Raw genomic sequence first — 72,089 nt, forward strand, 5'->3', positions numbered from 1 at the left:
GCTGTGAAAGAAAGGAAAAGAAACTCAACTCAAAAGTGAGCTATTGTCTGGTCAAGTGAGCACTTGAGGAAACCACTTAGCATATTAATGACCATTTCCTGACTTACTTTCCTCCCTAAAAGTCCTCTAGCCAAGTACTAGTTTGACAAAACTGAACAAGGTTCACCTTGTATGTCTAGGATCAATTTATCTTTCAGTAGCCAAGTTGAATCCAAATAAAATAGGACATGCCTTTGAACACAGATCACTGTGTGATCTCTTGGTATAAGATGCTTGTTAGTGGCCTTTTCATAGAATGTTTTTTGTATGTGCCTCAACTTCATCAAGCCCATCAACAGAATGGCCTTGCCTTTGTCTTGCTCCTTAAAAAAGCTATAAAAGTGGGGAGCCTCAACTGAGTTAGAACAACATAACCCATTCATTTAAAGTGCACTAAACTTCTGGCTTTTGTCCTTTACATCCAGCAAAAACAAAAATAAGTTTAAACGCTATCTATATTTAACTCACTCTTCAAACCCGTCTTCTCCTTTGAACATGTATTTTCCTTGCTTGTCTCGATGTTTCTTTGTCTATGTTCCCATTCCATTCTGGAGAAATCACTGTTCTCTCTCAAACACGTACTTCTCCCTCTCTCTCCTCAATTTCTTCTAAATAAAACTTCCATTTAAAAGGACCTTGTTTTAGGGGTGGGGAGGAGAAAAATAGTACCTTGCTTCACCAAAATAAATAAATAAAGGCTATCTATATTTAAAGTTAACCTATTGATTAGAAATGCATTTTATTTATTTATATGCAGTCAACCAAAACATTTAAAAGCTGTCTTGGGGACAGGGCAAGATCATTGGAAAGGCAGATTCATTTCCTTTGAACAAGTTATTTCATTTTTCATTTTGTATCTATCTAAAAGTTGTATTCTTCTGCTTCAAATAAATTAGTCAATTTTTGATTTGATTTTGTTATTATTTTTGTTTTGAGGTCAGGGCTTAGTCTTTTTTTCCTTTTTTTTGTTTTTTTTTTGTTTTGTTTTTTTTGGGGGGCCACACCCGTTTGACGTTCAGGGGTTACTCCTGGCTATGCACTCAGAAATTGCCCCTGGCTTGGGGGACCATATGGGACACCGGGGGATCAAACCGCAGTCTGTCCTACGCTAGCGCTTGCAAGGCAGACACCTTACCTCTAGCGCCACCTTCCCGGCCCCATGGGCTTAGTCTTGGCTTGGGCGACCATATGTGGTGCCTGACCAGATCAGACTAGATTAACTATGTGCAAGAAAAGCACCTTAAGGGATGTGCCATCTTTCTGGCTCCTGAAGCTGCATCGTTTGTTCATCTTGCTTGTTTTTGGCTTTTGTCCCCATTCCCTTCTCTTTTATTGTAATGACCAGGGATTGTGTCCAGTAGCTGCAATGCTTGCACACACTTGGTTGCAGTGTAGCAGATATTTTATTTTGTTTAATAAATAAACAGGCACATTTTATTTTGTTTTAACACTGGGGAACACAAGAGGCAATATCACCTGATGGCATTCAGAGTAAAGAAAAGTGCCAGGGATGAAGCTTTCAGTCCTGGCCTTCAAGGCAGGCACTCAATTACTGGGCTATTCCCCATTTCTGAACTTCGTTTTTATGACTAAACAATATTTTATCATGTGGCATGCCACATTTTGTTTATTTATCAGCTGATAGACATTTGGGTTGTTTCCAACTTTGGACAAATACTAGTGCATGTATGTCTTTTTTCACTTGCAGATGTGCCTGGGAGTGAAATAGCTGGATCTTATGTTTTAAGAATTTAAGGAACTAAACGGGTTCTTTTTAAAGACAGATTACCATTTTTCATTTCCCCAAGCAGCATATGTAGGTCTCAGTAGGCCAAACCCTTGTCAACACTTCCTTTTGGACTTTTTGATTCAAGCCATTCTAATGGGTGGGTATACAGTGGAATCTGACAGTGATTTTGATTTGGAGTTTTCTGATGATTAATGATAGAAAATAGTTCCTGTGCTTGTTGGTCATTTATAAGACTTATTTGAAAAATATCTATTTTTTGTTTTGTTTTAGGGCCACACCCAGTGACACTCAGGGATTACTCCTGACTAGCTGCTCAGAAATTGCTCTAGGCTTGGAGGACCATATGGGACACTGTGGATTGAACCAAGGTTCGTCCTGGGTCAGAATTTCTGACACCAGAGCAGTAGCACAGTGGTAGGGCATTTGCCTTGCATGCAGCTGACCCAGGACAGACACCAGTTCGCAGAGCCAGGAGTAAACCCTGAATATTGCCGGGTGTGCCCCCCCAAAAAAAAAGAAAAGTATCTATTTAGATAATTTGCTAATATTTTGTTTTTAGTTTTTTGATTGTTTCTAATAGTACTCAGAGGTTGCTCCCAGTAGTGTGAAGAGAACTACACAATTCCAGGAACTGAACCTGGGCCTCCTACATACAAAGTCGGCACTCTACCCCATTGAATTAACTCTCCAGCCCCCTATATTCATTTTTTTAGTTTTTTTGGGGCAGAGTCAACCATGTTCAGGGATTACTCTTGACTCTTTGCTTAGAAATTACTCCTGGCATGCTCAGGGGACCAAACTGAAGGCCAGAGATCCAACCTGGGTTAGCCATGTACAAGGCAAATGCCTCACCCACTGTACTATTACTCCAACCCTCTCGTACTCATTTTTAACTGGGTCTTTTTTATTGAGTTATGTTATGCTTTAATTCTGGATGCAGAAATGCACCCAGGGGCCAGAGAGACAGCACAGTGGTAGGTTGTTTGCCTTGCAAGCAGCCGAATCAGGATGAACAGTGATTCGAATCCCAGCATCCCATATGGCCCCCCTTGCCTGCCAGGAGTGATTTCTGAGCACAGAGCCAGGAGTAATCTCTGAGTACCTCCAAGGCTGGGTGTTCCCCCCAAAAAAACACACACACATTTTAAAAAATGCATCCAAAAATGACCAAAATTCTATTGTTATCAATTGTCTCCAAATACTTGAATTTGTTTAGTTATGTCTTTTGAATGTTTTAAAATGAATATATCTATATTAAAATGAATGCTGAAGAACAGGTAAAGGACTAGTGAAAGAAAGATGTGCTCATGGGCCAATCCCATGTAGTCCCCCAAACTTTGCCAGGAGTGATTCTTGAATGCAGAACCATGAATAAACCCCAAATGCCATTGACTGTGACACAAATAAATGAAACAAAAGTGTGTGTTGTAATAAATAAGATGAAATCAATTTGTTTATGCCTGCTAAGGAGCCAGGTTTAGGGAGTAGGTGGGAAACTGGAGATACTGGGGGGATAGGTCACATTGGTGGTATGCTGTGTTAGATTTACTCCTAGACTGGTTATCGATGGATCCTCAAAGAAGAATTCCCAGAATGAGAAATTGATTCCCATTCTCCTATCCCCTTGGAAGAGGAAGAGATCTTGGTAATATTTATGTGCGGCAAATAATCCACACAAAAAGGAGAGTCAAAAGGCAAGAAGGTCGGATGCAGAATCCTTTGTCAGCCTACTAGCAGCTCCAAAAACCCAGAGCCCGCTAGTTAGCTGCCCCAAAAGACCCTGAGCACCTCGCTCGAAAACTATTTATTAGGCTCTCAACAGCGCTCCTACCTGGAAGTTTTTAGGTGGGACAACAGGCAGAAATAAGGATTTTATAGAGAAATATTATAAAGGCTTCCATATATAACAGTGGTGGGATTGATATTGAGACACTGAATGGCTGAAACAACTGTATTAAGAACAACTTTGTAAATCACTGTGTTATAATAATTTTTTTTCAAAAAATAAAAAAGATGTGCTCAGAGGATCCAGAGAGCCAGAATGTTACAATAACAGCAGGTGGGAACCAGAAACCTTATTATAGAAAGTCTACTTGAGACAGCTAGCAAAGAAGAGTGGCCATGGCAACAGAGGTATGGTCACATGTGAAGAATAGGGGGGGAGGATGAAGTCCACGATGTAGAGAGCCCTGTTTATAGAAATCCATAGAAACAAAAAAGCTTTAATTGGTAATATTGTCATTGTTCATTTTAGTCAAGAAAGGATTTGGAGCCACAGGGAGCTTATAGGGACCTTGAATACACACTACCTCCCTGAGTTCCATCCCTGGTATCCCATATGGTCCCTTAGCTCAGAGCCAGGAGTAAGTCAAAAACTAGTAACAAAACTTTCTCTCCACTTTAGGCAAGAGAAATAGCATTTGGTGTGTTCTGGGTAGTGTAGCAGCCTTGTTTTGACTGCACATAGCTAAAACTATGAATTGGTCTTTTTTAGTCTCACTTTGTCAGCCCACTAGTGCCCTTGTCTTCTCAAGCTATGAGTTTATGTCCAACAAATATAGCCTAAGCACTCCCCTAGTTTCAGATATCAGTGACTATCATCCATCTCAAGTGAAAACCTGAGCATAAAGGGAGGCAATACAGTGGTGCTATTTCCTCTTCCGTAATAGAAAAGAGTTTAGTACTGTGCTATTTGTGGGGAGCAGGGCCACACCTAAGGATGTCTGGGGAATCATTGTGGGGTACCAGGGATTCAACCTGAGCTGATTCATGCAAAGCACCCACATTAGCCCCTTGAGCAATCTCTCCTGCCCCTAATGCTGCCATACAATAGAATGGAACATATTTATAAACATGATATGAAATGCAAATGTAACTGGACTACTGTGTTTTTAATTTTTGCTAACTACACTCAATGACTATCCACTGCCTAGAAAGTACTTTGAATGTTCCTATTTTAATTTTTTTTATTTGGGGGGGGACACATCCAGCAGTGCTTAGGGTTTACTCTCCAGCCCCTCTTCCTTCCTTCCTTCCTTCCTTTCTTCCTTCCTTCCTACTTCCTTCCTTCCTTCTCTCCCTTCCTCCCTTCCTTCCTCCCTTCTTCCCTCCCTTTTCTTCTTTCCTTCTTTGTTTTTTTTTTTTCGTTTTTAAAATCGACTTTTTGGTTTTTCCTAGTACTTTGAATATTTGTCTCTGTTCCTCTAGTCCTGTTTAGATTTTTTTAAATTCAGGATAGAGTCAGATAAAAATGATTTTTGAGCAAATCTTATACATAATACACGCACACGAATATCTGTACATAAATTTACATAAATAGGATCTATGTGTACATACACAAAACAGGATCAGCATTCAATATTTTAGAATATGTAACACATGCACACAGATAATGCACCGATGATAAACAAATACAGCTGGCTGTGCTGTTGACAGCCGCAAAGAAACTGTGGTCTGTGATCCGTCTTCAAGTACAAAGCTGGAGAAAGAGAAAGATGTCATTTCATGTCTGCTTCTGGCTAGCCTTTTGCGGAACCCAAATTGTGCGCCAAAGCGGTTTGTTTACAAAGATACACACCTCGCTTTGGCTCAGCTGGGGCGGGGGCAAGTGGATCTGGAGAAAACTTTTGCTGACTTGCCCGAAACCTTCTCTGCTCTGGTGGGCTTGCTGGCGGCGGCATCAAAACTTTCCCAGACTCATGAGACTTCCCTAAATTCTCGGCGACATTTGCTCCACTCTGTGGCTCCGTCGCCAGGAGCATTTCTCTGGGTGAATCACTGCAGTGCAGGCAGAGCCCTAAACACAGTCAATCCCCCTCCCCACCATCTCAATTGCTCGAACTCTTACACTCAGTCCAGCACCCCAAGTGGCCATATCCAAAGCTCTGAAAACCGTCCCTTGTCACCCCACTGGCAGTCACTCTTTCCCGAGTGGGCCACGTGCAAAGCAAGTAAAGTGCCCTACCTGCTGTGCTACTGCTCCGACCTCAATTCTTTTATTTATTTATTTATTTATTTATTTATTTATTTTTATTGGTTTTGGGGGCACATCCGGTGATGCTCAGGGATTATTCCTGGCTCAGCGCTCAGAAATCGCTCCTAGCTTGGAAATCGCTCCTTGACCATATGGGACACCCGGGAATCGAACTGCAGTCTGTCCTAGGTCAGCAGCGTGCAAGGCTAACGCCCTACCACTGCGCCACCGCTCCGCAGTGCAATTCTTCATATTTCTTCATATTTGAGTGCACTGTAAGAACTTAGCATGGTACAAAACATGCAATAAATAGTAGACACAAATATTAACAGAACAGGCACTATAGAGATAGTACAGTGGGTAGGGCGCTTGCCTTGCACATAGTGGATCTGAATTGTATCCCTAGCATCACATTTGGTCCCCCAATTCCTATGAGTGCAGAGCCAGGAATAACCCTTGAGCACCACCGAATGTGGCCCCCAAACAAATACTAACAGAACAATAATGATAATTTTTCCATTGCAATACTTTTATTAGAGGAAAACTGATCTCTCCCTACCTCATTGCCCAAGGTCAAGGTTCAGACCACTTAACCAGAACTTTCTCAAGGTAGCCTCATCTGCAGCTCAGTACATTCTTGTTTTCCCAAATCCATCTAGTCACATCAGGGCTTGCACGTTAAACCCCTAATTTCAACCCTTCCCAACTCTCTACAAAGACCCATTTACACATCCAGTTCTTGACTAACAGATTAGCTTATTCATCATTCAACATGCAACTGTTGAGCTCCAAAGTGCTAAGTACTGTCTATTCTTTTTACAAATAAAATCAGTCTCTTCCTTTCCAGCTCAATTTAGTGCAAAATCAAAACAAGCTCACAAATGAAAATGCTAAGCAAACTAAAGTTATGCAAACGTCTGAGACCCTTGGTGCCCACTATGAGACCAGAAATGGGAGCGGGAGGAGGGAAGCCAGGACACTATAAAGGGTCCCCAAATTGGATAAGAATATGAGGGAGGGAGGGATAAGGTGGGGAGTGAAGGTGTAAAGGGAAGCAAGGAAGATAGAATTGAACCAATTGTGAATACTTCCTTGAAATTCCCTCCAAATTACTAGGGGTGTAGTAGATGCAAAGGCCCACTTTCTTTTTGGGGGAGAGGGAGACACACCCAGTGGTGCTCAGGGTTACTCCTGGCTCTTCGCTCATGATCATTCCTGCCAATGATTGGGGAAGCATATGGGATTGAACCCAGGTTGGTAGCATATAAAGTAAGCACCCTACCTACTGCTCTCTCTCTCTCTCTCTCTCTCTCTCTCTCTCTCTCTCTCTCTCTCTCTCTCTCTCTCTCTCTCTCTCTCTCTCTCTCACTCTCACTTTTCTTTGGTTTTTGGGTCACACTCTATGATGCTCATTACTCCTGGCTCTGCACTCAGAAATTGCTCCCAGCAGGCACAGGGGACCATATGGGATGCCGGGATTCAAACCACCATTTGTCCTGAATTGGCCGCATGCAAAGCAAACACTCTACCACTGTGCTATCTCTCCGGCCCCTTCACTTTCATTTTAACTGAGAAAGTTTTATATGTCCCCAAGCATGCAAACTAGGTAGACAAATCAAACATTTGCTGATGATAAAGTATACATTTTTAAAAAAATTTGTTTTGGTTTTTCGTGCCACACCCCTTTGATGCTCAGGGGTTACTCCTGGCTAAGCTCTCAGAAATTGCCCCTGGTTTGGGGGGATCATATGGGACGCCGGGGGATAGAACAGCGGTCCTTCCTTGGCTAGCACTTGCAAGGCAGACATCTTACCTCTGGTGCCACCTCCCCAGCCCCTAAAAATTTTTTTCATAATGTCCACATTCAGTTTCATGACCCTATAAGGGATCATGACCCACTGAAGTCACAATGTGGGAGGAAGGTGGTTAGGCTAGAAAAGGGACTAGTGGGGTTGAAGAGATAGCATGGAGGTAAGGCATTTGCCTTTCATGCAAAAAGCCGGTGGTTCGAATCCTGGCACCCCATATGGTCCCCTGTGCCTGCCAGGGGCGATTTCTGAGCATAGAGACAGGAGTAACCCCTGAGCACTGCCAGGTTTGACTCAAAAAAAAAAAAAAGAAAAGAAAAAGAAAAGAGACTAGTATAACAATGACAAAAAGGGACCACTATGAAGTGGTCACTCTGGGCAATAACTGGGTTGATGAAAAGTGGTAAAATGAAATACATGATAACCTTTCAGGAGCAGTTTCATTACCTTTTCATTGCAAATCACAGGCCTCAAAGGAAAAAAGAAAAGTGTCTGCTACAATTCAGGCTGGGGGCAGGAGAAAAACTACGGATGGACGTTAGTGGAGATAAGTGGTGAAGGAATGAATGTTTGAACATTGTACAATGGAAATTCAATCATGAAGAACTTTGTACTTTGCAATGATTCAATAAAAAATTAACTAAAAAAAGAAGCTAGAGTCTATCCATCCAATTGTGGTCTTTAGAGGAAATGGCACGCTATTATAGGACAGAGAATCATATTTCTATCATGCTCATTTTCAGAATTCTCTGCCCCAAAATAAAATCGCTATCTACTGTAGCTATATCATTCTCTTCCTACCTCAGAGATAGAATTATTGCTGTTTTGTTAGATGTCCATTAACCATGTACAGTAAAATGACTCTGAGTAGCAGGGTGATAGCATAGTGGTTAGAGAACATGCCCAAATTTTTTCCTTGGCACCACAAGATCTGCCCACCAAGTGTTTCTAGGTGCAGCACTAGAGGCCCATGAGCAATATTGGTGATGATCCTGGAGGCCTCTGCCATAAGCACTGCTGGGGTAAGAGCACAATGAACTTTTGGACAAGGTTGGGTGGACTCAGTGGTCATTCATCCTCTGAAATCTCTAGAAAACTTGAAAGGTGCTCTGTTAGAAAAGCCTGATGAAGGAACAAAGGGAATTTGTCACTTGTCTTACTGGGACACAGTTATTGAAACTCTGGGTACTGCCTTGATATTTTAGGTTTAGCCTACCTAGATTTAAGCTTATTAAAACCCTGCCCATAGGACCTGGAAAGATAAAATATTGTCAAGTTGCATGCCTAGCATACAGTTCATCCTAGCACCACATGATCTCTCAGATATTGTTGGCTTCAGCCCAGAGCACCACAGTGTGGCTTGAGAAATCCTAGATGCCACAAGACCCAGGCTCCAGCATATGCATTTCATTTGTTTGTTTTGGGGTCACACCCTGAATTTATCAGGGTTTAGTCCTGGCTTTGCCTCAGTAACTACTCCTAGCAGGCTTGGAGGGAACATATGGGATTTCAAGGATCAATCCCAGGTCAACCGCATACAATGTACTATCACTCTGCCTCCTTACTGTATTCTTGGGCCCTAAAGTTGAACCACCCTCTCAGTTGACCAAGATTCTTTGGGAAGAGGCCCCAGGCCTCTGAGGGCCACATTAGAGATAAAATTAAGTGAACAGGACATGAGCAAAAGCACAGGGGAGGGCATTTGCCTTGCATGTGGCTGACCGGGTTCGATCCCGGCATCTCATATGGTCTCCCGAGCCTGCCAGGAATGATTTCTGAGACTGTAGTAACCTCTGAACACTGCCGGGTGTAGCCCCCCCCAAAAAAAAGGGGGGGAACAAATAAAATCCAGATAATATTTTGTTTTTATTTTTGGGCCACACCTGGTGACGCTCAGGGGTTACTCCTGACTCTGTGCTGAGAAATCGCTCCTGGCTCGGGGGACTGTATTGGATGCCGGGGATCAAATGCAGGTCCGTCTGTGTCAGCTACAAGCAAGGCAAATGCCCTACTGCTGTGCTATCACTCCAGACCCCCAGACAATATTTAAAAATGTTTCTTTACCACACTTGCATTACTCAAGGCTTGAATCTGATAGGGTACAAGGGAATATAAGGGGTGTTAAGAATTGAATACAGATTAGTCATGTGCAAGGCAAGCACCTGATCTTCTATCCTATCCCTGTAACCCCCCAGCCACTGCATAACCAAACTTTCACTCTCTCCAATCTTCCTGCTCTGCAGACCCTGTCAGCCACTCTTGTTCAATATAGTGAAGCATCCTACCAGCCCCTCTCAATTTGAAGATTCCAATCTAATCACTATTTTTGAAGGCAGAAGAGTGGAAATGGGATATTTTTGGGGCAGGTGGGAGTGGAAAGCTGAAGCTTGCTCATCCCACAGTGCTCAGGGAGTATTCCTGGCTCAGGAGTGATCCCCTGGCAGTAGTTGAGGGAAAACGACATGGTGCTCAGGGCCTCCTGTATGAGAAAAGTGTTTTACCTTTATACCATCTTGCTGGCCCCACAACTAAATATTAAGGAGTAATTTGTTGGTGGTGGGGTCACAAAAAGACTGGTCCCCAAATCTCTGGTAGCTATTGCCATTTTTACACCAGTTGACCAGCTGTCTATGGCTGGTAGGACTTGCTTTTCTTTTTTTCTCTTACTTTGTTTTGCATGATTTAATTTTGGGATTACAGTGAGTGCAAGATAAGTGCCCTCCTCTATATACTATATCTTTGGTGCCTCCGTGAACTATTAAGATGAATTTCATATACAGGGAAGATAATTCAAATGGATTTTTTGTTGAGGATCTAGAGCTTGTCTCAGCCACCACATGATCTCCTGAGCATCCCAGAGTACCACAGGGTGAGACTCAGTCCCACATCTCACCACCAAAACCCCTTACCAATTAAATCTCATTGTTCACTCAGCTTGTTGGTGAATAGAATTGATATGGTATTGGGATCCTTTGGAAGTCACCAAACTACAAGGTGTACCACTAGACTTCCATTTTCCTGACTGACTCTTTGCTTTTTCTTTCTAATTTGAAGATTCAAGATCTTTCCTTTGCTTGACTATAGTCCCAAGGTTAGTTTAATAGAGTTCAATTGGGAGTTATTTAAATATTATAATCCCCCCTTTAATGGCAGTAGTGGTTGTGAGAGGTTATATGGGTCACTCTGAGGTCCCTAGTCCCAAGATTGGCTACATAAATAGGATACATTATATTTACAAAATAGGGGGTGAGAGCATGAGGACATCAGTAGAGGGAAGTGACCATGGATGAAGGGATTGGTGTCGGATCATTGTATGCCTGAGACAATAATGAATAACTTTCTAATTCTGTGATTCACAGTGATTAAACATTTTTAAATATTTTGGGGACAGGAATGATAGCACAGAGGGTAGGGTGTTTGCCTTGCGTGTGGCTGACCCATACCTGGCATCCTAAATGGTCCATTGAGCCTGCCACGGGTAATTTCTGAGCACAGAGTCAGGAGTAACCCTTGAGCTCTGTGGGGTACACCCCCCAATGAAAAACAAACAAAAAAGTTTCTAACAAATATAATTCATGCTGCAGAATTTGAGAAACAAAACATCCTTGCATGCTTTTCTTTTCTTTTCTTTTCTTTTCTTTATTTTTTTGGATTTTGAGCCACACCCGGCAGTGTTCAGGAGTTACTCCTGCCTCTGCACCTCTGCACTCAGAAATGGCTCCTGGCAGACTCGGGGGGCCATATGGGGTGCTGGAATTTGGACCATCGGCCATCCTGGTATGTTTCTTATTTTGGGTGCCAAAACTAACTGGTATTCAGGGCTTACTCCTGGTAGGGTCAAGGAACCACATGTGGTTCTGGGAATCAAGCCTGGGTCAGCTGTGTGCAAGGCAAGCACCCTACCTACTGTACTATCTATTCTGCCACATCCCTTGTGTGTTTCTAAAGGCTCTTTCTCCTTTCAGGCCTCTGTTAAAACTGCAGAAGTGGAATTGGGGGGTTGGTTAGGGGGATGGAAAGGTAGAAACTTCAGTCAGATAGAAGTAAGTCATCAGTGGTGGCGCAAGCATGCACTAGCTTAGGATGGACCAAGGTTTGATCCCCCAGAGTCCCATATGGTCCCCCAAGCCAGGTGTGATTTCTGAGCTCATAGCCAGGAGTAACCCCTAAGCGTCACCAAGTGTGGCCCAAAAAACAAAAACAAAATAAAAATAAAAAGAAGTAAGCCATCAGATACAGGTCTCCAGCTTTAGCTGAAAGCTTACTGTATGTGCTCTGGGCCTGCTGTGAATATTGCTTGAGTTCCTCTGTGCTTATCTGCCACTCAGCCACCATACACTGTGCAATTATGGTGAAGCTTACAAAGGCCCCGAAAAATCAAAGTGACATCAAGAAAATGGTTCATGTTGCAAAGAAGGTAAAAGAACATAGTGAGGATGAGGAAAGATCTGAAGACAAAAATAATGAGAGTAATGGAAAAGAGATTTTTATTTCAGAAAAAAAAGGCAAGAAGGTGTTAATAACTCCAATAAAAAAGAGATGGTTTCCTCAACCCTGATATGGCACAGCAGCCACACTAACTAAGTAGTTGTCACTCTTGGCAAAAAGGCTCCCCAACTGTCCAAGAATGCAGTTATACTGGCCAAAGCAGTAGCAAGACTTGGCAAGAAGGAAGAAGAGAGACTTGGCAAGAAGAAGATGAGGCAAGGCATTCGTAGCAGTGTCTTGTTAGAAAAGGGCAGTCATCTTAGCCAAGGGAGCACACAATGGCAAGAATGCCAAGAAGTGGGGCCGGAGTGATATCACAGCAGTAGGGTGTTTGCCTTGCACATGTCCAACCTGGAATGGACCAGGGTTCGATTAACGGCATCCTATATGGTCCCCCTGAGCCTGACAGGTGCGATTTCTGAGCACAGAGCCAGGAGTGACCCCTGAGCGCTGCCAGTGTGGCCCCAAATTCTAAATAAATAAATAAATGTTAAAAAAAAGAATGCCATGAAATAAGACACTGGTGAGGAGGATGGTGATGATAGTGAAGAAGATGTAAATTAGGAGGATGTGGATGAGTTTGAGCCAACAATGATAAAAGGTGGCACCTGATGGAGGACCTGATGGTCAACCCAGGTTTGATCCCCAGCATCCCATATAGTCCCACAAGCCTGCCAGGAGTAATTTCTTTTTGGGGGCGGGGCACACCTGGTAATGCTCAGGGGTTGCTCCTGGCTATGCGCGCAGAAATCGCTCCTGGCTTGGGGGACCATATGGGATGCTGGGTGATTGAGCCACAGTTCGTTCTACGTTAGCACGTGCAAGGCAAAAGCCCTACCGCTTGAGCCACCAATCCGGCTCCACCAGGAGTAATTTCTGAGAGCAGAGCTGGAGTAAACTCTGAGCACCACTCTATGTGATCTAAAAACAAATAAAAAAAAAAAACAGTGGCATCTGCCATCATCCCTGCTTCAGTTGATGATAAAGATGATGAGTATGATGAGGAGGACAAGGAAGACGAATCAGAAGAACCTATGGATCTTTCAACAGCCAAACGAAAGAAAGCTCTCATAAAAACTGCTCCTGTGAAGGCTGAGCACATGGCTGCAGAAACTGATGATGATGACGAAGATGATGATAAGGAAGAAGAGGATGAAAGAGAGGCAGAAGAGACTGTCAAAGATGCACCTGAACAAAGAAAGGATATGGCCAAACATAAAGCAGCTCCTGAAGCCAGGAATCATAAAGTAGAAGGCAAGGGAACAACTACATCTTTTAATCTCTTTGATGGAAACATGAGCTTCAACATATCTGCCCCTGAGTTAAAACTAATATCAGTGCTCTTTTTGATAAAAACAAAAATGACCTTGCTGTTGTAGATGTCAGAATTGGTGTACTTAGGAAGTACGATCCTATGGATTTTGAATCTGCTGATGGCTTGGAAAAAGCCTTGGAACATATTGGTTTAAAAACGTTTGGCAATCAAATTAAACTAGGAGAATCAAAGGGAAAGATAGTAAGAAAGATTGAGATGCAAGAGCATGTTTGGCTAAAAATCTGCCTTACAAAATGATTCGGGATGAATTAGAAGAAGTGTTTGAAGATAACATGGAAGAATAAAAATATTGCATACACTGAATTTAAAAAAGAAAGTGAGGGCCGAAGATATGGCACAGTGTTAGGTCATTTGCTTTGCATGCTGCTGACCTGGGACAGACCCAGGATCGATCCCCGACATCCCCTATGGTCCCCCAAGCCTGCCAGGAGTGATTTATGAGTGCAGAGCCAGGAGTAATCCCTGAGCACAGCCGGGTGTGCTCCCCCCCCAAAAAAAACAGAAGCTAATGCAGAGTACATCTTAGAAGAAAAATATGGAACAGAGATAGGTAGTGGATTCATTTTCAGTACTACACTGGAAAGGTCAAAAATAAGGACTATATAGGTGTAAAGAATGGGACTTGGAATGGTGGATCAAACGGTCTCTGTTTAGGGGTTGGAGTTATATAGTTCAGTAGGTAGCGTGCTTGCCTGTTACATGCAGTTGATCAGGGTTCAATCCCTGGCATCCCACATGGTCCAACAAGCATGACCAGGAGTAATTTTTGACTACAGATCCAGGAGTAAGTCCTGAACATTGTCAGGTATGACCCCTAAACCAAAAATAAATAAAACCACATAATCTACAACAACACACACCCTCTAGTCTTTTTTTTGGGGGGGGGGTGGGCCACACCCGGCAGTGCTCAGGGGTTACTCCTGGCTGTCTGCTCAGAAATAGCTCCTGGCAGGCACGGGGGACCATATGGGACACCGGGATTTGAACCAACCACCTTTGGTCCTGGATCGGCTGCTTGCAAGGCAAATGCCGCTGTGCTATCTCTCCGGGCCCATACCCTCTAGTCTTAAGCAACTTTTCCTACAGTGCAACAGAAGAAATCCTTTAGGTTTAAGAAGTATTTGGGGGCCGGGTAGGTGGCGCTGGAGGTAAGGTGTCTGCCTTGCAAGCGCTAGCCAAGGAAGGACCGCGGTTCGATCCCCCGGCGTCCCATATGGTCCCCCCCAAGCCAGGGGCGATTTCTGAGCACATAGCCAGGAGTAACCCCTGAGCGTCAAACGGGTGTGGCCCAAAAACCAAAAAAAAAAAAGAAGTATTTGGGGGAGGGGCACATCCATTGATGCTTAGGGGTTACTCCTGGCTCTGTGCTTAGAAATCACTCCTGGCTTGGGGGATCATATGGGATGCCGGACTGGGTCAGCCAAGTGCAAGGCAAATGCCCTACAGCTAAGCCCCAGGTTTAGAAAGTATTTGAGAATGCCTCTAGCTGCTTGGTTCGACCCATTAATAGAACCCTTGAATACACCATGATGGCAGGTCATTTCCTTCATTGTACAAGCTACTTTACAAATGAACTGAGTGCAGTTAGAGAAATAACTACACTACAGAGAGCAGTTAGAGAAATAACTACACTATTGTCACTATCATGACAATGTTAATAAGTGAGAGAAATAGATTGTCTGGAATACAGGCTAGGGGTGGAGGAGGAGGGAGATGGGGGCCACTGGTGGTAAGAATATTGAACTGGTGATGCGGGTGTTCTTTTTATGACTGAAACCCAACTACAAACATGTTTGTAATCATGGTGCTTAAATAAATATATTATTTAAAAATAAATAAAATAAAACATATTAAGAGATCTTTGAAAAAAATGAAAAAACAAAACAAAAAAAAACCTGTCCCAAATCAAAAACACAAATAACTGATTGGAATCATAGATGATGGCTATCCTGGGCTTGTGGCTGACCTCTGAAGTTGGCAGAGGGCCAGTGGGGTCAGTCTTGTGGGACTGAACTTGAACTTGGGAATTCTCCAGTCCTCCTGATTAACTCCAGCGTAGCACTTCGTTAGCTTTGACAATCTTCATTTTTTTTTTTGTTTGTTTTCTTTGGGGGGGGCTTATACATGGCAGTGCCCAGAGCTTACTCCTGGCTCTGTGTGCAAGGATCACTATGAGTGGGGCTTGGGTGATCATATGCGGTGCAGGGATTGAACCAGGGTCAACTGCATGTAAGGAGAACACCATATCCATTGTACTGTAGCTCCAGTCCCAAAAAGAATTGTTTCTTAAGGAAAGGCATTGTAAAATGGGAAATATGCCATCCGGCATTGTAAAATGGGAAATATGATCAAGAGCTCATGGCTCACACATATAAGGTCCTGGGTTACAGTTCCTGAACCACACATATGCGATGGAAATATAAACATGATTGAAATGGTAAAAAAATTAAATACAAGAAAAAATACCATTGGAGCCAGAGCCATAAAACAGTAGGTAGGATACTTGCTTTGCACAGCCTCAGGCCAGGTTTCTAGCACTCAAATGGTGCTCTGAGCCCATCCTAAAGTGTTCCCTGAGAGCAAGCCCTGAGCATGGCCCAGAAATTAAAAACAAAACCAAATATAACCAGAGAAATAAAAGTAGGATAATTTAGGATAAGATTTTGTTGTTGTTTGGGGACCATACCTGTTAATACTCAGGGCTTACTTCTGGATTTACACTTGGGAATTACTTCTAGCAGTGCTCTATAAACCATATAGGATGCAGGGGACTTAATCTAGGTTAGCTGTGTTCAAGAAAATTGCCCTACCCACTATACTATCATTCTGGCCCAGGAAAGAAGTAGTTTATAAGGAAAAGCTTTATCAGGTCTTAGTAGGAACTACACTCTATAGAGTGGTTATATGCACTCCTAGAAGTATTCTGGGACCTTTCACTACTGGGGTTGGAACCCAGGTCTAATATGCAAAATCTGTTTTCAATCTTTCCAGCCATTTCTCCCCAGCCTCTACACTTGACTATTGTTTGTTTATTTGTTTTGTTTTGGGTGGCTATACCTGGAGATGCTCAGTGGTTATTCCTGTTTTTGTATGCAAAGATTAATCCTGGAAGGGCTTAAAAGGCTATGTATGATTCCAGGGAATTGAACCTGGGTTGGCCATATGCAAGACCAATGCCTTATCTGCTGTACTATTGCTCTAGCCTCTACACATGACATTTTTATGGACACTAAGAGATCTGAGACTTTTGTTTATTTGATTAGCCCTGTTTATGTGTTTATGTTGTATTTGCCCTTTGTGTGTGTGTGTGGGGGGTTGGGGCCACTCCCAACGGTGCTCAGGGGTTACTCCTGACTCTGAACTCAAAATTTACTCCTGGCAGGTTCAGGAGACCATATGGGATGCTGGGAATCGAACCCGGGTCATGCCTTGCATGCAAGGAAAACACCTTGCTGTCATTGAGGTACTGTAGTTGCCCTCTGGCTACCATAATTATTGTATGTAAATCCAAAATCAGGAATATAATAGAAACTAACCTCAATATTTTTAAGAAACAAAATATGGTATTATTTTGTTCAATGGCAAGTAAATGTAATGTAATGTTAAACATTATAACATTTTAAACATGTTTAAAATGGTATGTTTAAAATGTAATGTTTCGGATCTGTTATTCTTGAGAGCACAGAGTCAAGAGTAATTCCTGAGCCTTCTCAGATGTGGCCAAAAAGTAAAATAAAATAAAATAAAATAACCATTTTATTTGTGGAAATTTCCACTGAAAGTCAACAAATGTCTTGAGAATCAGAAGAGCACTTTATTTTGCTAGATGACCCAGTTGACCAGAGTGGGATCCAAACAAAGCCAAGAAGTTCTTTTATAAAATAGCTCAAGGGGGGAGGGATGGGGCATTTGCTGGCAGCTGACAGGAAAGTACAGAAGCAGAAAATCTCAAGCATGTTATTTTGCAAAGCAGAGGCTGGACTACCTCAAGGACATGAGCACATTTGGAGTACATTCCAGGTTATAAAGCAATACTTTGAGTATCTCAAGGACATCCTGAATGCACTTCAGTTAGGTCATGTCGCCCCGACTCAGCTGTTCCTTGGTGACTACTTCTCTCTGACATTAACCTGCTTGAAGTTAACCTGTATGAAATATGGTCCTGCGTCTCTTTTCCTCCTCATTTTGAAAAATGCATGTCTTTAGATGTGTCATCTTAGTTATAATCATTTTTCCTACATGTGTTTATCAGAACGAACTCATCTAAACAAGGAAAATAACTGACTGGGTCTCACATGGTTTTGTTGCTAATGCAGACAGCAAAATGGAGTCTCTTTTGCTTAACTAGAATTCACCAAAAATGTGGTTATTATCAATTAAACTGATATAAAAGGTTAGAGATTTCAATAAAATGATAGAAAATTTTTCTATCACTAACAAATAATTCATCTCTGATTTGGATAATTTAAAGCTTTAGAACTGGATTAAATATGAAGTAATAGAAAAAAGGATTATTTCAGGCATCTAAATTGATAGAATTACGATTCCATTCCATAGTCTCCCTCATCCATGGGCTTTAAGAAAACTAAAAGAGATTATTATAATAATATCCAGAGACAATAGAGAGGAGGGCTGGAAGGACCGGCCCACAAAGAGTGGTGAGTTCAGTTAGAGAAATAACTACACTGACAACTACCATGACAATGGTAGTTAATGAGAGAAATAAAATGCCTGTCTGGAAGACAGGGGATGGGGAGAAGAAGGAGATAGGGGGGATTAGTGGTGGGAAGGTTGCGCTGGTTAAGAGGGGTGTTCTTTTTTATAACTGAAATCCAACTACCAACTGTTTGTAATCATGGTGATTAAATAAAGATATTAATTAAAAATAAAATAAAATGTGTAAAGGAAAAGAATTAAAAAAAATCCATTCCAGAAAGATACTGAAGCTACAATACTGGGGTGTTTTTTATTGGCAGAGGACACACCTGGCTGTGGGGACAAATCTGGCTCTGGGGACTGGGATCACTCTTGTTGAATCTTAGGGGGCCTTATGGGGTGATTGGGATTGAACCTAGGTCATTTGCATACAAGCTCCCTACCCAGTGTACTTTCGCTTTTAACTTAATACTGCACCTTAAAAAATCTTATTGTAGAGGATTCCATTTTATTTTATTATTTTAGAGAATGGTATGCTTATTTTATTTTATAGGATATATAGAGAGGTGATATGCTCAGGGGCTATTCCTGGCTCTGTGCTCAGGAGTGACCTCTCGTGGTGATCAGCACAACACCATAGGCAGTGCTGAGGCTAGAAAAGTCAACTCCAAGCAGAACTCCTTTTTTTTCTTTTTTCTTCTTTTCTTTCTTTCTTTTCTTTATTTCTCACTCTTGTGGTTATTATTTGGTAATTGTTTTTGCTGCTGGGTGCTTCTTTTTTTGGTAGTTACTGTCTTTTTTAAACTGTTGGGTTTTTTGTTGTTGTTGTTGTTGTTGTTATGTTTTTCTTTTTCTTTTTTTTGTCTTCTTCCAGCAGAACCACACAACTTGAACCATCTTGTTCTGCCTCATGAATTGAGGGGGAAAACAAAAACGAACAGTACCAGGACCAAACAGCCATATGAGCATTGAGTGGAATTAAAAAATGATCAGACTTAAACACCAAACCCCAAATCAACAACAACAGAATCGGTACCCCAGCTACAAAAAGCTATACAGAGAGGGGAACAGTTACACTAGCACTCCAGGGGGCAAAGGAGGGAGATATGGGATGCATGCTAGGAAAAGGGGTGGAGAAAGGACAACCATGGTGGTGGGAATGGCCCTGATTCATTGTCACTATGTGCCTTAAATATTACTGTGAAAATACTTACCTGGCAGGGGAGATACCATGATCACAAAGGTGGTTTCCCCAAGGTTAGGCTTATCCACTGCACTCCTGATGTGCTGACCCCTGCGATTTCCTCAAATGTGGGAAATTCGACTGCATAATCTGTGGTAGTGGGGCACTGCATTCGCACTCTCCCCTAAAAGAAAAAAATATTACTGTGAAAGATTTGTTATTCACTTTTTGGTCACAATAAAAATTATTATTATTAAAAAAAAAAGAAAAGTCAACTCTAGTATTCAAAAACAGCTCTTCTAGGCTGACACAAGTGGGTCTTGCTTTTTTTATTTATTGTAATACCTTCTGCCTTTTTCTTCTTTTTGTCTTCCAAGCAATGCACAGGGAACAATGGCAATACATAGGAGTGGGGGTTATACCAAGGATCAAATTGGGGGTTTCTGCATGTAAGGTATGTGCTCCAGCCCTGTGAGCTATCTTCCTGGGTCCCACTGCTGATTTTTCATTGAGGGAATTGATTCCATTTTCATGGAATTATTAACGAGATTAAATTTAAGACTGAAATTTTGTTGATTTTTTTTTGGTTAACACTGTGGTTTTTATTGTGAAGAGAGAGAAGGTTTGTGTTCCAGAGGACATGGGCTTCTCCAGAGTAGAAAGGGACATAGAGACAAGCAAGTGAGATACAAGTTCAGTGGAGAATACTGGCTTGAAGAGCAAGTCCAACTCCTCCTTTCTAATTTATCTTCTGTTCCTTTGTTTCTACCTTCTTTCAAGTTCATTGACAATTGACTATGTTAGCATTCTTTACTCTAAATTGTTTTGTTTTGTTTTGTTTTTGATCACACCTGGCAGCATTCAGGGGTTTCTCCTGGCTCTACACTTAGAAATCGCTCCTAAAAAAAAAAAGAAAGAAAAAAAAAAAACACCACCGGGAAAGTAAAGGATCCTGAGCAATGTCTAGAGTTGATCCCATGACAGTATGCTCCAAGGACGGAGAAATCCCATATCTCTTAGGCCAAGTGAATTCTTTTTCGAATGACCCCAATATTTACTGTGCCAGTGCAGGAGGGAAAAAAAACAAAAATACAAAAAGCACAAAACCTTGGTTATTTTTTTGATATAAATATATATTACCTTCATTTATTATTGTTATTATTATTTTTGACTTACCAATCTATTTTGGTCGATTTCTCTGTTTGGGTGTGATTATTGAAAGTGTAGTCCCCAATTATACTTATTTTTTTATTTATTTATTTTTTTTTCTCTTCCTTTCTTCTCTTTCGTTATGTGCTATGCCATGTTTCTTAATTCAAGACCATGGCGTGATTTTTTTTTGTCTGTTTTTGTTTTATTTTTTTTCTACTTGTTTGTTTGTTTGTTTTGTCTGCTCTGTGTGGTGCTTATCGATATAGCTGGAGCCCTCACTGGATATTTGACACTTCTTTTGGTACTAGTGGAGTGTTTCACCTACTTTTTCTCCATCTCCCAGATTGATGATGAGAGCTTTTAGAAGGACTCCGCCCATTTTCGGGGTATTAGACTCTTACCCCAGTTTATTGCTTTTTTCTCCTTCAAACAAAACCACGCAACTTGAACTAGCTAGTCCTGACTCCAGATAGAGGGGGAAATAAGGGAGGCATCAGGACCAAACAGGTGCAAGACTACTAAGTAGTGGGTTAGATACAGAGGGGACCACATATTCTAGCCGCCCTGGGGTGAGGGAAAAGGAAAAGGGAGGTAGGATAGAAACGGAGGCGTAGGGATTACAATTTGGCGATGGGAATCCCCCCTGATTTTATGTAAATATGTACCTAAAATATTATTGTCAACAATATGTAAGCCACTATGATCAAAATAAAAATTTATATTAAAAAAAAAAAAAGAAATCGCTCCTAGCAGGCTCAGGGGACCATATGGGATGCCGGGATTCTTTTTTTTTTGTTTTTTTGTTTTTGGTTTTTGGGCTACACCCGGTGGTGCTCAGGGGTTACTCCTGGCTGTCTGCTCAGAAATACCTCCTGGCAAGCACGGGGGACCATATGGGACACCGGGATTCAAACTAACCACCTTTGGTCCTGGATCGGCTGCTTGCAAGGCAAACGCCGCTGTGCTATCTCTCCGGGCCCGGGATGCTGGGATTCTAACCAAACGCCCTTCTGCTATGCTATCTCTCCTCTCTGGCCCCAATTGTTTTTAGTTTTAACCTTTGAATTTTTGACTGATTATCCAAGGGATTGTAATACACAACTTGAGACTGCCTAAATCAACGTAAAGATTATGTATTATTCTATACATATACATACATACATACATACATATGTATAATTAAACCTAGGGCCTCATACATGCGACACACTGCTCTAGCACCCTTCATACTCAATTTTTATGCATTAATTTTTCTGTCTTTTTGTTTCGGTTTTAGGCAAAAACAGTAATTGGTATCCAGGATTTACTCCTAGCTGTTTGCTCAGAGATGACATTGGCATGTTTCAGGGGACCATATGGGGTCCCAGGGATCAAACCTAAGTCAGCAGTGTGCAAGGGCAAGTACAAAGCCATAATGCTCTATACCTGCACATCATCTTTTAAATACCAATTTCTAATTTAAAATTTTTAAGTCATTGCAAAAACTGGACTACTCTAGCATTTATAGATGTGAAGACTTACAGATTAAGACTTTTAATTGCTACAATATGGTCTTCCTTATAGTAATTTTTTTCAGTGACACATTTTATAGATCATTGGATTGAAATATAAACTTTTTTTTGGTTTTTGGGCCACACCTGGCATTGCTCAGGGGTTACTCCTGGCTGTCTGCTCAGAAATAGCTCCTGGCAGGCACGGGGGACCATATGGGACACTGGGATTCGAACCAACCACCTTTGGTCCTGGATCTGCTGCTTGCAAGGCAAACGCTGCTGTGCTATCTCTCCAGGCCCGAAATATAAACTTTTATTGTTTTTGTTTTGGGGCCACACCCGGTGATGCTCAGGGGTTTTAATCCAGGCTATGTGCTCAGAAATTGCCCCTGGCTTGAGGGACCATATGGGACGCCGGAGGATCAAACCATGGTCCGTTGTGCAAGTCAAACGCCCTACCACCTGTGTCACTGCTCCGGCCCCTGTAATATAAACTTATGTAAGTTCGATGATTAACATTTTAGTAAAATTAGATTTTTCCCAAAAGATTTTGGAAGCCATTTGATGTAGCAGAAGTCTCATGCCCCCATCTCAGGGGATTGGAGGGAAGTGGATCTGGAAGCAAATGCTGATGCAGGAAATAATCCACATACACTTAAGGGGATAAAACAGGTTCAGGAATTTCCATACGCAGCAGCCTTCTACTCATCAGAACCAGATAGCTCAGTGGTGGAAAAACCAAAAGCACAAGCACTTTTTCCCAGAGACCAAGGGGTCTCTCTTAGGAAGCACAAGACCACACCTTGGGTGTAGAACAGGTGGTCTAAGACATCAATCCAAAGGATGCTTCAATCCAAAGGTACTTCCGATCAATGAGAAACAAGCATATCCTGAATAGGATGGAAACCGGTTAATCCAACCATTTAAGAAATTCATTTAACATGGAGACCCAAATCAACTCTTGAGACAAAAAAATCCAAGATCACTATTTAGTAGTGGTGGTGGTGGTGGACGTCGTCATCGTCATAGTCATCATCATCATCCTCATCATCGTCATCGTCGTCATCGTCATTATCGATACAGTGCGGTAGCAAGAAAGATCCAAAGACTACATGATGGGAGAACTGATCCACATAACTAAGTTAGGGGGTGAGAGGGAGGAATATTGAAGTTCTTGAGGGAAGGAGATGGGTACACTGAAAGTGGGTATAGTATTGGAACTATGTCCACGAGAAAACATTATTAAGAATTTAAGGGGGGCCAGAGCAGTAGTGCAGTGGCCGGGCTCTTGCCTTGCACATGGCTGACCCAGAACGAACCTCAGTTCGATCCCCCCGCGTCCCATATGGTCCCCCCAAGCCAGGAGAAATTTCTGAGCTCATAGCCAGGAGTAAAGCCTGAGAGTCACTGGGTGTGGCCCCAAAGCAAAAAATAATCATTTGAGGTGGGTGCAGTTGGATCACACCTAGCAGTGTTCAGGGCTTACTCCTGGCAGTTGGAATAATAGGAATAAAACCCAAATCAGTTCCATGCAAGGCAAGCACCTTATTCACTGGCCCCTTTTGATATTGTTTAAAATGTTTACACTCCATTTATAAGCTAATCACATTTCCCTTTTTTTTTGATGCTCAGGGGTTACTCCTGGCTAAGCCAGAAATTGCCCCTGGCTTGGGGGGACCATATGGGACGCCGGGGGATTGAACCGCAACCCGTCTTACGCTAGCACTTGCAAGGCAGACACCTTACCTCTAGCGCCACCTCGCCGGCCCCAATATCTACTTCTATATGGATAATATACTGAGGTATCAAATTAGAAAGTGAATGGGGAAAATGTACCTCTCAGATAAGGAATGGGTTAGGGTCTGGGGCATCAAAGACACAAAAGGGGGGGTCACATGATGGGGAAGGGTGACTCAGGACAAAGAGCAGGTGGTTGAGTCTAGGTAGCTCACTCCAAAGACAAAAAGAGCTTTGTATGTTGCTGTCCCTGGTTTCACCTCCAGCAGCACAGGCCCCCTGGAACACCAATGGGTGTGGCCTCCAAGCAAAGAGAAAAATAGGGGCTGGAGCGATAGTAAAGTGGGTAGGGTGCTTACCTTACATGGTTCCAACTCCAGTATACCATATGGTTTTCTGAGTCCACTAGGAGTGATCTCTGAGTGAAAAATCAGGAGTAATCTTTAAGAACAGCCAGATGTGGCCCAAAAACCAAAAGGAAAAATAGAGCAGATGCTCTGTCATTAGATAGTGGTCCTGCCTGTATAGATGGTTTCCTCAAATTAGAGATTATTTGGTTATTTCTGGAAATGGAGGCTGTAGTTTGAAGGCTAAGGTACTGGGTTTGATCTCTAATACTGGCCAAAAACCTACTTCTGGCAATGGCTCTAATTCTAAGTCATACTCTAGATTTTATTTTATCTAAGGGATAAATTATCTATCTAGGGACTGGGAAGTTTCTTTTTGTAATTGAATCCACGAATTACAAAGTTTTTTCATGGTTGAGTTTCAGACATGCAATGTTCCAACATCAGCCCCCTCACCAGTGTTCCCTTGGGAGTGATAAGTTTGTAGGATCTGCAGGACCTAGATTGATTTTATCACTAAATAATCCACATTGTGAAAGTGACAAATTCCAGGAAAGCCTGTTCTGGACAAGTTGGGTACTTTATTTTTTGCTTGTTTTTTTTTTGGGGGGGGCACACCCAGTGATGCTCAGGAATTACTCTTGACTATGCGCTCAGAAATAGCTCCTGGCTCGGGGGACCATATGGGATGCAGGGGGATGGAACTGTGGTCTGTCCTAGGTCAGCCGCATGCAAAATAAATGCCCTACAGCCTGTGCCACTGCTTTGGCCCCAAGTTGGGCACTTCTTATGGACGCCTATTCATCAAAGATAAGGAATGGAATTATGTTCCCTTTTGGATCATGTAAGACTTCTGCCCCCTGTGGTGCTTTGTGAACTATGAGATGCTAGAGATGAAGCCCAGTGTTCCTGCATGCAAAGTCCTTGGTTTTCTTCTTTGCCAATTTATATTCTTGCCAATAATGCCTCAGTTTGTATGCAGCTGTCCCGTGGCTTTTAGATGACCCCTATAAAAGAACACAGATGGCAATCTCTCTCACACACTTATACATACTCACACACATTATCCCCAGGGGACAGCCAGCATGGTGGACTGGATAACAGCCATTTTTAGGGGGGCAGATAGATAGCTCATGTCCAGGGCTCTGGATTTGATCCCCAGCACTACATAGCCTCCCTCTCACTGACAACATTGCTGAACAGACCTTCCAAACAAAATCCATGTGATATCTGTTTACCCTGAAAGGGAACTGTCCAATTCATATGAATGCTGAGTGGAACATCCCAGATATAGCTGCTGATATGATCTGTATCCAAGCCAGCCATGGAGGAAGGCTTTATGTAGACTGAGCCACTGAATGTGCTAATTTTTTAGATCTTACTAAATAGAATAGCAAAAGAGAGGAGGGCTGGAAGGTCCAGTTCACGACATGAAGCTCACCACAACGAGTGATGAGTGCTGTTAAAGAAATAACTACATTAAGAACTATCCTGGGGCCGGGCGGTGGCGCTGGAGGTAAGGTGCCTGCCTTATCTGCGCTAGCCTAGGAGACGGACCGCGGTTCGATCCCCCGGCGTCTCATATGGTCCCCCAAGCCAGGAGCGACTTCTGAGCGCATAGCCAGGAGTAACCCCTGAGCGTTACCGGGTGTGGCCCAAAAACCAAAAAAAAAAAAAAAAAAAAAAAAAAAGAACTATCCTAACAATGTGAATGAATGAGGGAAGTAGAAAAAGCCTGTCTCGAGTACAGGTGGGGGTGGGGTAGGAAGGAGGGAAATTTAAGACATTGGTGATGGAAATGTTGCATTGGTGAAGGGGGGGTGTTCTTTACATGACTGAAACCCAACTACAATCATATTTGTAATCATGGTGTTTAAATAAAAATATATAAAAATATAATGGGAAAGGGGGTATCTTTTATTTTTCTAAGGGCAAACCCCATAGTACTTACTCCTAAATCTGTGCTCAGACATTGGGGATCATTCCTTGTTAGGTTACACCTTATTTTACCCAAAACAAAGATCATCCCTGGTTCCTTTGTGTTTACAGCTTGGTTTTACCCCCCAAACTGAGATTGTCTTACATGTAAACTTGGTTTGCATTTTTTTTGTGGTTTTTGGGTCACACCCGGCAGTGCTCAGGGGTTATTTCTGGCTCCAGGCTCAGAAATTGCTCCTGGCAGGCACGGAAGACCGTATGGGACTCCGGGATTCGAACCGATGACCTCCTGCATAAAAGGCAAACGTCTTACCTCCATGCTATCTCTCTGGCCCCTTGCATTTTTCATTTTTGTGGGTCACACCTGGCAGCACTCAGGAGTTACTCCTGGCTCCACGCTCAGAAATCACTCCTGGAAGGCTCGGGGGACCATATGGGACGCCGGGATTTGAACCAATGACCTGCATGAAAGGCAAATGCCTTAACTCCATGCTATCTCTCCGACCCCACGTGTAAACTTGGAAGGTACTGGTTCAGGATAGCCTGAGCTCTCTGTCCTTACTCTGTTCTTACTGCCCCACCTGGGAGTGGTCTCTGTACTCAATAAAATGACAGTTCTGGCAGAGAGCTATCAATACGAGGTAGAAGATTGACATATTATACATGTTTCACACTCAGCCTGGTTTGCATTTTTCATGTGAGAACTGATTCAGATTTATTCACCTGGGGTTGGAGATACAGCACATGGGATAGTGATTTTACAATTCCTGGCAGGGACTGGGGGACCATCGGGGATGCCGGAAATAGAGCCCAGATTAGGCTTGTGAAAATCTTGGACCCTGTCCACTGTACAATTTCTGTGGTCTGGGCTTCATTTATTTGATACCTAATAACCTATAAAACCAAACAAAAAATTTGAGAGCCTGAATGAATTTATTCTTCCAACTTAACCATCATAGAGCAATCAAAGTCCTCTTCCTACCAAGAAGGAAATATTTAAGTGTCACTACTTTTTTTTTCCAAGTTTATTATTGAGGGGGGCCAGGGTGAAAAAAGAGACATGGTGCCTCTTTGAGGATCTTGGATGCCTAAGTGAGCAAAGGCCAAGCAAAGGCACTCTTCCCTTTCTTTTCATTTTTTTTTTTAATTTTTATTTTGAATATAGTGGCTTACATATCTTTCACAGTAGTATTTTAGGTACATATTAACATTGAATCTGGGGAATACCCACCACCAAATTTGTCCTCCCCCTTTCCCCATTCCCTTTCTGCAACATATATCCCCCACCATCACCCCCAGGCTGCTAGGGTAGGAGGTCCCCTCTTTTTCTAGCTTACTATCAGTGATCATACATCTGTTTGGTCCTGGTGCCCTCCCTTGTTTCTCCCTCTATTTGAGAGGCTAACCTAGATAAATCGAGTTATGTGGTTTTCTTTGAGGGAAAGAAAGGCAATAGAATGGGGTACCCTTTCTTTTCTTAATTAAATAATATATTTATTAAGCACCATGATTACAAACATGTTTGTACTTGGGTTTCAGTCATAAAAAGAATACGCCCTTCACCAGTGCAACCTTCTCATCACCAATGCACCCATCTCCCTCCTTCCCCACCCCTACCTGTCTTCGAGACAGGCATTCTATTTCTCTCACTAACATTGTCATGATAGTTATAGGTGTTGTTATTTATCTAACTGCACTCACCACTCTTTGTGGTAGCTTCATATCATGGGCAGTCCTTCCAGCTGGAGCTATTGTACAGCAGGTAGGGCATTTGCGTTGCATGCGACAGACCTGTGTTTTATCCCTGGCATCCCATATGATCCCCGAACACTGTCAGGAGTAATTTTTGAGTGCAGAGCCAGTAGTAACTCCTGAGCATCACCAGTTATGTCCCACAAACAAGCAAACAAACAAACAAAACAAAACCAAAAAATAAAAAGAATAGAAAAAGAAGAGGGTTGAAGAAATAATACAGGAAGTAAAGTGCTAGACTTCTCTGCAATCAACTATAGTTAGACTCTCTAGCATTATCAGGAGTCACTCTTGAGAACAGAGCCAGGAACAGCTCCTGAGCACAGCCAAGTATGACCTAAAAATAAATAAGGTGGCAAAGCAAATAGTGATGGAGTGAAAAAAAAGAGGATTCAAAAAGAAGAGTCTGGGGCCGGAGAGATAGCATGGAGGTAAGGCGTTTGCCTTTCATGCAGGAGGTCATCGGTTCGAATCCCGGCGTCCCATATGGTCCCCCGTGCCTGCCAGGAGCAAGCAATTTCTGAGCCTGGAGCCAGGAATAACCCCTGAGCGCTGCCGGGTGTGACCCAAAAACCACCAAAAAAAAAAAAAAAAAAGAAGAGTCAAAATGCAGTGGGCATTGTCTCATAAGGCTCGAAGTCTTTAGATGGTTAATAAAGGGGATAGGATGGGATGGAGAGATAGCACAGTGAAGGGGGTGTTTGCCTTGTATGTGGCCAACCCAGATTCGATTCCTGGCATCCCATATGGTCCTGGGAGCCTACCAGAAATATTTTATGAGTGCAGAGCCAGGAGTAGCCCCTGAGCACTACCGGGTGCGACCCCAAAACAAACAAACCAAAAAAGGAGGTGAGAGATAAAGACTTCAACTGGTTGAGCATAGATTTGTATGCAGGAGACCAGAGATCCATCCCCCTGACCACATGGTCACCCTGAGCATTGCTGGGAGTGACCTGTAAGCAGAGTCTAGAGTAGTACCTGGGAACCATTGAGTATGTCTCATATAAAACAAAACCACCATTCTCAAATAAAAAAAGAAGAAAGTGAATGGACAAAATGGACATTGGCAGCATTAAAACAAGACTTTTAACATTGTACTACAAAAGTTGAGTGGTCTAAAGGAACCATGCTGGTTCCTCAACAGTAAAGTGCCCCCCAAACAAGTCCAGTCAACATGCCACTCAGGACAGATAATTAAAGAGTGATGATCCCACGACTTCCTTAGCCCAGTTGTTCTTTTTACTTATGCAATTATCTGATTCATAGATAAGGGAGAGCATCTGGTATCTGTCCTGACTTACTTCACTTAACATAATTTCTTCCAATTCTATCCAAATTGTAGTGGATTGCATGATTTCATTCTTTGTGGCTGCTTAGTATTCTATTGGGACAGGCTGGGAGTGGGAGGGAGGGAACCTGTAGACATTGATGGAGGAAAGTCAGCACTGGTCTTGGAATTAGTGTTGGAACTTTGTATGCCTCAAATTCTATTATGAACACATTTGTAAATTACAACCTTGAGATTTTAAAAAACACACATATATAGATATGTATATATATGCTATATACAGATAGCATAGAGAGTTGGGCACTTCCTTGCATGTGGCCAACTGACCCAATTTCTATCCATGGCATCACATATGGTCCCTCGAGCCCACCAGAAGTGATCTCTGAGCACAGAGCCAGGAGTAAGTCCTGAGAATAGTTAGGTGCAGCCCCCAAACAAAACTTTCTATTTGAAAAAATAAAATAATAAAAATGTATAAAAGCCTGAAGGTCAAGATAACAATGAAAAATCTAAAGTCCTTATACATATGGCTAAGGTTCATGGTTCAACAGATGCATCAAACTAAAGAAGAGCATGGTGACCAAGGTCCCTTAGTTTTAAACTTTTTTTTGGTTTTTGGGCCACACCTGGTGATGCTCAGGGGTTATTCCTGGCTATGTGTTCAGAAATTTCCTTTGAATATTTCTTTTAGATATACTCCTTTAATAGGCATAACCATTATTGAATATCTTCTTATGTAGTGGCAACTTTCCCTATCCTTGGGATCCATTCAATATGGAATACTAGTAGATAAGTCTCTGTTCAGAGTTCATGTAAGCAAAAGGCTCTGGGGACTGTTGGTCTTGACACCTTGGCCCCCCACTTGTATTAGTAATATCTTGTGATAATGTCCCTTTTTGCATAGGCATATTAACATGGGAAAGGTTAATAGATGCAAACAAGTTCTTATCTAATAGAGATAGGAACACAAATTTTTATACTTCAGTGGGACCTTACACCCTAAATACTTGGCAGAGTGACTTGGCTTAGACTCCAGTTGACTGGACATTGACTATTCACCCCTGAACCATGGATACCACCTACGGAAACAAACATGGCTTCCCACATCAGCACCAGGAACATAAATTCTACCAAGGAAGGCCCCACTACCACCATGGCACTGGTTTATTCCAAGGACAGTTCTTATATCACCCTGACAATCGGGCAACAACAATAGTCTCTTTTAGGGCAGAACTCTCTGCAATGCTAACTGATGGTGAGATGGAACCAGAAGATACTACACACCACCCGGACTTCAACATAGGACCTATACAGAGACCAAGATCTATAACTACAATTACCTGACAGCAACAACTGTGAGGGTGAAGAGCTGACCACCAAGAATGACTATGGGATTGGACAACCTAGTATGCCTGGAGCCTTGAGTTGGACTTATGCCAAAATACTTCAGGGGTAAGATTTCCCTGTTGTTTGGGCCAAAGGTCTTCCCAATTCATTCCATATTTTACTGTGCCTATGCAAACAACATCTGCCTCCCACACATCGTTTTTCTTTCTTTTTTTTGTATCTCCCATTTCTAAAGAAAAAAAGGGAGCATACTAAACCTTTTGCTATTGTTACAACTTTATTGGTGATACAATAATTTCCACAAAGATAACTGCTAATGAACTCTCTTCCCTTCTTTTTGCATCTTTTTTTAAATTTTAATAACTTCACTTTCTGTCATCCTGAAACAAATGTATTATGATCAGTTATGTCAACTATGTGATGCATTTTCTTTTAATAAATTTTAAAAAATTAAAAAAAAAAGAAATTGCTCCTGGCTTGGGGAACCATATGGGACACTGGGGATCAAACCAAGGTCTGTCTTGGGTCAGTCACATGCAAGGCATGCGCTTTCGCTCCGGTCCTTCTTAGTTTAATCTTTAAGGACCCAAAACCTCCTTCACAGAGGGACTAATATGGTCCGGGGTGGCAAAAGGTCACAAAAACTGAGGTTGCCAGAGGAGGATGGAGTGGGGTGTCATGCCTGCTGTCTACCTAGCACTAAAAGAGTGGGAAAGAATATATGGAAGAATCCTTGGGGCCGGAGAGATGGCACTAGAGGTAAGGTGTCTGCCTTATAAGTCCAAGGAAGGACCAGGGTTCGATCCCCCGGCGTCCCAGATGGTCCCCCCAAGCCAGGGGCAATTTCTGAGCGCTTAGCCAGGAGTAACCCCTGAGCATCAAATGGGTGTGGCCCCCCAAAAAAACAAAATAAAAAATATATATGGAAGAATCCATCAGTGTCGTAAAGTAAGTGTGTGGGGAGCGGCCAATGACTTGATCACATGGTCAGCTAGCAGGACAATGAAAACCTGGAATTAAGGAGAGCCAGTGGAGAGAGTGAAGGAGACAGGCACCTCTACATATACGATCTGAGTGGTCTTTGTTTATGTGATCTGATTGGCTGCTCTGTGTAACAAATTAGATTGATCTTTTTTCACCTTTGAAAAATATTAACACCTTTGTTAAGATTAGACAAAGCCAATCACACAACAGCAGCTGGGATACATGTAGTATATAAGCACAAGTCATGATTGGCTAAGTATTGTGATCCTGGATGAGAAAACTAGTTGAGAAGCTTCTGCTGGAAAGAAGTCATGGAAGGAGAGCTGTTGGCAACAAACAACTGTTGGAAGCTATTAAAAAGGCTACTGCTCAAAAAAGCTACTGCAATAAAGGAGATGCTACTGGAGAGCTTCTGTTCTAAACAGGGGTACCTCTTGTGAGCTGCAAATAAAAACGGTGGCCCTGGCAAAGACTTACTCCAAAGAGGGTTCTCTTAACAACCAGATGACTTGGCAACAGCAACAACCTGCTTTCAGGGCAGGGCTCTCCGCATTGCCCTCTAATGGTGAGGTGAAAATAGAGGACGCTCCACATCATCCTGACTTGGATGTAGGAGATGCACAGAAACCAGGATCTTTAACTACAGAAACCTGACACCCAAAACAGCAATTGTGCAAAAAAAGTTTTACTGGAACCACAGAGAATGTCTTAGGGGTAGGACAACCTAGTATGCCTGGAGCCCATATTTGGTCTTATGCCAGAATACTTCAGGGGTAAGGCCTCCTTGTATTTAGGCCAAGGCTTTTTCTATTTCCCCCATATTTTGATGGGCCTATGCAAACAACAATTGCCACTCTCACACCGTTTTTACTGTATTTCTTTTCTTTTCTTTCTTTCTTTCTTTCTTTCTTTCTTTCTTTCTTTCTTTCTTTCTTTCTTTCTTTCTTTCTTTCTTTCTTCCTTCCTTCCTTCCTTCCTTCCTTCCTTCTTTCTTTCTTTCTTTCTTTCTTTCTTTCTTTCTTTCTTTCTTTCTTTCTTTCTTTCTTTCTTTCTTTCTTTCTTTTTCTTTCTTTTTTGTTTTGTTTTTGGGCCACACCCGGCGATGCTCAGGGGTAACTCCTGGCTGTCTGCTCAGAAATAGCTCCTGGCAGGCACAGGGGACCATATGGGACACCGGGATTCAAACCAACCACCTTTGGTCCTAGATTGGCTGCTTGCAAGGCAAACGCCGCTGTGCTATCTCTCCGGGCCCTTTACTGTATTTCTTTAACTCTTATACTTAAAATAAAAGAGCTTACTAAACCTTTTGCTAGTATTTTAAAGAGTTCATTGTTGATTCAATAATTTTCAAAGATATACTTGCTATTGAACTTTTTCTTCTTTCCTTTATCTTCCATATCTTTAGTTTTTTTTTAATAACTTTGCTTTTGGTCATCTTGAAACAAATGTATTAGAATCAGTTATGTCAAGTATATGATGCATTTTCTTTAAATAAATTTAATCTTTTAAAAAGCTGAAGTACTAAAGACAAGCAGTAGTTGGCTGGTATGCTATTCTTCCTTGCCATCCCCAAGAAATCAGAGGCTAGATTTAGTCCTTTGTGCTGTAATAATAGCACAGGGGGTTAAGGAGCCCATGCTGGTTAAAATCCCCAGCACTTCATAGGAATCCGAACTTTGCCAAGGATCCCTCCTGAGCACAGAGCCAGAAATAGTCCCTGAGTGCCTCCAGCTGTGGCCCAAAACCGACACAAAAAGTGATGTCCCCCGAATTTTGGTTTTCTGGGGGGTCTGGGGATGGGGGCTGTGTAAGATGTGACTATTGCTCTTGCCAAAGGCTGAAGAGGAAACTCTAGTTTCTGTTTCCTCTGTGATAAGGTGGTTAAAAGATCAGGGCTGGAGGGACAAGTCCTTGAAACAGGAATGATTCTTTTTGTTTTAAAAGTTTTGATTGATTGGGGCCTGAGAGATAGCACAGCGGTAAGGTGTTAGGTGTTAAGTAAGGTAAAGTGTTCTGCCTTAGACGCAGAAGGACGGTGGTTCAAATCCCGGAATCCCATATGGTCCCCTGTGCCTGCTAGCAGCAATTTCTAAGCAGAGAGCCAGGAGTAACCCCTGAGCGCTGCCGGGTATGACCCAATAAAAAATTTATTTTGATTGATTGGTTTCTGGGCTACACTTGGTGGTACTCAGGGTCACTCCTGGCTTTATGCTCAGAAATTGCCAGTGGCAGACTGGGGGACCCTATGGGATGCCAGGAATCAAATCCGGTTCTTCCCAGGTTGGCCGCATGCAAGGCAAATGCCTTACCACTGTGCTATCTCTCTGTGGCCCCAACAGGAACGATTCTTCAGCTTTGGGCTGGTGATGGTGGGAAATGTTACTGGATCTCAGGGGATCAAGCAGTGTGGGACATGCAGCCCTTTGAACTGTCTCCCTACCCTGGAACAGTGAGTCCTTTGGGGAGTAGGGGCTCTAACTGATGGTGGTCAGGGGCTACTCCTGCCTCATCTCTGGGATATATGGTGCTGGGGATCCAGTACATGTAGGTTGCCTGCAAGGCAACTATACTAACTCTTCACACACACAAATACACACAAACAAGAGTCATGAGTTATGCACATATGTGGTTGAGGCTGACCTGGAAGGTTAAACTGCTGAAATTCAATACTATTGTATCTGAACAAAAAATTCGTTGAAATCATCCAGAAGGGCTGGAGCAATAGGACAGCTGGTAGGGTGATTGCCTTCCACACAGACAACCCACTTTCCACCAGGAATGATTCCCTGAGCTGAGAGCCGCGAGTAAGCCCTGAGCACTGAAGGGTGTGGCCCCAAACTCCTAAAAAATCATCCATAAGGAGAGTTATAAACATGGAAACATAGATCAGCTCTGTCCCCTGTCCTTGTTCCTCTGTCTCATGTCTGAAACAGCCCTCTGGTCAAACTTGCTGTACTCGTCGAATATAAATACTGTACCACAAAAATCTATTTTTTTGTTTTTTTGAGCCACACCTGGGGTGACACTCAGGATTTACTCCTGCCTTGGGGGATCATATAGGACACCGGGGGAATCGAACCTCGGTCCATCCTAGGTTATCGCTGGCAAGACAAACGCCCTACCCGCCTGAGCTACCTGAGCCACCTGAGCCACCGCTCCGGCCCATCCACCTTTAAATCTTGAAGAAAGTACCTGGTACCTGGGTGTTTGGGGCTCTGAAAAGGAGAAAAGAGACTCCAGAAGTCGAGCTTTTCATACACAGCCGAGCTCTGGCCCTCATGTTAGGAAGCCAGGAACGGAGGGGAAATGTCTGGGTTTGCAGCGCCACTTGCTGTTCGGTCTGTGGTTGCAAGGGGCTGGCCTGGCGCCGGAGAAGAGCCGCTGACCGGCTCCAGGCAGGGCCTCTCAGCTCTAGCTGTTGCACTGCTTGCCTGGGTTCCTGACAGCCTTGAGTTTTTGTTTGGGGGGGGGGCACATCCAGCAATGTTCAGGGCATACTCCAGTCTCCACATTCAGGAATCTCCCCTCCTGAGTACCTGTGGGGTTTAGGTGATCATATTAACAGCCAATAGGGGGGTTCCGACTACGACTCAGAATCATGCTTCTCTCTCTCCTAAGTGCAGTGGTCTCTGAGCCTTGCAGTGTGTCCCCAAGCAAAGCTCCCTTCTCCCTAGGAAAGGAGCTTTCTGGGAGCCAGACACAGATGCCGAACTGTGGGTTGACGCAGCCCAAATGTGGAGCAAGAACTATGAGACTGGAAGGTTCCAAATTCTGCTTGGGGCTCCGCAGAGACCCACCTTAGGGGATAAACCCAGGCCAGATCAGACAAGGGATGGCGCTGGAAGTCTTTCCCGAGTTTATACCAAGTGGGCTGCAGGTTCAGAACTCGCACGGCTCCCCTCCAGAAACCTGCTTGTCTGTGGGGGGGGCTGTTGCCGCGGGAACCAGCGCTCTGACCTTCAAAGCAAGCGACTTCCCTGGGGTGGCGCGGCCCAAGCCTTGCAGGAGGGAAGAACTTTCTGTATTACACTAGCTGGTGGGGAGGAAATTTTTTACCGGAGCTCCATCTGGGGAAGAAATATTTTCCTGGGGCAGAAGTGGTGGCGCAAGCGGTAAGGCGTCTGCCTTGCCCGTGCTAGCCTAGGAAGGACCGCGGTTTGATCCCCGGCATCCTATACAGTCCCCCAAGCCAGGGGCGAATTTTGAGTGCATAGCCAGGAAGCCAGGAGTAACCCCTGAGTGTCACCGGGTGTGGCCCAAAAACCAAACCAAACCAAAACAACAACAAATAAAAGAGTCCCCCCCCCAAAAGAAATATGTTTTCCTACATTCAGTTGCCTAGACCTCGATGCCACAGACTTAAGGCTCTTAGCAGCTCCTAGGCAAGCAATGCAGAATCGAGGCTGGATAAAACTCAAAGCTCCTTTTGACACTGCATGCCCTGCCATCTTCATGTAGTGCCACACGGCAAAGTCTTGATACTCCTGCTTAGGTGTCTCCTGTCAGGGCACAGTGACCAGTAGGCAGAAAAAACTTGCAATAAAAAGAACACTTCCTTCCAAGTCTTTGGCCTATCTGTGGAGTTTGCAATATCTACAGGGCTCTTTCTCTTTCCCTTGGCCTAGCCAGTGGTCGACAACCTTATTTTTCAACCCAAATCTCGCCAAAACCACGATTGAAATTTATTTTGAGAGCCACACAGGGCGCACACTGACAGAGGCTAGGAGCAGAGTCCTGACTCCTGGAGCAGCCACCCGGCACACAGAAGAGCCAAATGAAAAGTGCAAAGAGCCGCATGTGGCTCGCGAACCGCAGGTTGCCAACCACTGGACAGCCAGTTGGAGACCAGGAACTGTAGGCCTGTCAGCCTTCCTCTTTCTTGCCTGCCTTCTACCATAGGTAGCTTTACGTTAAACATGATTTAGCCTATGTTTACCTGCACAATCGCCATTGACATTACCCCCCTTCTATTATTTTGGGGGTTGAGGCTTGGGGACCATATCCTGTGGTGCTCAGGAACAATTTCAGTTATGTGATCTCTGAGCACTGAGTAACTGTGAGCACCACCAGGTGTGGCCCCCAAAACAAAAACCAAAAAAAAAAAAAGAAAAGAAAAGAAAAAAAACAGGGTCTGCAGTGATGGTATAGCATGTAGCTACTTGGGTTTGATCCCCGGCATCTCATATGGTCCCCAGAGCCTGCTAGGAGCGATTTCTGAGTGCAGAGCCAGGAGTAACCCCTGAGCACTGCCAAGTATGGTCCCCCCAAAAACAAACAAAATAATTATTTGGGCCGGAGGGATGGTACAGAGTTTTAAGGTGTTTTCTTTTTTGTGGTCAACCCAGATTGGGTCTCCAGCACAACATGTGGTTCTCTGAGCATAGCTCTGAATGCAGAGCTAGGAGTAAGTCCTAAACACTGTTGAGTGTGTCCCCAAACAAAACAAAACAAAAAGGCAGGAGGTAGACTCAATGGATTAACTATGTGCTGGGAAAAGAGGTGACTAAGGCACATGCTGCCCACCCCGCAGCTCATGAAAAGAGACTCTCCAGCCTCCCTCTTCTGTAGAGTTGGCTTCAACCAGAATCATCCTGGTCAGATACTTCTATGGCCCCAGGTAAATCAGGAAACTATTCTATAATAGCTCTGACCTCAATGAACCCATACTTTATTTCAATTTCAACATATATTAATGGAACACCCAAGTTGGGCTTGGATGAGGTGCTCAGAATGCATTACTGAATAAATTAGATGTTTTCCATACTCACAAAATTTGCTATCCAATTGAAGACCCAGACAATGAGGTAGTACATACACAAAGGTGATGGTAACTGGTTAACCAGTTACTGCTATATAGCTTCTGCTATATAGTTACTGCTATGAAGAAACATAGCAGGAGAAAAGACAATACACTGGATTCTAATTTTGATTGTGAGATCAGAAAAGGCAATGAAAATGGCCAGAAAAAAATAGTAAAGTGGATTGGACTGTTAGTTTGTATGTGAATGACCTAGATTTGATCCCCAGCACTCCATATCATCTTCTGAACACTGCCAGGAATGATCTCTGAGCACAGAGCCAGGAGTAATCCCTGAGCATTGCTAGGTATGTCCCCAAATTAAAAAAAAAACCCAGAATGATAAATAAGAATGAGTCAAGTGAGACATTGAGAAGGAATTTGAGTTGAGAGGGTGTCCTATATTCCAGGGGTCATATAGCTGGATTATCAGAAGTGAGGAGGAGAGTGGCTACAAGGGAGTCTGGACAATTTAAATCACTGTATGTGAACATCATTATGGTATCACTATCTAAAAAGCTCTCTGTGTCCAAAAGCCAAAGAGATAGTACAGGGGTTCAGTTATTTACTTTACATGTGGCTGACCCTAGTCCTCCCTCCACACATTGCCAGAGTTCGTTCCTGAGCACAGAGCCACAAATATTCCCTTAGCACCTCCACGTGTGGCTCATATACCCCCAAATTTCTCTCTGGTCAGCCTTTTTATCCTTCCCTTTGCCTCAAACCATAACCGTGAGAACCACTAGTATTACTTTCTGTGTTTGCCTTTTTCAGGATGTCATCTAGAGGGAATCATAGTCATTGGCCTTTTCAGATGTCATTCTTTCACTTGGTCATGTGTTAAGTGTTCCACTATGTCCTGTCATAGATTGATAGCTCATTTCTTTTTAGCTCAGAAATATTTTTCCATTACTGGATAAACAATACAGTTTATTTACCCATTCACCTACTGAAGGACAACTTGGTGGTCTCCATTTTGGGCAATATGAATACAGCATCATGATTTTAATTTATTTATTCTGAAACAAATTTACTTGGTGCTTTGTAGGGGGCTAAGGAACAGAAAAATCATCAAATACGTGAACACCAGAAAACATCTATTTAAGGGATTTGGGGCAGACTATGCAAGAGCTATTTCTGGACTCTATGCCCAGGTATGATCCTAACATTGCTCATTTAATACAAGTGCCTGGACTTCTAGCACTTTGTCTCAGAAAACACATAAATTTAGATTCTGGAGTATGCTCTGGAGATGATGTGATTGTTTGCAGAATGTCAAACCGGAAGCAGAAACCAGAAGTGGAGATTGGTATACACACAATGGAACTAATTGTAGGCAAATTGAGGCTTGCATTTCAAGGAACTGAACAAGAATAACTTGGTGCAGCACTGTGGAGAATAATCAAAGGGTTCTAGCTTGATTAAAAAAACTTGAAGTACAGAAAGCCTGTGAGATACAACCCTAAACCATATAAGTAAATATCATTTCCATCTATCTGACTTCTGCAATTAAACTGAGATTCATTTGTTTTATTTTAGGGGACCACACCCAGCAATGTTCAGGGGTTACTCCGAGTTCTGCACTTAGAAATTACTCCTGGAGGGGCTGAAGCGGTGGCACAAGTGGTAGGGCATTTGCCTTGTACTTGCTGACCTAGGATGGACTGCAGTTCAATCCCTGCCCCCCACCCCCGGCGTCCCATATGGTCTCCCAAGCCAGGAACGATTTCTGAGCACATAACCAGGAGTAATCCCTAAGCATCACCATGTGTGGCTCAAAAACCAAAAAAGAAAAGAAAAGAAATTGAGTCTGGGTTGGCTACATGCAAGGCAAATACCCTACCCACAGAACTATTGCTCTGGCCCCAAACTGACAGACCTAGGTTTAATTCGCAGCATCCTTGCAGGTGAAATGCATTTGCTTTTATATTTCTTTGCAGGAAGTACAACTCCCTAATCAAACATCTACTCCCTCCCCATTAAATAGTTTCTTCATTCTGGTACACTGCATTCATAGCCTTGAGGTCCAAGGGAGGGAAAGATAACTCTACAAAATAATTTATCTTTGATCAGTTTTTTTTTTTTGGAGAGTGGCCATAATCAGTGGTGCTTGGAAGATATTCCATGGGACCATGTATTGCCAGGAATTAAACCTCGGTCATTCACCTGCAAGGCCTCAACGGCTTAGCTATCTCCCTAGCTCACTCTCCACAATTTTTGAATGAACCTATTAACTGACAGATGCTAATAAACTCTTTGTTTGGTTGGTTTTTGGTCATACCTTACAGTGCTCAGAGCTCACTCCTCATTCTGCAGTTAGGGATCACTCCTGACAGGGTTCAAGGGACCTTAACGAGATCAAACTCAGGCCAGCCATGTGCAAGAAAAAGAACCCTACCCCATGTACTATCTCTCCAACCACCAACCAATTTGAATTTAATCATAGTTGTGATTCCTTTTAGTATCCCCTCCCATTCTTTGCTCTGTAGCCCTTTCTTTCTCTGTCTCCTCCTGGAAACTTCTGTGAAAAGGCTCTGAGTTTCCTAAGCACCATTGGAAATTATACCTGAGTATAGTGTCAGAAGAAAGGTGAGCGCACCATTGGGTATGCCCCCATGCACAACATAAAAGGGAAAAATAATACGTTGTGGGTCAGAGACATAGTACAGAAGGTAGAATGCTTGTCTTGTATGTGGCAGACCCAGGTTTAATCCCCAGCATTTCATAGGTTTCCTGAGCCCTGCTAGGAATAATTTCTCAATGCAGAGCCATCAGTCCTGATCATAACAGAGTGTGGCCCCAAAACAAAGTCCTGGGTGTATTGTTTTGTATAACTGATAGGTTTGAATTCTAAATTCTAAAATTCTAAATTCTATATTTTAATACTCTAAATTATAAATTCTCAAATTATAAAATCTATATTCTAAAATTATCCTATCCATTGTTGTCGATTTGTAGGAGTAGCCATTTGAAATGAGAGGGAGGAGCAAATTCTGTTGCCAGAAATTTCTTGAGGTCCCCATTCATTTTTCCTCCCATACAGGTCTACCTCCTAATGAGGATTTCCAGGACTTGGTCATGGCTGCGAAGAAGGACATGGGTTTCTGATTCTACCTCTGCCTTCTGAGACATAGCGTACATGACTCATTATTCCTGTTTGCAGAGGCATCTAGAGCAGCATAAGAATGAATTTTAACAAGTATAGCAGGTCCTGGAATAAAGCCATTTCCCAAAATTGTGTTACAAGGTTCATGAGGTGAGAAAGCCAACAATTCACTGCCAGGGAAGGCACATATGTAGGATTGATTTGTTGGTTTATTCCCCATATGCTTGGATCCTATTTCTCTACCTGGTTGCCTCTACATCCCAAACATGCATGGGAGCTTTGCTGGCATGTCTCAATGGCCTTGTTTAAAAGCTGTAACTGAGGAAAGAGTTGAGGGGAAAACCAATTTGGCTGAAAAACAGCCAATTAGCCAAATGCAAGTCAAATTCTATGAGAACGAGAGAACGAACTTGGCCCAAAGTGCTTGGACTTTTACCTTGTCATAACATTGAAGGTTTATGCTTGCTTGAGCATGCCTTTGATCCCAGGTGCCTTAAGGAAGCTTTTTTTTTTGCACCACACTTGACACCTACAAACGAAATGACCCGACTTTAAGACTGCATCCCACATGGTCCCCGGAGCCTATCAGGAGTGATTTCTGAGCACAGAGCCAGGAGTAATCCTTGAGTGCCTTTAGTGTGGCTCAAAACCAAAAACCAAAGCAAACAAAAAAAGGATTCAGCTTCTCAGTAAATTCCCAAAGGAAACAATGGCCTCTGACTCTTCCTAGGCAGGCTGAACACTCTAGGGGTGTTCAGAAGGGGTGGGGGAAGATGGACTTTCTTCCAGAAGACTCAGCAACCTAGCCTTACATCCTCCACCAGAAATGGTCCAGCTCCACAATTAACTGTATCAAACTGCCAAGCCACCACATTTATTTCAGACCTAGAGATCCTGGACAACTCAAAATGTCAGAGTAGTGTCAGCCCAGTAGTATCACAGGGAATCCGATGGGGAACTTACAAGAAATCTGCCAAGCTCGGTAAGTCTACAGTAATCTATATAGCTCAACTAGCACCAAACACAGTCCAGTCTATCCTTAGACACTGACTTTAGTAACACCCTGGAGAGATAGAAAATTAATTCAAACTGACCCTCGTTGATCTAAGTTTTGCTAATTCCATTTGACCTTGCATTGTAACAAACAATCTGAAATAAATTGTGTCTGTTTGGAGGCCTCATTTTTCTCCATCACAGGGACCTGACCTAGAGATTCTGACCTAAACATGAGGGGGAGAATATTTTGGGAAATAAATCAATATAAATCCTTGTTTAATATTAGAGGTGTTGAAGGTTTGATTAAGAAGCACGACTACAGTTTGGGGACCAGAAATATCTTACAGGAACATCACTCTATTTTTATACATTTATTTTCAATTAATTAATTATTCTCACACCCAGCATGCTCAAGGGATCGTATAGTGCCAGGAGTTGACCCAGGCCATCTGGGTGCAAGGCAAATGTCCTGTTTTCTGTAACTTTTAGTTTTGGGGGGTGGTTTTGAGGCCACAACTGGAGGTGCTCAGGGGTAGATACTCTTGTTTCTCTGCTCAGGGATTACTCCTAGCAGGGTTTAGGGTGTCACATGGGAATTCCAGGGATCTTAGTCACATAGGTACATGTAAGACAACTGCCTGCTGTACTGTCTCAAGTGTGCAACAATACTCTTTAAACTTTTTTTTTAATTTTGGGGATGGTCTCCCAGTTGGAAACCAGGGGAAGAGGGGAGCCCTACTAGCAATGATCTGTCAATTGGAGGTTCAAGAGATGGTCTGAAGATAGAGGCCACGTTGGCAGTGCTGTGAGCGGCTCTAGGGCCACCCCCTGTGGTACAGAAGGTGCAGGGGGGAGCCTAAAATGCACCAGATTGAAACAGGGGTAGGCTAACTATAAGGCTGCCTCTGGCCCTATGCTATCTCTCTGACTTTGGGGCACTTCAGTATTCTCTCTCTGGCAATTAGCCTATAGTAAAACTGGTTTTATTATAGGCTGTTTGGCTGCAAGTTGTCATTTCCCAAACCCTACCAGTCATTAACCAGACTTGTTTATATTATTTGGAGGCTTTCTTGTTCCAGACCTGTGTACTCCACAATGGATGCTACCTCCTCCCCACTTCAGGAGGTGCTGGAAAGGTCCACTGAATGGGGTTTGGGGGCAATAGTAGCCTGAGATGCAACTTGGGGGTGCTTTTAGTGTGATTGCTTAAAGGAGGTGGATCTGGAGGCCAGAGAGAAATAGTACAGTGGTTAAGGAGCTTCTTTGCTATGGCCAATCCAGGTTCGATCCCCAGCATCTAATATGGTCCCCGGAATACCACCAGGAGTGATTCCTGAATTCAGAGCCAGGAATAACACCTGAGCATCACTGGTGTGACACAAAACCAAGAGATAAATAAGATAAAGAAGGTAGATCTATGGGAGGGCAAAAAGTCATTTTTAAGGGGGCAGTAGAACACTATAATGTTGGGAACTTGTTCTCAAGACCATGTACCCAAGATTCCTGAACCAGGCAGGAACTGGACCAAGCAGATGGGCTCATTAGGCCCTAGAAACTGCCACTGGTCACTCTGCGCCTCAAGCAAATAGTCCTGGAACTGAGCCCAGTTCCTCCTCCCTCACCACCAAGGCCCGTTCTGATTCAGTTGTTCAGATCCTACCTCCCTTTCACCGTCCCCATACCAGTTACACTGTTCTCCTCTTCACTTCTCACGTGTTAAGCCTGTGTCCACTTTAGTACTTGTCGTTCCCTCTGCTTAGAACATGCCGCGGGCCTGAGAGACTCTCGCCTTAGTATTGCTTCCCCTCAGATCTTTGATAAAATACCAGGGGTTCATTGAGGTACTGCAACGCCTCCCTTATCTCTAACTGAAGCACTCTCTTTGCTCATTTGTTGCTCTTTTTTTTTTTTTTTTGGTTTTTGGCCAAAAACCAAAACCAAAAACCAGGGGTTACTCCTAGCTATATGCTCAGAAATCGCTCCTGGCTTGGGGGACGAGATGAGACGCCGAGGGATCGAACCACCATCCGTTCCAGGTTAGTGGTCTATGTGGGAAAGAACTTTTCTAGAACTATTAGTTAAACAGTGGATTCTCCCTAAAACTGGAAGATACAAAATATTTATAAGCAGCCTCATGGCTATACAACTATACAAATATATTTCATAAGCCTATATGAAGATAGTCCTTTTCAGTTGAGGGGGGCACACCCAGCAGTGTTCAGTGCTTATTCCTTGTTCTGCACTAAGAAATGACTCCTGTCAAGCTTGGGATAAGATGCCAGGAACTAAACCCAGGTTGCTTGTGTGCAAGGCAAATACTCCACCTGCTATACTCTTGCTCTGGAAATGTAAAAATAAAATGTAAAAATATGTGAAATATATGAGTTTTTTCCATATAGTCACAGGGCCCTGGTGGATGGCTCAAAGGGCTAGTGTAAATGTTTTGCATGCAGGAAGCTGGGATTTGATTCCAGGCGTGATCCCTTGAGTTCTGATTTTGTTTGTTTGTTTTGATTTGGTTTGTTTTGTTTGGGGGGGGCACACCCGGTAGCACTCAAGAGTTACTTCTGCCTCTGCATTCAGAAATTTCTCCTGGCAGGCTTGGGAGACCATATGGGTGCCAGGGATCAAATCCTGGTCTGTTCTGGGTTGTCTGCATGCAAGGCAAATGCCCTACCACTGTGCTATGGCTCCAGCCCTTGAGCACTTATTTGTTAGCTCCTGAGTACCACCAATGTATCTTCTTCAAAAATAACAACAAACGAAATAATATAAACAGAGTTATGCTCTCCATGACATTATAGTTTGATTTATTTGCAAATTTGTGTCTCTAGCCTTACTGTTTTCATCACATTTTCCTATTCCCCATAGAGCTGCATATCTATTAGTAGCCATTCCAAAGTCCTTCATTCCCAGCACTTGGCAACCATGAATCTCTATGGATTTGCCACAGTCTCTACAGATTTTAAAATTACGAGTGTTCCATCAGATGAACTCATATAATATATGCCCTTTACATGTGACTTCCTTCTTTAGCATATAGCTCCAAGGTGCACCCATGATTCAGAACTTGTTTTTTTATGTAGTTTACAATTTAGTTTAGGTAACATTATTGGAATCAGTTGAGTGTTCTAGCAGAGATATTGAACACCAAGTAAGCTGAGTTGAGACATCACTAGTTATTCGCCCAAACCAAACAGAGTACAGAATTAATTCAGTAAAGTCCTAAACAGGGCTAGAGGGATAGTACGGCAGGTAGAGCAATTGCCTTGCATGGAGCCAATCCCTGGTATCCCATGTGGCTCCCAGAACCTGGCAGGAGTAGAGTCAGGTGTAACCTTGAGCACAGCCAGATGTGCACCCCTAATAAAAAAAGAGAAAGGGAGGAGTGATCTCATATCTTCAGAATCCACCAAGATAGCCAGAGGGCATTAGTGTGTAGACCACTAAAGGCGTCATCCTTTGAGATAGATCGTTTTGGAAGACCAAGATCCCAAGAGATCTTTGGGGAAGCAATTATCCAGAGAGTCCAAAAGAGGGCGCCCTTTATCCTTTTTAAAGGGACACTTTACTGTAGAAAAGGGTTTGTATGTCATGACACTTTATTTTATTTTTAATTTGCAAGATTTTTGGGGGGAACACACTTGGCATTGTTCGGGGGTTACTCATGGCACTACACTCAGGAATTACTTCTGGCGGTGCTCTGGGGACCATATGGAATATCGGTGATGGAACCCTGGGTAGGCTATACGCAAGGCACTGTACTATTGCTCTGCACCTCCTTTCTTTGAGTCCACTTTTGTTATATTCGTCCTAGCTGTTTTGTGGGCACCCAGAAATGTATCCGTTAAGATCTAACTTGTGTCATAGACCAATGGACTTAACCTGATCAGGTTTACTTGTGTTCAATACTTGGAAGGCACAGCACAATTAAACCTAGAAATATGAGTATGATAAAAACAAGAATGAAGCCTGGATGCTGAGTAAAATAAGTCAGAAGAAGAAATAGACACAGAATAGTCTCATTCATCTATGGGTTTTAAGGAAAATAAAATACATTTTTGTAATAATGCCCAGAGACAATAGAAATGAGGACTGGAAGGTTCAGCCCACGATATGAAGCTTACCACAAGAGTGCAGTTAGAAAAATAACTACACTAACAACTATCATGACAATCTATTTTTTAGGTGTGTAGGATCACTTTTATTTCTTTTTTTTTTTTTTTTTTTTTTTGGGTTTTGGGCCACACCCGGTGACGCTCAGGGGTTACTCCTGGCTATGTGCTCAGAAGTCGCTCCTGGCTTGGGGGACCATATGGGACGCCGGGGGATCGAACCGAGGTCCGTCCGAGGCTAGCGCAGGCAAGGCAGGCACCTTACCATTAGCGCCACCGCCCGGCCCCAACTTTTATTTCTTTTACATAATTTTCTTTTCCAAAACAAAGTGAGGTACATTTTTTATGAATTACATAAAGTAGATTTCTGATAATCTATTAATATTTTCTTAGTATAACCATTCCAGATTTTATTTTTTCTTGATAAGAATCATATTATTGGGAGATGATTAAGAAATTAAAAAAAAACCAAAGAAATTCTGAACTTGATGGGCATATTTTCTTTTTCCTAAAGATCTATGTTTCTTTTCTTTTCTTTTCTTTTCTTTTTTTTTTTTTTTGGTTTCTGGGCCACACCCGGCTGTGCTCAGGGGTTACTCCTGGCTGTCTGCTCAGAAATAGCTCCTGGCAGGCACGGGGGACCATATGGGACACCAGGATTCGAACCAACCACCTTTGGTCCTGGATTGGCTGCTTGCAAGGCAAACGCCACTGTGCTATCTCTCCGGGCCCAAGATCTATGTTTCAAATTGGGCAGCTTTTGTTAATTCTTGCTGCCTTGATGCTCCTATCTAAAGAAAAATAAACATTTTAACTGTCTAACTTATTCACTTCCTAGCAGTAGCCCCAAAATCTTTCTGAATTTTTATAGAAAGCATCATTCAAGATGCTATTTTTGGGAAATAAATATTTATGAAAAAAATTGTACATTACTCACAATAAGTCAATATTATTTAGTATCTTTTAGTCAGACAATATACACAGTTTATCTATGAGTATATTTTATAAACTCTGGCTTTGTGGTTTTGAGCTCTAAAATAAGGAGCATATCATGACAATCTTAATGAGTGAGAAAAGTAGAATGCCTGTTTCAAATACAGAAGGATTAGGAAGGAGGTGGGGGGGACATTGGTGGTGGGAATGTTGTACTGGTGAAGGGGGGGTGTTCTTTTTTATAACTGAAACACAACTACAATCATGTTTGTGATCATGGTGCTTAAATAAAGATAATATTTAAAAAGAAAAAAAAGAATGGGGCCTGGAGTGAAAGTATAGTAGGTGGGGTGCTTGTTTTTCACACAACTCATCTGGGTTCAGTTTCTGGCATCCCATATGGTCTCCAGACACTGCACTTACCCGCACTGATGTGGACCAAAGCAGTCAAACTTTCAAATGGAGGGGAAAAACGTCTCTACTTATTTGTACCCTGTCATCTCTCCTACCTTCTCTCTCCTCAGGCCAAATGGCTCCCATGTAGGCGTTTTTGAGGAGGCAGGGATCCAGTAATGTCCCCTTTAAAGAGTCACTTTCCCTCTCAAAGTTTCACAACAGAGGCCAGAACAATAATATAGAGGGTAGGTGTTTTGCACTTTGTTGAACTGGCTTCCATCTCTGGCATCCCAGATGGTCTCCCCAGGAATAATATATAAACATGCATCTGCGATGCTCAGGGATTACTCCTGATTCTGCACTCAAGGGTGCTCAGGGGACTATATGGGGTTGCCAGAGATCTAACCTGGGTTGGCTGTGTCCAAGGCAGGCTCCTTACCCACTGTACTATCTCTCAGGCTCTCATTCTGTTTCGTTTGTTTGTTTACTTTTATTAGAAAATTGAGTCTCAAGAACATGCTGCCTGGTGGGATGTCTATGAGTGGCAGGAACTGCTTAGAACCAACAATAATTTTCAAGTACATCTCAGATTGCATCTGAGTCTCTTCAGTCAGTGCCACTAGAGATAAAAGCTGCCTCTCCAGCTTTATTTTTTAAAATGTTTCACGAAATCACTGTGAGACACAGATTTAAAAGGTTTTTGATAGTTGAGTTTCAGTCGTGCAATGTTCCAACACCCATCCTGTCCCCAGTGTTCTTTACTACCACCCGTTTCCCCAATTACCCTCTTGTCACCACCCCTACACACACACACACACACACACACACACACACACACACACACACACAGACGGTCTCTATGGTGTCAGAAACTTTTTTAATGCAAAATCTTTATGTAAATCTTTATGATTACAAGCATGATTATAGTTGGGTGTCAGTCATAAACAGAACACCCCCCTTCACCAGTGCAACAGTCTCACCACCAATGCCCCCCTCCCACCTTCGCAACCCCTGCCTGTGTTTAAGACAGGCATTCTACTTCTCTCACTCTTTAAGATCGTCATGATAGTTGTTAGTGTAGTTATTTCCTTGTGGTGAGCTTCATATTGTGAACCGGTCCTTCCGGCCCTTTTCTCTCTTGTCTTTGGGTATTATTATGATAATGTCCTTAATTTTTTCTTAAAACCCATAGATGAGTGAGACTATTTTGTGTGTGTGTCTCTCTCCCTCTGATTTATTTCACTCAGCACAATAGGTTCCATGAACATCTACTTATAGGAAAATTTCATGAGTATGTCGGAAACTTTTTTCTTCTTTCCCCCTTTACTCCTTTTAGACACTGTGGTTTGCAATACTGTTACTGGACGGGTATCATGCTTATCACTTTGCTTCCTTTCCATTTCCAGTTGTTGTCCAGAGTGATCATTTCCAACTAGTATTTTCTTTTTTTCTCTTTTTTTCCCCAACTATTATTTTCATAGTGGTCCCTTCTCTGTCCTCACTACATTTTCCTCCATCATTTCTATTGTCTTTTCACCCAGCTTTCTTGAAGCCCTTCTGTTGAGCCTCTAATCTAGACCCACTGGGTGATCACAGCCAGGGTATGGGGGCTAAAAGAGAAGGACCAATGCAATGGTCCATCCTGAAATACCCGCACTTGTTCTGAGTGGAGAGGTCTCTGGCTACTGTGGTGTTCCCTATGGGATCTTCCTCGGATCCACACTGTTACTTCCTATGGCACTAGTTTAGGCAATTTACCATCCACAAAGAAAGTCCTGTGGCTTCTGCTAGCCCTGTCTGAGACTCATGGTGAGTTCTCTGTGATGTCCTCCGACCATTGAAAATGACCTACAAGGGACTGAAGTGATAGCACAGTGGTGACGCGTTTGCCTTGCACGTGGCCAACACAGGACAAACCCTGGTTCGAATCCTCATATCCCATATGGTCCCCGGAGCCTGGCAGGAGTGACTTCTGAGTGTAGAGCCAGGAGTAACCTCTGAGCACTGCAAAGTGTGACCAAAAAACAGAAGGAGGAGGAGGAGGAAGAGGAGGAAAAAGGGGAAGGAGAGGCGGAAGAGGAGGAAGAAGAAGAGGAGGAAAAAGAGGAAGGAGAGGAGGAGGAAGGGGAGGAGGAAGTGGAGGGAGAGGAAGAGGAAGAGGAGGAAGAACAGGAGGAGGAAGAAGAGGAGGAGGAAGAGCAGAAGGAGACGAGGAGGAGAAATAGGAGGAAGAGAAAGAAGAAGAGGAGGAAGAGGAGGAGGGAGAGGAGGAAAAAGGAAGAAGAGGAGGAAGAGGAGGAGGAAGAAGAAGAGGAAGAGGAGGAAAAAATGAGGAGACAAGGAGGAGAAATAGGAGGATGAGGAGAAAGAGGAAGAAGAGGAGGAAGAGGAAGAGGAGGAGGAAGAGGAGGAAAAAGAGGTAGAAGAGGAGGAAGAAGAGAAGGGAGAGGAGGAAGAAGGGGGAGAGGAGGAGGAAGAGGGAGAGGAGGAGGAAGAAGAGGAGGAAGAGGAGGAGGAGGAAGAGGAGAAAGAAGAGGAGGAGGAGGAAGAAGAGGAAGAAGAAGAGGAAGGAGGAGGAGAAAGAAGAAGGAGGAGGAGAAAAAGAGGAGGAAGAGGAAGAGAAGGAAGAACAACAACAACAACAACTACAAGTACCCTGAAACTCACTGTGCAAGTACCGCAAAAGATTTTCATGTTTGGGCCCGGAGAGATAGCACAGTGGCGTTTGCCTTGCAAGCAGCCGATCCAGGACCAAAGGTGGTTGGTTCGAATCCTGGTGTCCCATATGGTCCCCTGAGCCTGCCAGGAGCTATTTCTGAGCAGACAGCCAGGAGTAACCCCTGAGCACAGCCGGGTGTGGCCCAAAAAAAAAAAAAGGATTTTCATGTTTGTGTAGCACTTCCAATCAGCATTGTGCTGGGTTCAATAATCTGTTTGTTGGGCCAGAGCAAGCTTACAGGGGTTAAGATGCTTTTTTATTTCATGTGGCCAACCACAAGTTTGATTCTCAGCACTGAAAATGGTCCCTTGACAGGAGTAAGCCCTAAAATATGCCAGGTTTGGACCCTCAAACCACTCACTCATCTGCTTGTTGCACCAGTTATTCAAGAGATGAATCAAGCTAGAGAATGAATTGCCAGAGTGAATTAACAGGCAAAATAAAGGGGCTGGGGAGATAGCTCAGTGGTAGGGCATTTGCCTTGCACACAGCTGATCCAGGACAGACGAATGGTGGTTCGAATCCCAGCACCCCATATGGTCCCCCATGCCTGCCATGAGCGATTTCTGAGCACAGAGCCAGGAGTAATCACTGAGCACCGCCGGGTGTGACCCCCTCAGAAAAAAAAAAAACGAACCAGGCAAAATAAAAGCAACAGTCAACTGTTGTGTCATTTCTCTTGCATTAACTTGTTAAGGGGCTTTCAAAATGGTGCTCAAGAGACCTGGGAACTACTACTGATCATTCTTGGCCGCTGTTGTCAGTTCAATGCAAGGTTCAGAGGATGTGATACTTCTTGCCCTGTGGTGCTATGGACTACCTGATCTTAGCTGTGGTCCAGACCTTCTAGGGATGCACCGTATGATGCTGTGAGCGGGGACACCCCATGAAGATGTAACCATGGTTGATTGCATGCAAGGTATGCACATTTATCCCTGTACTATCACTCTGGTCCCAAATTTAATAAAGCTTAATGGGGCCCCAGGGTAATATTAAACTATGTATGTGGCTCAGAAACCAAAAAAGGAATTATAATGAAAGCACCACTGCATTAGAAATAGTTGAGAATTAAGGAGTCAGAGAGATAGTACAGCAAGTAAGGCAGTTGCCAGGCATGCAACTGGCTAGTATTCCATCTCCAGCAGTGCATTGGGTTCCCTAAAGCCCTCTAGAAAAATCTCTATGCACGGAACCAGGAGTACTACTGGGTATGGGCCCCCTGCAAATAAAACTAAAAAATATTAAGTTAGATCACCACTAAATGTCTGACTCTATAGTTCTCTATACACTGAATGATTCCTTTTATCCAATTTAATCTGTGTCTCTCCTCTTCTTTCTGTTTCTTTGTTTGGGGGCCACACTTGGAAGTGCTCAGGGGTTTTATCTGACTCTGGACTCAGGGATCTCTCCTAACAGGATGCAGAGGACCATATGGGATGCTGGAGTTTGAACCTAAGTTGGCTGCATGCAAGGCAAGCACCATACCTGTTGTACTATCGCTCCAACCCCCTGCTTCTTTTTAGTACCACAAGTTGGTCTTCGACTCTAAAACATCAATGTTGTTGTTTTTACTATCTACGACATGGTGTGCATGTTCTCCGTTTTTGGCTTATTTCACTCGGCAGAATACCCTGGAGCTCCATCCATGGTGTGGTAAATGGTAGGACTTTCTCTCTCATATCCCTTCTCAGGGAATAGCAGTCTTTTTCTACCTGGGATTCCCACCATCACTAAGGAGGGTAGTCTGCTTTATTTATTTAAATAAATAAAGTTAATTTACTTATTTGGGTTCAGGGACTACACCTGGAGATATACTGACTCTGTATTCAAGAGTAACTCCTGGTGGTGCTCAGAGGATAGTACATGGTGCTGGGCATTCGCTGTATGCAATACAAATGCCTTAATCCCTGTACTATATCTAGTTCTATCCCCTACTGAGTTCAGTACTAATGGTCACAGAACCATCTAGAGAAGCATTTGACCAAATAATTGGATACTATATGGCCTAGTTACGTTGACACATTAAACAAACCATAATAGGAATAGTTTGCACAATATGTTGGACATATTAGAAGATTTATTATTCTAATGTAGAAATAGGAAAGATTAGCATAAGAAATAGAAAAATTCACCACATGGGGCTGGAGCCATAGTATATATGGGTAGGGCATTTGTCTTGCACAAAGTTAACCTGGTTCTATCCCCAGCATCCCATTTGATACCCCAAGCTTCACCAGAAGTGATTTCTGAGCCGAGTAAACCTTGAGCACCACTAGCTATGGACCAAAAACAAACAAAATTTTTGTCAAATAGTCAACAAAAACAAAAATTGTGTAACTACTAAAAATGTAATCAAAGTTTATAGTGTGACTCATCTATGAGAAATATTTACAAGATCTTAGTGTGGATAGTGAAATAAGGGACCCACACCCCCAAAAGTCCACATCTTTTAGTGTCTGTTTAAGCCTCTATAGAAAGCAGTCTGGAAAGTGCTAAAAAATGGAAAGAGTTGTAGGGCTGGAAAGACAGAATAATGGGTAAGATGCTTGCCTTGTACCTTCAGACCCTGGTTTGATCCTCAGAACCCACATGGTCCCTTGAGCACTGTTAAGAGTGATCCCTGAGCATTGGTTTCTATCCTATTCAGGATATGCTTGGTACTCATTGGATGGAAGCACCTTTCAATTGAAGCACCTTTGGGATTGGTGCCTTAGACCACTTCTTCTCCTGCCATCTTTGGGTTCCTCATAAAGCTCCTTGGGGTCTTATGGGGAAGTGGCTTTTTGCCTGTTGAACTTTTTGCCTGCTGGCCTTAGGGCTAGTGAGCAGAAGGCTTGCAGTGGAAATCTGTAAACCTGTTTTATCTACATGACTGTGTGCATTATTTCCTGTGTCCAAATTTGTTTCAAGACCCGTGTCTGGCCAATCCCCTGGGATTGAGCCCTGAGGCTTCCACGCCACCTGAGCACAGAACCATGAGTAAACCATGAACACCACTGGAGATAGCCCTAAACAAAATACAACAAAATGACGAAATCTAAAAAGTTCAAATTCCATATGGCCCAGTGATTCCACTTATTGGCATCTACTCCAAGAACTCCAAAATATTAACTCAAAAAGATATGTATACGTTTATATTCTTTGCAGCAGTATTCACAGTAGCTTAGCTACAGCAATGACCAAAGTGCCTAATAACAGATGAATGAGTAAAGGTGTGTGGCTTATATACACAATGGAGTAATACTATGCAGCAATAAGAAAAGATGAAATCCCACAGTTTAAAGCTATGTGAATAGCTGTGGAGGATAGCATTCTGAGTGAAGTGAATGAAAGAGAGACAAATAACAAATGATCTCTCATTTGGAGTACATAGTAAGGGACTAACAATTAGAAGATGGTTGGGTTGAGACATAGTACAGTGGGAAAGACTCTTCCTTTGCCGCCAACTCAATTTTTTAATCTCCAGTATCCCATATGGTCCCCAAGCACCGCCAGGGGACTATCTCCTACTTATGGGAACCTCAGTCTTATGTGGTAGCACGTCCTCCATCAATGGCACAATATTTTTTCTCTCTTCCTCCTTTGTTCCCCCAATGTTTAGAAATCTTTTTTTTTTTTTTTTGGTTTTTGGGCCACACCCGTTTGACGCTCAGGAGTTATTCCTGCTATGCACTCAGAAATCTCCTCTGGCTTGGGGGGACCATATGGGACTCCAGGGGATCGAACTGCAGACCGTCCTACGGTAGCGCTTGCAAGGCAGACACCTTACTTCTAGCGCCACCTTCCCGGCCCCTATAAATCTTATTTAAGCACCATGATTACAAGCATGTTTGTAGTTGGGTTTCAGTCATAAACAGAATACCCTAATGGTACAATTTTCATCTGTGGCACCCTTGGAATATACTTGGGTCTCATGAGAGGGGACTCTGTTTGAGATACATAAACCTCAATAAGGAAGAGATGAAAATAAATCCTGCTAAGTTTCTTCCTGTTAAATTTGGTAAGCTATGAATACTGATGAATGCTGGATACTAATAACTAAATGAAAACTAAAGTGTGAGTTTAGTATTTGTGACTAACCACTCCTGACATGTGACACTACATGGTTCCCACTGAGCTTCACTAGCTGGGCCAGCATTAGGAAACAGCATTGGCCATACTCTACATGAGCTAGAATTATAATGAAAGCTGTGGAAGCCACAGTGATCTCCCTACAAGTAGTTTTGCAGACATTTCTTTTCTGGGGCGTTGGTTTTTGTTGTTGTTGTTGTTGTTTTTTGTTGTTGTTGTTGTTTTTGGTCACATCCGGTGGCACTATTACAGACATTTCTTGTCTGTAGACAGAGACCAAAGCACTTTGGAATTGAAGAATCCAACTAAGGCCTGTTGGTGGTTTCTTAGGCAGATATGAGGCCCTCCCTGGGGGTGATGGGAAACAGCTGGGAATGCTTTATCTGGAGGGGTTGCATGGAGGATTAGGACATTTCTGTTAGACCTGTGAAACTGAGGTATTAAGATACAAATGTCTTCACTGGGTGGGGTCTAGTAGCAGTTGTGCTTCAAGTATCTTCTATGAGTAAGTGGGAGGAAATCACAATGAAAAAAGAATGTGGGGTCCAGATTGGTAGCACAGTGGTAGGGTGTTTGACTTGCACGCAGCTGACCCAGGAAGGATGCAGATTCGATTCCCGCCATCCCATATGGTCCCTGAGACTACCTGGAGCCATTTCTGAGTGCAGAGCCAGGAGTAACCCCTGAGCGCTACCAAGTATGGCCGAAAAAGTGAAAGAAAGAAAAAAAAAACAATGTGAATACTGACAATAGTGCTCCATAGGAACCAAATTCAAGAATTCCTCAAATGTCCTGTGTGGCAGGGGTGTTCTGTAGGAATTCCTAGGCAGTACTCAGGATCCAATATCTGCTTGCTACCTCCTGATAAAACCTCACATTTAAATGTGGCTCCCAGCTCTCGCTAACCTGGCCTGCAGGCAGCAAGAATACGCGCATCGACAATTCAGCTGAAAAAGAAAGAAAAGAAGGGGGGCAGGAGATGGACCTGTAAAATGGCCGCCGAGTTTATTGTACTAAGCTCAGCTTTTAAGGCAGAGGTTACATAATGTGATTACATAAGGACCACGTGTTATGATTATGTAAGCCAGGAATGTTGACATTTTTTCATCCCATATAAGGCCATCATGCACACATCACATGGCTATTTCCTGGAATGTTCTGCTCTTCACCAAATAAGGGCAGAAAGAGAGAGAGAGAGAGAGAGAGAGAGAGAGAGAGAGAGAGAGAGAGAGAGAGAGAGAGAGAGAGCTATGTCCTTCTGTGCCACTTGGCACATGGACCCCTTGCCTAGGGCAGCTATCTGTTGGCATCACTTTCCAAGTGCTGTCTGTTATCACCAGGTCCAAGACTTTAATACCCAGGGTAGCTGCAGCGCTCAACTCTGAATTTTGTCTGTGTGGAGCCACAGTCAGAAGCCATGACTCTACGACTTGCTCTTAGATCTGTACAATGAGTCTGAATAGCTAAAAGACACTTTTAGCTAACAGTTTTTATTAAATAATTTCTTTGTCTCATAACTTTTGCACTTAGCATAATTTTTGTTCGATATCAGTGGAATCACTTCTGCTATCATCAGCTAAGTATCCCAATGGGAGATTTTTTCCTGTTCCTCATATTTAACCTAAGGTCTAAATGACTCAATGCAGGCTCAATGAATTCAATGCAGAATTCATTTACTCTTTGGGAATACTTGCCGCCATTGCCACTTTGTATTCTAAAGTTTACAGGTCTTTTGGTCTGTTTTCTCACTGCTTTTATTTGTGCTTACTTTGTACAGTAATATTCTCTGATTCCCCATTTCATTTCTTTTTGAGGTGGTGGGATATGGGGGTCACATACATGGTGTCTGGAGATAATATTTGTTGTTGGCTCAGGAGTGATCCTTACTGGTGCTCATGTAAACCATCTATGGTATTGGGAATCTAACAAGGGTTAGCTACATTGCAAAGGGGTTTGGTAACCAGGTTTGGTTTGGTTTGGTTTCACGTCTGGCAGTGCTCAGGAATTACTCCTGGTTTGGTGTGGTTTCACATATGACAGTGCTCAAGAATTAATCCTGGTTTGGTTTGGTTTGGTTTGGTTTCATATCTGGCAGTGCTCAGGAATTACTCCTGGCTCAGGAATCTTCTGCAAGGCCAGGGATCAAACCAGGATCAGAATGTGTGAGTCAATTTTCTTAGCATCTGTACTATCTCTCCAGTCATTCGGATGCTGTTTAATGAATTAAAGTTGATGTGCCTGAAAAATTAATGGTAAAATGATGGGGCTGGAAGTGTGACTCAGTAGCTAAAGTGCCTGTAATTCAAAATGTAAAAAGTATGGCTATACATGCTGGTGGTGGGTGTGATGTTGGAATATTGTATGCATTAAATTCTACCATCAACAGCACTGTAAATGTGTAAATCATGGTAGTTCAAGTACAGTTAATAAAATAGAACAAAAAAGGTTAATATAAATATATTAACTAGGGTTAATAGACCACGATTAAGAGATTCCAGAAATCAAAGTGGAAATAATTGAATGGTAATAGAAAAAGAAGTCTGGTTTGAAGTTGATTGCGGGAGGAAAACTTTCCAAGGAATCAGAGGTGAAAGGAATAAAAAAGAGCTGTAAAGGATGGAAATGATACTGTGGGAAGAGTAATCTGCATTTTATTATTTTTATGACCTTCACTAATATTCTTTATTTTAATGAGTGTTTGCTGCGGACTGTTTTATCCTGATGAGATAAAAAGTTCCTAAGCAAAACCTTAGTGAGTTCATTTTCCCACTGGAAGTCAAGCGGAAGCACGAAGAGGCGAATATGAAATATGAATTATGAAATATGAAATGAATGAGACCACACAGAATGCATGGGGACTTGCGTCTAGAAAGACGAAGACAAATTTATTTTTTGAGCTGGGTAGCTTTTAAGGTTGAGGTTTGGAATGCAGGGTGTAATTTTTGACATCAAAGAGAGTGGGAGATAGTTAGGGAAACATAATGAAAGACCATGGATAAAATTTGCACATTAAAGAACCGATACTGAAGTTGAAAAGAAGTTTTGTTTTGGGTTAGCTTTGTTTTGGGTAAGCAGGAGAAAACAGGTAATTTTCAGGGAAGTGGGAAGAGAGAGAAATGTTTTAGAGTTTTTGGGGAAAACTGAAAATTGGTTTACTATGAGCTAAGTTTTTGGGAAAAAAACATGATCTTGGCGCCAAGGTAGCAAAGATCACAAGAGTTGGTTAGTGGGAGACTTTTGGCGGGATTTGTACTGTCCTTCTTTGTTAGAAAGAATTAGTAAGGCCTGATTAATTAATAATGGTTAAAAATAAAGAGAGAGATAGTTACAGCCACATATTAGAATTATGGCCAAACAATCCACGCAAAGGGTCAACTGATTTTGACTGCTCTAAGCGGGCCTTTTTGGCAAATAATTCTTTTTCAGGAGTGCAACACTTTTTTGATGTGTGCCTTCCTGAGTGGGGTGCAACAAGTGTTCTTTATTTTTTCTTTCTTTCTTTTTTCTTTTCTTTCTTTTTTTTTTTTTTGTTTTTTGGGTCACACCATGCAGCGCTTAGGGGTTACTTTTGGCTCTATGCTCAGAAATCACTCCTGGCAGGCTCAGGAAACCATATGGGATGCCGGGATTTGAACCACCGACCTGGTGCATGAAAGGCAAATGCCTCACCTCCATGCTATCTCTCCGGCCCCTCTTTATATTTTCAATGTTTATTCAATAGCCTGTTTTGGGTATCCATAAAAAACTCTAAGCCATAAAGTAAAACCATTAAAACTTGAGTGAGGCTATAAGCTTCATCCCTGGTACCACCTGAATGCACAACTGAGCTGTCTGAGATCTACAGAATAACAAAAGAGTGCAATTACTAGTACATTGGGGCTATGTGAGCATTGCAACTGATAAATACAGCTGAAAAAAAAAGATGTGTGAACATTACAGCCAGCAATTCAACTTCCTTCCCCAGCAAACACATTGAATTAACATTACAACTAAACCTAACAAACATTATAGCCAGAACATGTATACACACAAGTTAATGAGTGGAACCCCCTTTGTAAGCACATGTGCAAGAACAGCAACACCTGTTGAGCACTGAAGCTAAGTGTGTGAGCAGCACAATTAAGCCTGGGCAAACCGTGGTCATCACAACAGTAAGAAAGGGAAGAGATGGGCAGGAGTGAGAGAACAGTAAATAGATCATTTGCCTTGCATGTAGCCAACCCAGATTTGATCTCTGGCATTCCATATAGTCCTCCATGCCCATCAGGAGTGATCCCTGAACACAGCGCTAGGAACAACTCTTGAGTACCACTGATCTGACCTCAGAACGAAAAAGGATAATGGAATGGGAACACTTAAAAATATTAGTGTGCAGTTGGGGCCGGAGAGATAGCATGGAGGTAAGGCATTTTCCTTGCATTCAGAATGTACGTGGTTCGAATCCTGCATCCCATATGGTCTGCCGAGCCTGCCAGGACAATTTCTGAGCATAGAGCCAGGAGTAACCCCTGAGCGTGTCTGGGTTTGACCCAAAAACAAAAACAAAAATATTAGTGTGCAAAATAGTATAAGAAGATATGCAGGGACCAGGGATGTGGCTCAAGTGGTAGGGCATATACTGCATTGTTTGAGGACCTGGATTCAATTCTACCATGTTCCCCCATCACTGCTCAAAGTTGTCCTGGTGGGACTTGATCCCTGCAGGGCAGAGCAACACAGGCCCAAGAAGCTTTGAGAGCTGTCCCTGGCCCCTGACCACCTCTGCGTGATCAATTATTGACCCTCACAATAATTTTTGGTTTCAAATTTAAATTATTTAAATTATACCAAATATACCAAAATTAAATTTAAATAATTGGCATTATAATGGCTTGCTTATTATTGTCTGCCATTAAAAATATATGTGTAGAATTAGCCACTATTCTCCTTTAAAAAAAACAACAAAGAGGAAAATGCTACATCCCTGTGTTAACAAATCCTGAGATCTAGGAAGACACCAAGTTTATAAAGGCCCTAATTGCCAAAGGGAGGGTTTTTTAAAAGCTGTGTACTATTACAGAAACTTTTTTCCAAGCAGTCTGTACGCGCAGAGAGGACATTTGAAAAAGTAGCACCTGCAAGAAAAGATGCTTGAAAAGAAATAACCTGTACTCACAGGCATTGGGGCCCTGAAAACACTTTGGTTGCTTGTCCATGAGAATTTGGGAAACAAAGGGATGTAGCATAAATATTAGGTGAGACATACCTTCAGCTGACATTCTAAGATTACTCAGATTTAATATTTACATGAATTCAAATATTCTTTGTCTAATAATTGCTACTCACTTTTCTAAGAACTTCTCTTAAAAATTTCTCAGATAGATAAACACACCTTATGAGGAACATTTGCTATAGATTTGAGTAATTTTATTTAGTATTACAGAATAATTGCTCACCCTTAAATCTAACTTTGCTCCTAACCTACATGCAGCCATATTAAGAGTTAACATTTCAGGCCCCAGTTCAGTGTGCATAAAACCGAAATAATTATCAACTGATCTTGCTACTGGGAAACTACTGATAGGAAGAAGCAACCTCAAAAGTGAAACTATCCTGCATCAGAAATATGCCTTGAGGGCTGGAGAGATAGCACAGAGGTAGGGCCTTGAATGCAGAAGGATGGTGGTTCGAATCCCTGCATCCCATATGGTCCCCCGAGCCTGCCAGGAGCAATTTCTTTATTTTATTTTTACTTTTTTATTTTTTATTTAAGTAACATGATCATAGTTGGGTTACAGTCACAAACAGAACACCCCCTTCACAAGTGTAACATTCCCCCTTCCCCTTCTCATCCCCTGCCTGTATTCGAGACAGGCATTCTACTACAGTTATTTGTTTTTTTTTTTTTGGGGGGGGGTCACACCGGCAGCACTCAGAGGTTACTGGCTCCATGCTCAGAAATCGCTCCTGGCAGGCTCAGGGGACCATATGGTATGCCAGGATTCAAATCAATGACCTTCTGCATGAAAGGCAAACGCCTTACCTTCATGCTTTCTCTCCGGCCCCCAGTTATTTGTTTTTAAGTTCAGTAAATTATATTTTCCCTTAAAGGATAAGAGTAAAAGAATAGTAAAGGTGTGATAGTGGCAGTCGCTGTTGGTTGCATAGGTCCAGAAAAATATGGGGAAAACGGAAAATAATCCTTGGCCTGATTACAAAAAGGCCTCATCCCAGAAGTTTATTGGCATAAGACCGAGTCTGGGTTCCAGGCAAACCAGTCTGTCCAACCCAAGTCATTCTCCGTGGTCCCGGTGAAACTTTTTCACACTTTAGCTATTGTTGGTATCAGGTTCTTATATTTAAAGATTCTGTATTCTGTGCATTTCTTTCATCGATGTCAGGCTGATGTGGAGCATCCTCTAGTTTCAGCATACCATTAAATGCGGAGCGATCTGCCTGCAAGCAGGCTGTTGCTGAATTGTCTGGGTGTTGAAAGCACTCTTTGGAGTAAGTCAATGCCAAAGCAGTGGTAGGTCTTCCCTGGTAGAAGCTTGGATCCTGGTAAAGTTATAGACAATTGTGGTTGTTTCCATAGATGGTATCCATTGTTCAGGTGTGTGTGGGCGATGCCCATTCTTCCAAGGCCTAAGCCAAATCATTATGCCAATGTTCAGGGTATAAGATGTAATTGCATTACCAAATTTGTGTTCCCATCTCTATTAGATAAGAACTTGTTTGCATATGTATTATTTTCCCATTTTAATGTGCCTATGCAAAAGAGAAGCAATGCCACAAGATATTGTTCATCTGGGGGCCGATGAATAAAGTCCAACATTCCCCATATCTTGGTTCAAACATGAAATCTATACAGAGATACTCTTCAACCAGTATTGCTTATAAAACAGATCTCAAAGGGGAAAAATCAAACATTCAAATAACAAAAGCAGTGGGCAAAATTGTCACTGTATGAGGATGTTCGAAAAGAGTTAGAGATGTTAAGGGAATATGTCTGAGATATAAAAAGGATAAACACGTGTCCCTTTTATGTTTTAGAAACAGTCAAGAGGGAGGGTGTTGTTTCCGAGACACCACTTTGGTCTGTGATTTGGACAAGCAAGAGCACATGGAGCCATGTCCTCCCCGTGTTGCCTGCTGAAGCTTCCGACTCCCAGAGAGGCATTTGCTTACTAATTGCTGGAAGTCAGAAGTTCACCAGTCCCCTCCCAGCACCTTGCAGGAACGAGGAAGCCTGGGGTCTCCTTTAAATTGCTCCTAGCTGGAACCCACTTGCTGGGACCTTGAGCAGGTGTCCAGGAATAACCCTGGGGTCCGGGAGGAAGGAGAGAGAGGCTGTGGGGGGCAGCCGAGGCTGCATCTTCCCCTTAGCTTGGCCAAAAAGCCTACAGGGTAGAGCCATGCTGTCCACGTGTTGCCTGCTGAAGCTTCAGACTCCATCCAAAAATTACTGTGAAAAATATGTAATCTGACATGGGGTTTGGGAGACCCCATGTGGAAGGCCTTCTCCCTAACTTGGGTGTGCTGGGAGCCTTGATAGGCCCCCAGCCTTCCCCTCTTCTGCCCCCGGCCTCCAGGCCTTCTGGGGTGGCAGCCCAGGCGGCCAGACAAGGTGGGTGTGGGGGGGGGTGTCCCTCCTGGATGGGGTCCCAAGCTTTCCCCGCCCTTCCCCCAGCTCTAGGGTGGGAAGGGCACAGTGTGTAGGGAGGGCAGATCCTGGCTTCTGGCTCTATCCATCCTCTTTTTTTTTTTTTTTTTTTTTTTTTTGGTTTTTGGGCCACACCCGGCGGTGCTCAGGGATTACTCCTGGTTGTCTGCTCAGAAATAGCTCCTGGCAGGCACGGGGGACCATATGGGACACTGGGATTCGAACCAACCACCTTTGGTCCTGGATCGGCTGCTTGCAAGGCAAACGCCGCTGTGCTATCTCTCCGGGCCCTATCCATCCTCTCTTCAGCTGGAGGCTAGCTCTAGCCACATGGGGTTTGGGAGACCCCATGTGGAAGGCTTTCTCCCTAACTTGGGTGTGCTGGGAGCCTTGATAGGCCCCCAGCCTTCCCCTCTTCTGCCCCGGCCTCCAGGCCTTCTGGGGTGGCAGCCCAGGCGGCCAGACAAGGTGGGTGTCGGGGGGGGGTCCCTCCTGGATGGGGTCCCAAGCTTTACCCGCCCTTCCCCCAGCTCTAGGGTGGGAAGGGCACAGGGTGTAGGGCGGGCAGATCCTGGCTTCTGGCTCTCTATCCATCCTCTTTTTTTTTTTTTTTTTTTTTTTTGGTTTTTGGGCCACACCCGGCAGTGCTCAGGGGTTACTCCTGGCTGTCTGCTCAGAAATAGCTCCTGGCAGGCACGGGGGACCATATGGGACACTGAGATTCAAACCAACCACCTTTGGTCCTGGATCGGCTGCTTGCAAGGCAAACGCCGCTGTGCTATCTCTCTGGGCCCTATCCATCCTCTCTTGAGCTGGAGGCTAGCTCTAGCCACATGGGGTTTGGGAGACCCCATGTGGAAGGCTTTCTCCCTAACTTGGGTGTGCTGGGAGCCTTGATAGGCCCCCAGCCTTCCCCTCTTCTGCCCCGGCCTCCAGGCCTTCTGGTGTGGCAGCCCAGGAGGCCAGAAATGGTGGATCTTAACTTGGGGTGTGCTGAGATTTGCTCGGTTGCGCTGTTTGTCATGGGCAATTTCTGACTAGTCCACATATGGAAAAACCGCGCGGGGGCACCCCCGCGCGCACTGCATGTATTAAGAGTAATCCTTATCTCTATGGTATGTTTTGCGTATCCAGAATGTCCATTTTGTATTCTGCCCTTTCCCACACCCCTACAAAGCTCATTTTTACTCCCTAACTCTCTCACCCCCCCAAACATCACTAACCCATATTACTCTTTTTAACTTCAGTACTGTACAATCCTTATCACCGACCAAAGCTGTGCATTGTGTGTGACAACCCCGAACTGTTTCAAAAGAGATAAAATGGGCATATATTTCTTTCGTAAATTTTTTGTTTTTTCTCTGATAGCTATAAGTCTTACTAAATATTCTCTTATACAGTGACGATTCTAACCACTTTTTATCTTCTCTTTATGAGCTGTTCAACAAGGAATTTTGGTGAAAGAGTCCCCCAGTTTAATGCTTATGATTGAACCATGTCATGAGGATTGTTGGACTTGTTCTTATGGCCCCTATGTATGCCAATAACGCCACGTGGCATTGCTCACTTTTTGCATAGGCACATTAAAATGGGAAAATACTATACATACAAATAAGATCCTATCTAATAGAGATTGGAACACACAAATCTTGTAGTGAAAAGGGACCTTACACCCTGACCATTGGCATAACGACCTGGCACAGGCCTCACAAAAAAGGGCATTTTCCATTCACCCCTGAACCAAGGAAGCCATCCACGAAACATTCAGGTTTGTCTATACTATCACCTGGAAGCAATCCTCTACCATGGAAGACCATACCACTGCTCAGACATCGACCTGCTCAAAAGAGACTTCCCTTAACACTGAGAAGACTTAACAACGACCTGCTTACAGGACAGGGCTCTCTGCATTGCCCTTTAATGGTGAGGTGAAATGAGAAGACACCCCACATCCTGACTTCAATGTAGGATATGCAGATTCCAGGATATTTAATACAGAAACATGATACCAACAACAGAGACCGTGTGAAAAATAAAAGTGTGGTGGCACTACAATGTCTTGGATTGGACGATCTAGCTTGCCTGGAGCCTAGAGTTGGTCTTATGCCAGAAAACTTCAGGGGTCGGGTCTCTGTATTTAGGCCAAGGTTATTCCTTTCCATTCCCCTCATATTTTGCTGGGCCTATGCAAACAACAATTGCTACTCTAACACCGTTTTTACTGTGCTCCTTTGACTCTAATCCTTAAAAAAAACCACTTAAAATTTGAGGTTAACTTAAGCTAATATGCATGTACATGGAAATGTAAAAAATACTATGCCTCTAATGTTTAAGGAGTTATGTAAGTTTTAGGGCTTTAGATTGCCTTGTGTGCTGTTAAGAAATATTATAATGTGTTACAATCTGGGGACTTGAGGGACAAAGTAATTGTACATGGATTCTGTTTTATTTACCTTAATGTTCTTTGGCTGAAAGTTCAAAGTTAAGATATCAGCAAGGGGACTTCTTCTGAGAATTATGTTATGGGTGACTGTCCTTCCACTGTAACTTTACCTTGTCCTCTTTCTTTGCATCTTTGTTCTCATAATTAAAAATAAAAATAAATTTAAAAATGTATGTAATCCACCTTGGCCAAAACAAAAATAGTAGTACATAAAAATGGTTAAATGTGGGGTATTAGGAGGTGGGAGTGAGGGAGTGAAGGAATAAAACAAGCTCCTGGGCGGCTTTCAGATTATGACAAACAGATTAAACACAATGATATCCAAATATTTGCCAATATGTTTCACAATGCACAGGTTTGTTTAGTAAGGAAATTTCCCTGGAACTTCCTGTAGCAGGAACCTATTGTGCTGCTATTCCCACCTCACTGGTTTGCTTAGGCATGTGGGCCAGGGCAAGCCCTGGAGTTCCGGAGGAAGGAGGAAGAGGGGTGCTGGGGTGACCCATGTCCCGCACCCCTTCCTAGGCCTGGCTAAGGAGGCTTCTGGCATGGCAGAGGGCTGCCAAACCCCATGCTGGCAGAACCTCCCAGCTCCCAGGAAGGAAGGAGATCCTTCCAGAGCTGGAAGGCTGGAAGGTCAAAGCCCACACCCAGACCCTCCCTCTGGAGCAGGGAGGGAAATGGGGAAAGCCTAGGGTAACCAATAAGCAGGAGCAATTTGAGTGTAGAGCCAGAAGTAACCCGAGTGCTGGTGGGTGTGACCAAAAACAAAACAAAACAAAAAAAGCTTGACTGTCAAGGTGTAGATCATAGATTTTTATATAAATGCTTCTATTTCTTTTTTAATAATATTTTTAAACACCATGATCACAACATAATCGTAGTTGGGTTCAGTCATAAAATGAACACTCCACTCCCTCTTCACCAGTGCAACGTTCCCACCACCAATGCCCCCATTTCCTCCCTCCCCAACCCCGCCGATATTCGAGAGAAGCTTTCTACATCCCTCAATGACATTGTAAATGCTTCTATTTCTAAATATTTTTCAGAAACAGAAAAATATTCCAGCACAGGGCCTCACTTTTTCACTTAGAAAAATTAAGGCTGGAGCTGTATATTGAACCCATTTTCTGTTTCACTGCAGTTGAATGCAAAGGCCCCAAGGGTCACCCCTACAGTGTTAGGGCCTCCTGAGCCACAAATGGCAGTGCTGGGGAGGGACTCTTGTGTGCATTTAGTGGTGCTCAGTGGAGGGGGGCCTGTGGTGCTGTGTTGAAGCTGCAACTGAGTCAGGAGTTGGATAGGCAAGGACCCGAAACTCTCTCTCCTGTCCTTGATATGACTGATCAGTACTCAAGGGAAGACTCTCTTCTTTGCTCATGACAGCTGCAACACCAGGTGGGTTACCTTTGCTGGAAGAGAATTTTCTCTGGAGAGACATAGCAACACTTTTTTTAAAATAATATTTTTAGGGGCCGGCGAGGTGGCGCTAGAGGTAAGGTGTCTGCCTTGCAAGCGCTAGCCAAGGAAAGGACCGCGGTTCGATCCCCCGGCGTCCCATATGGTCCCCCCCAAGCCAGGGGCAATTTCTGAGCGCTTGGCCAGGAGTAACCCTTGAGCATCAAACGGGTGTGGCCCGAAAAACAAAAAAAATATATTTTTTTATTTAAACACCTTGGTTACAAACATGATTGTGGTTGGGTTCCAGTCATATAACAGGGCACCCCCCATCACCAGTGCAGCATTCCCACCACCAATGTCCCAAATGTCCCTCCTCCCCACTCAGTCCCCACCTGTACTCTAAACAGGCTATTTCTCTCATTGTTAGGATAGTTTGCAATGTAGTTATTTCTCTAAACTCATCACTCTTTGTGGTGAGGCTCATGATGAAGTGGGCTGTAACTTCCAGTCCTCTCTTTTGTCTCTGAAAATTATTACAAGAATGTCTTTCATTTTTCTTAAAACCCAGAGATGAGTGAGATCATTGTGTCTTTCTCTGACTTATTTCACTCAGCACAATAGATTCCATGTACATGCATGTTTTTTTTTGTTTTTTTTTGTTTTTTTTTTTTTTTGTTTTTGAGCCACACCCTGTGACGCTCAGGGGTTACTCCTGGCTATGCGCTCAGAAGTTGCTCCTGGCTTCTTGGGGGACCATATGGGACGCCGGGGGAATCGAACCGCAGTCCGTCCTAGGCTAGCGCAGGCAAGGCAGGCACCTTACCTCCAGCGCCACCGCCCGGCCCCCCATGTACATGCATGTATAGGAAAATTTTACGACTTCATCTCTCTGTGCTCTGAGACCTGAGCTAGGAAGCCCTGAGACCTGAGCTTAACACCTCTGGGTACTGGGCCAGAAGTGAGAATTCACCTGACTGCCTCCTACTGCGAATCACTGCCAGGAACTTCTGATTAGAATAGTTCCTCTGAACAGGCTGTCTGCAAGAAAAAGGAATGGCAGCAGCAACTGGAGAGCACCTTTACCTCCTTGTAGTCCAGAAAAGCTGTTAAGAAGTCAGTCTCCTCGAAGTTGTCTGTTTGCTGTAAACAACTGGACCCAGCCTTGCCAGCAAATAGATATTCTGCCACCGGGACACCTAGTCTTGGGTAAAAAACTCTAAGGTACTGATCTGTGGCATAGAGGGCCAAGAAGGCAGGGGTACTAGGAAGGGGAGGAGTCTGTGAAGCCTCTCTGGGCTCAGAGAAATCTGTGAGAGTAAATCAGAGCAAGAGCTGCAGGAAAAAAAGCCTCCTACTTATTCCAGTCCTGGCTCAGGCTATTCACAACCCCATCTGCTGAGCCCACAGTGACAGAAAGGAGAAAAATTTAAAAAGAAGACTCCCAATTCACTGAAAGAGCAAAACATTCCCAATAGCAGAAGCTTAAGGTTTTGTGTTTCTAACGAACAGAGAGCCTTTGGTGACAGGCCATGAAACAAGGACGCAGGAACACATTGGACCTTAAACAGGAAAGTTATCGACCTCAAGCTAACGAAAAAAGCACACAGTCTGTCAAGTACAGCTTCTTTATTATTTAGTAAAGCAGGGGTAAAGGCCCACTGACAGTGACAGACCAAGTGGGGACAATGGGTGGAAGGCGACGGGGTGGCATAGGCTGGGGATAAACAGGTATGTTAGGGAGCACAGGCTGCATGGCAGGAACAAACCCTGGGAAGACAGGTACAGCAACAGGCAGCACTGGGTAGGGAGGTAGGAGGCCTGGTGGGTAGGCAGGAGAAAGCATGGGCACTAATGGGTAGGGAGGTAGGAGGCCTGGTGGGTAGGCAGGAGAAAGCATGGGCACTAAAGGCATCATCAGAGGCACAAAGGAATGCGGCACTACGGGCACTTGACTGGGCATCAGAATCAGCATGGGCACTGCATTGAGCACTGGGACCACAGGCTCTTGACTGGGCACTAGGGCCACAGGGGCTTGATTGGCCATGGGACCTTGACTGGGCATCGGGACCACAAGCTCTTGACTGAGCACTGGGGCCACAGGGGCTTGATTGGGCCTGGGACCTTGACTGGGCATCGGGGCCATGGGCACTTGAGAGGGCCCGGGATCTTGATTGGGACTCAACTGTGTTTGGTCTGGTTTCTTCGTGTTTCTGAAGTTTCTCCTGAAGTTTCTCCTCAAATTGCCGGTGATGGGATTATTCTGGCTCCTGTTGTACGGCATGATTCTCAGTCGTTTCAGCTTGGAACGGCGGTGCCTAAACCAAATCTGCCATGAGAGAGCAAAGGGTTGGTTGGGGAAGACATGAATTCCTGATTACTGACCTGTTTCCAGGGACCGCCTGAACACCGAGCAGGTGTTGGGATGGAACCCACACCCGAACAAGGGTTGGCACAGTCCTCCGGTGAGAGCTCAGCTACTCACTAACACTTGCATGTGTGTCCCACAACTACGAGTGGTCACAAACAACAGCAAAGAAAAGGATTCTGAAAGTACAAAAGCCAAATAGAAACTCAAGAGCCTCCATGTTAAGGAAGGTGTCTGGGGCCGCAGAGATAGCATGGAGGTAAGGCGTTTGCCTTTCATACAGGTCATCAGTTCGAATCCCGGCATCCCATATAGTCCCCTGTGCTTGTCAGGAGCAATTTCTGAGCATGAAGCCAGGAGTACCCCCCCTGAGCACTGCCGGGTGAGACCCAAAAACCGCACATACAAAAAAAGGAAGGTGTCTTGGTCCATCCCTCAGAGGATGGTCACACCATGCCCCCCCCCAACAGGGTGATCCCCACAACCACAAGTGCACCCGAGTATAGGATAGCAAGTGTGTCATCTTCGGACTCCAAAGTGAGCACAAAGGGCAGAGGAATCCAAAATGCAAATACTCCTGGGAGACTAATTGGATGTCCCCAGGGACTCAAGCAGCCCCTCCTCTCCCTCCAGGGGATCCCAAAAACTGATCGTGACCCCAGCAGGGCCACAAGGATGAAAGGTTTGGGGATCCCGTGGGCTCACTCAGGACATACGTAGCACCATCAGGAAGACACTGCTCACACCACAACTTCAGGGCAGCACCATAGACAGGGAGAAGAAAAGGCTGACATGGGAGACTCCAGGTTCCCTGGGTGGGCTGGCTGCACTAGGGCCCACATGTCATGTCTCCCAGACCCAGGCTCTCAGACACAATTCTTCTCTCCTCTCCTGCCCCACCTTCTTACCTCAGGGCAGTGCAGCGCAGAGCACCTTCTTGCTCCCTGCTCCCAGACTTTTTAGCCACCTTTAACATTTCAGGTGACTTTCCCTAGATGGAAGCCATTGCCTGCTTCCTGCCCCGACACACAGCCTACAGTTAGCAATATTCCAGTCTATTAGTCCAAGAACCCCAGGGGGAAAGGAAGCTGCCATTGTAGGCAACCCTTTACCTAATACTGCCATAGGGCTGGCCTCTGCAGAGGGATATTTCTGCTCTGCTTCTGTTAGGGCCTGAGGGGGATCCCAACTAGGCAGCAGAGATCCTCTCCGTGGGAAACCCAAGGGTGACCCAGAACGCTTTGAGAGCCCCAAAGGAGAGAGAGAGAAGTCAAGTTGCACAGGTCACCTAACCCCAAGATTCTCCAATCTCCCGCCAGCCCATTCCTAGTGCACATTTATTTTAAGTCATTAGTGTTTGTCAGAAAAAAGTGTTTCCCTCCCTCTAATGTAAAGAGTCACTAATCACTGCAGAGGTGGATAGCTAATTCCTGTTCTACAATAAGTAAAATAATTCTGACTCCAAGATCCCTCTGGTAGAAAACCCAGTTCTGCTGGTGAGTTGAACAATTCCTAAGAAAATGAAGCCTCATCCTGGTTCCCCGCAAGTATTAAAATGCCCTCAGCAGAATGCTAGGCAGAACTGAACTTTGACAGGGATAGAATTAGAGATTAAAAAATGGATGCAGGGGCCGGAGAGATAGAACGGAGGTAAGGTGTTTGCCTTTCATGCAGAAGGTCATCGGTTCGAATCCCGGCGTCCCAAATGATCCCCCGTGCTTGCCAGGAGCAATTTCTGAGCATGGAGCCAGGAGTAACCCCCTGAGCACTGCCGGGTGAGATCCAAAAAAACAAAAAAATATGGATGCAGAGATCAAAACATTACAAGAAAAAAACCAGACAGGAAGATGCAGGACTGGAAACTGACCTCAAGATATTTTGCAATCGGTCCCAGGGCCCTGCAAGCTAATCTAACCCAGACACAACCATTGGAAATGCTTTAGGGTAGAGATACCCAGCTTTGGAGAGCTTTCAGAATATGGCCCCAAGGGGGTTGTTTGTGAAGTGCAGGTACTCACGTTAATTCTACCCTCAGTCACGTTCATAATTCTTGCGAGGTCATTGCTGTGGGGGTAGAAGGGAAGAGATTTAGTATTTGTTCTAGCGTTGCAAATTCAATTAAGAGCACTCAGTTCCTGGCTTTTTCAAAAACATCCTCCCTCACCGTAGTCCCGGTAGAAAAAAGAGCTTGCCCAGCCCAGGAATGGGCTCTCATAGCACCCCTGGTTCAAATCCAGCACCCGAAGATGTGGCATAGTGAAGGGAAAAAAGGCAAGGTCGGGCCCGGAGAGATAGCACAGCGGCGTTTGCCTTGCAAGCAGCCGATCCGGGACCAAAGGTGGTTGGTTCGAATCCCGGTGTCCCATAGGGTCCCCCGTGCCTGCCAGGAGCTATTTCTGAGCAGACAGCCAGGAGTAATCCCTGAGCACCGCTGGGTGTGGCCCAAAAACCAAAAAAAAAAAGAAAATATTTTTGGTTTGATTTTGGGGACCATTCTTGGTGCTACTCAAAGTTCAAGAATCACTCTTGGGCCCGGAGAGATTGGTTCGAATCCCGGTGTCCCATATGGTCCCCCGTGCCTGCCAGGAGCTATTTCTGAACAGACAGCCAGGAGTCACCCCTGAGCACCACCGGGTGTGACCCAAAAACCAAAAAAAAGGCAAGGTCCATCTCAGTTGATGAACGCAGAGGAAAAACAGAGAACATGTACTCAACCATGGAGAAACGGAAACGAAAAAAAAAAAAAACAGTTATTTCTCTAAGGCCACCTACCATTCCCCCAAAACTCAGCGCTGGCCTTTTGTTTTACTTACCGCAGGAGCGAGCAGGGATACGGAGTCTGTTCAAAGATACTTTCCAGTTCTTTCACGTGTTCTACAGTGAAATGGTGCTTGCTTGGGGTGCTTTCCTGGGCCTGGGTGTTTTGCTGCTGAACCCCTGCGTCGGCCTCGCTGTCGTCGTCTTCCTTCTTAACGTCATCCTTGCTCTCCTCTTTCATCTGCTGGTTTTCTGGACCTCGGTTGTGGCTCTGCTCCACTCGAACGTTCTCACCGTCATCTTGGCGGTTGGCCGTGTCGGCGCTGCCGTGCTGGCTCTCGGGACGCGGATTGAGGTTCAGCGCCGCTAGGGCCCCGACGCCATCTTCGCCCCCTTGCTCCGCCGATTCCTCTTTCTCCCCGGCGTCTTCAGAACCGACATTGCGAACGGTCGGCTTCTTCAACAGCTCGTGCTGGGCCTTGTCGTCGGGGCCATCTTCCTCTGACTGGCGGGGGGTCTCCTCGGTCGGGGACAAGGCTGCGGCCGCCATGGCACGGGCCTCTTCGTCGTGTGGCTTGTACCAGGACAACCGAGTCAGGGACATGTGACCTGTGGGGGCGGCGAGAGAAAGAGAACGCGCCCTCAGGCCGGATCTCGCGAGAGCTCACGATGCCGCCGGGCTTTTTGGCGGGAAGTGGGTGCCGGCTTCCGGCCGCCATGAGCGGCCCAGCCCTCAGCTTCCGCTGCCCCGAACTCGGCCGCGACTCACCCCCCAAAGCTCGGCCCGCCTCTCGGAGAACCCCTCAGGACACGGGCCTCGACCTAGAAGCTTTTTTACTCCCCGCACGGGCTCTAGCCCTCAGGGAGTTCACAACTGGCCGGGCCTCGAGGGCTCTTCTCAGCCTCCTCAGGGCCCACGGCTACTCACGTTCCCACTCACGGTACCCCAGTTGCTTCTGGCTTCTCTGGAGCGGCGTGCCCGCCTCCTGGCTCGTGCTGGTCACCGAGCCGGTGCTGGGCCACAGGGACCAGCTCCAGCTAAGTAGTGGGCCGTTGGGGCAGCACGGAGGGTTCGGGTTCGTAGGTCCTGACTTGCTCTCGGGAGCCACACAGCACGTGGACTCTGCCTCCCCCACCAGCATCGTCGTCGAAGAGAAAGAGCGAGCGAGCGAGCGAGCGACCGACCCGGCCGCGAGATTCGGGACCACGCCCCGCCCCCTGGCTGCGCATGCGCCTCGGGGTCTGCGTGCAACCGGCCCCCGGCCCCCCCCCCCCGTGCTCGTGCGCTTGTTACCCCCCCCCCCCCCGCTTGTGCGCTTGTAGCGAGGCTCCAGACCCAGCTGTCTCTCTCTCAGTCCACACGGGTGCAGGCCTCTCACCTCCTCTGAGCCCGCCAAAGCACAGCAAGACCTCCGGAAACCCCCCCCACCCGGCTAGAGTGCCCCCCAAAGTTGCAAGTTTTTGTTACAAGCAACAGGTGTGTCAGTTAATTGACAGGCAGCTCAGGCCTTGGACCCCTCCCCCTGTGCTTGCACCCCGAGGTTGCAGTTTGGTGGGCTCGTCCTCTTGCAAGGAGCCTCGAGTCCCCAGAGCTCTTGTCCTGCAAAACCACGATGATGAGCATGCCCAGAGCGGAAGCCACCATCTATAGGGGTTCGCTAGTGACGTCGTAGGGCATTTGCTCGCACACAGCTGACCAGGTTAGATGCCCAACATCCCATAGACTCCGCCAAGCATTGGCAGGAAGAATTCTATTTTCAGAGCAGGAGTCAATCCCAGAACACTAGGTGTGGTCCCAAACCAAGCAAAAAGTTACTTATACACTTAAATTCGGACGCTATTTTTCTGGATGTCGAAGCTAATGTGTTTTTTATACCAAAGAAATGGCTTAGGGCCTAAGCCTTAGGAGAACATTTCTCTAATAATTGAGTTGTAGAAGAAACAGAGGACAGGGGGAATCTGTAGGCCAGATCCCAGTGAAGTTGTGAGCACAGGGGACAGAAAACTTGTACAATCAACTTTTATCAGTCCCAGACAATGTACAAACAGCACTACTGCCACCAAAACGTGGAGAAGC

General features: G+C 44.0%; 1 non-coding gene and 1 pseudogene across 1 annotated transcript; both read left to right on the forward strand.

Annotated features, from left to right (window-relative positions):
- Positions 1-11,918: 11,918 nt before the first annotated feature.
- On the forward strand, positions 11,919-14,502 carry LOC125999016 (nucleolin-like; annotated as a pseudogene).
- Positions 14,503-19,256: 4,754 nt separating this feature from the next.
- Positions 19,257-19,420, forward strand: LOC125999943 (U1 spliceosomal RNA). Its single transcript, XR_007492369.1, has one exon. It is a non-coding gene; the product is annotated as a U1 spliceosomal RNA (small nuclear RNA).
- The last annotated feature ends 52,669 nt before the right edge of the window (positions 19,421-72,089 follow it).

Source organism: Suncus etruscus, chromosome X, assembly GCF_024139225.1.
Source record: "Suncus etruscus isolate mSunEtr1 chromosome X, mSunEtr1.pri.cur, whole genome shotgun sequence".
In the NCBI taxonomy this organism is placed as follows: domain Eukaryota; kingdom Metazoa; phylum Chordata; class Mammalia; order Eulipotyphla; family Soricidae; genus Suncus; species Suncus etruscus.